The sequence below is a fragment of the Columba livia genome, chromosome 6 (assembly GCF_036013475.1).
Source record: "Columba livia isolate bColLiv1 breed racing homer chromosome 6, bColLiv1.pat.W.v2, whole genome shotgun sequence".
Lineage (NCBI taxonomy): Eukaryota > Metazoa > Chordata > Aves > Columbiformes > Columbidae > Columba > Columba livia.
The window spans coordinates 6,733,382-6,805,470 of record NC_088607.1 but is presented as its reverse complement, the minus strand read 5'-3'; the positions used below and the strand labels follow the sequence as shown (position 1 = coordinate 6,805,470).

The 72,089-nt window shown below is 41.6% G+C and overlaps 1 protein-coding gene across 1 annotated transcript; it reads right to left on the bottom strand.

Moving 5' to 3' along the window:
* Window positions 1-17,103: 17,103 nt before the first annotated feature.
* Window positions 17,104-63,922, bottom strand: CACUL1 (CDK2 associated cullin domain 1). The gene is made up of 9 exons (XM_005505148.4): window positions 63,509-63,922; window positions 57,157-57,283; window positions 52,843-52,945; window positions 42,731-42,826; window positions 38,709-38,811; window positions 26,780-26,869; window positions 24,509-24,647; window positions 21,269-21,312; window positions 17,104-20,134 (listed from the first exon to the last, which is right to left on the bottom strand). The coding sequence occupies exons 1-9, from the start codon at window positions 63,780-63,782 to the stop codon at window positions 20,094-20,096; spliced, it is 1,017 nt and encodes a 338-aa protein (XP_005505205.3). The 5' UTR covers window positions 63,783-63,922; the 3' UTR covers window positions 17,104-20,093.
* Window positions 63,923-72,089: the final 8,167 nt, after the last annotated feature.

The window sequence follows — 72,089 nt, the reverse complement described above, 5'->3', positions numbered from 1 at the left end:
TACATAAAAGAGCCCTTTTAACACCAAGAATCATCTCCCTGAAGACGTTAGCATGCTCTAATCAAGTGCCCTGCAGTATTTCTATTAGCTAAAGCTGTTTTTCTTGTTTCTGATTCTCTTTTACCCAATCTCCACGTTTTCTGTTGTAAGCACACAGATGGACACTCCCCAGCAGCGGTCCCACCAGCAGCATGCTCAGTGACCCACGTTTGCCAGTCTGTTTTGCCATCTAGTTTTCATAGGATTAGCAAGGAAAAAACCTACCGGCAAAAAAATAAGCACTGTCTAAAAGATTCCTGTTCATCTCAGCACATTTATCTGCTTTTTAGCAATTAATCTCCATATTAATAATTTTGTTTAAAGTCTACTAGTGACTACTATCCCCATCAGTAATTGCCTTAATCCATCTGATCAAAATTCCTGTAGTTATCAATCGTTACAAGTTCTCATTAGGCTTTCCTCTTCCTGATCTGCTGTGCCAGAGGACTCTCCACCACCAATGTGCAAAATTTCCCCTTATTCAAAGAGCCTGTTCAAGTCTACCTGTTTACCAGACACAGCAAAACCACACATTTTTATGGATACTGAATTGATCACTTCAGAGCACTTCCAGTGATAACTTAAGCCTCATTGCTTGCGTGCAAGATGGTGAAAATTATTGGTTTACACGTTAATAGATGCACAAAGCGGTATCAGGGCATGCCATTCACATAGCAACAGATATATCTAAGGACTCCTGTCTTCAGTTATTTGCTCAAACAGCAGTGCTACACTTCTGGCCAGGAAGAAACCAGAACACAAGTAGCTGCTGCAGTCAGATTGCTGGGAAACTGGAGAAGTTCAGGAATATTTATTCTGGTGAATTGTATCCCTGAATAGTGCAACATGCCAGGCTGTAAATAGCCTTCTTGGAAGCAAAAAGTGGAGGTTTTTTATGAATTTATGGCTATGGTAAAGGTGTGATCTGTTCACAAGGCAAACAGAAAGGGATGTAGCATGCTCAGGAGTCTCTGGTTTAGTGCCTTAGCTGGGACTCCATGAGTCTGTCTTTGCAGAGAAATACTTGTTAATGATAAAAACAAAGCCCATGGATTTTCTCGAAGCCTGTCCTGGACATCAGTCACTTACGCATGACTTTGAATGGTTTTACCTTGGTAGCAGCAACAAGCCCAAGGGCATGGATGAAGGTGTGACAGCAGAGACCCGGAGGAAACGAGTGAAGACAAAAGAGCTGCATAGGGCACAAAAGCTAAATAGAGGAAAGATGATGGAAATAACCCACCCTAGACAGCCCAGAAGCTGAATTCCCACCATCCAAAGGCATCCTTCATCTCTTAATGCATTAAGGGATTCAGCAGTCCTTGCAAGTGTCTAAGCATTTAAAGGTTAATTGTGACCAAGATGTTTTAACAAAGTTATGCCAGAGAATAAAGGTTTTGGGAAATGAAACTGCTGCAATTAAGAGATGGACATCACAGATTCACATCTCTTTGTACAGTGCCTAACATTGTTGTTTCAATTTTTCTACAGGATTCAAAACAACACAAATAAATATGACTCTCTGAGACTGAAGGCTTCAAAATGCAACAGATCATTTCTGCTGGGTCTGCTTACAAAACCCAGGGCTATATTTAGAAGGGTCTACCCATTCCTTTAAAAGCCTTGGATGAATAACACCACGCTGATACACATATTCGAATCCTCTTTCCTGTGGCTATTTGGTTAGGAGCTTTGCTTTTGCTTCTCCTGCAGTCTATCGAAGTCCCACAGTGACCCACAAAGGGGTTTGCCATGAAAAGCTACATGTGTGGGGAGTTGCTTCTCTCTATAGCAGATGTGAATCTGCAATAGGCTTCATCATACCTATATCTCTGTGTTTCTGTACTGCCTGAGCTGGCTGCTGACAAGGTCCTTGCCTGAGATTAAGGTAACTGGGAAAGATGTAGAAAACCTGTGGATGTGACAAAATAAACTTCTGGATGAGAATAATAAGAGTGTAAGAAGCTGGCGAGCACTGCGGACAGTGCAGTAATGAATGGCTGGATTCATGGGTGCTGGCAGAGGAGTTATGTGAGAAACGGACAAATTTCTCGTAATAAAAGGGGAGAACAGGCAGCCTAGTGAGGACAAAAGTCCTGCTTCTTATAGTGAGTATTGTTCAATTTGTTGTCCATAGGAAGCAAAATGCTCATTTAGTCTTGATCTCATTTCTAATTAGCCCGGTTGCTAAGTGAAATATCTGACTTCAGATCCAGAAGGACCATCCACAAAGGGAACGGCTGATGACAACCAGCAGGGAGAGTCCTCAGTCCCTAAAGATCACAAGGTGCATGCAGTAGAAATCCCAATAATGAAGTGGAATGCCAAAAGTTGTGATGAATCTTTAAATCGGAGAGGAGTCAGAGAGGGAAAGAAACAAAAATGCAATTTGGCTGCTACATTGAACATTCAGTTCACCACTGATATAACAAAGACATAATTCTTCCAATTAACATTGCAAGTAAAGAACCAGTGATTAATACTAAGTGTTTGAATGTCCTGTTATATGATGTTAACAACCCTCTAAAACGGAGAATTGATTCCAGGCACCTTGAGCACTCGTGACTGCTTCTTCAAAGCCCCAGAGAGCCCTGTGAGAGATATCAAGATCAAACTCAGGAAATTAGCTTTCATCTGTTACACAATAGCAATGCAAAAAATTTATTACTTTAGCTAAGCCTGAAAAATAAGCCCCATTCCATTTCACAAGCTTTTCAAAAGTGATTAGGGCAGCATTTTGGATCAGTGGGAGCCCCACTTGAGCTCAGTTTTGGAGATGCAGATGATCCCACCGTGAGAAGACAGAGCACCAGAAGCTAAATGTATCTACCTTAAAATACACCTATGATGAAATCCAGCCTAAGTTCAAATGGGACAAGATTGCTTTTATGTGTCTGTTTGAAGTACAAGACATCTGGCATCGTACATTCATGGAGCATCACTAAGAACAGCGTCGCCTCCATGCAATACACAACACACAAAACAGAAACCTGCTTCAGTGGGGATTGCTGGGAGGTAAATAGGAATGGCACAGTATATATAAACAAATAAAAGGTATGAGAAAGACAGGCCTGACAAGACAGCTGCAGTGTTCATTTTACCTGGCATCTGTGAAGAATGTCACAGGGAGTCCTGGCTCCTGGGTTGATAGAGGAGAGGCTCTGTGACGGAAAATATCTGCTTTACTTATGCACGCATGCACACAGGTATGCATATGGACTGATGTACAAAACTCAGTCCTTTTTCGGTAGGGGAGCTACCCCAGAGGGCTCTCCCTAAACTCAGGCGTTAGCTGTCAGTGGGCGAGAAGGGAGAACAGTCCAGGTGGCGTCACCTCTCCACACCTGGAGCTGCTGCCACCAGCAGACTGAGCTGAAGGGCTCCCCAGGTCCTGCAAAGACATTTGCCATGAATAGCAGAACCCCACAGACTAGCAAAGGTGAGCCTAAACCCATCTGGACAAGATGAAGATCAAGAAGACTTCAAACATACAATCCTCCCTTGACAGAAACAAGAGCAAAACAACCAACCAGACAAGAGCGATGCTCCTTAACATACTTCTGGAAAGTGCCCTGCTTTTGTATCAACACTACCTGCTCAGCTCAATAACTCATACAGAACGCAAAACAGGCAGTGGGAAGGTCATTTGGAAATTAAATTCTAAAAGAGACACTGCACATTTAAAAATGTCCAGCCTCGGGAGAACGGAATTGAGTTGTTTATTCAGGAAGATGCATGTCTGGCGAACATTGAGTCTGCATTTAATTGGCACTGATGAACAATAAAGTTGCAAATGCTTTTCACTTGTGCCTGAATGTGCAGAAAACAATCTGCCACGGAACATTATATAGGAAATATTGTCCTTCAGCATCACGCAGCCTTCTGCCATGTGAATCACAGCCCATTTAACAGTGACATTGATGCTAAGCTTCTCAGAGGAAGGAAAGGCAGCTCTGACCATTGCACACCAGCCAATATCATTAGGGTCAATTACCCTATTAGCACTGAAACAGACCTTATACTTGAATAGTGAGCTTCAATACTTTTCAAGTACCGCTTTCAACTAGAGACCAAAAATGGGCACATGAAAATATTCAGCTACTTACAACCAGCCCTCAGCACCTAGCAGAATTGGGTCCCTAATTAGGCTTTAATAAGCTGGTAATTGTAATGGCAATGGTCTCATTAGCCTGATGTCTCATTACTGTGAGCACAGATCAAGTTTGGAAAGGCTTGCAAGGTTGACTGGCTTTCTCAACAACAAGACTAGAGCTGATTAAAACAAGCACTGCTTTTGTGGTGGTTCCTAACGAAAAGTGAATTCATAGCCAATGGTGAAACCAACGGTAATTTGTGTCACTCATTTTGAGAACATCTTTAGTAAGAGGCATGGGACCAGGAAGTTTGTTAATACTAAATAAATGACAAAAATAGAAAGGAAGAATTTGTAGTCAGCTCTACAAAATGAGGAACATTGGACTGGAACAATGTTTGCTCTAAAGACAGTTCATAGAAATTACTAATGACTCCTCATTGCAAAATCTCTAAAGCAGACCAACACATTTCTGAATCACTAAGAACTTAATGGCCTTCGGTTACTCGTTATGTTTATTTAAGCTGTCACTTCAGGTATACACTTGGGCACTGCTCAATAGCAGGTGAAATCATGCTGGATTTTCACTGCAGTGTTCAACTTGCCTTTGATCACACAAACATCTTGTACGCTTCACCTTCTTTCAATCAAGAACATTAAGTTGACTGAGGTTAGGATTTTGCAGCAAGTCATTTTACATCATCTTTTCACCAGAAGGAAGGAATGTGAGCCTAGAGCTGGTAAAATTAATTCAAAAGAACTGACTCATTAGAAATAAATACTGGAATGGCTTCAGCAAAACCGAATCACTAACAAAAAGGACACTTCTGGGCTTGATTTCTGAGCTTTCAACTAGACAATTTTAAAGTTTCTACAAGTGGTTACCAAGGCACAGGCATATATTTAAAAGTCTTGTACAGAAGGGAATTGAAACTCATCAATTTGTTAGCGTTACAATGGATTAACCATAGTTTTTCTGTGGTGAAAAGATGCCTGCAGAACAAATCTTTATATAGACTGCCTTTTGTTCAAAAAAATCCCAAAGAAAACAAATGCAATGACCTACCAGAGAGAGCAAACTGTGCTGTTGCCCTTGTGAATCATTTCAAGCTGGCACAGGATGTATTTGTACCAAGGCCTTGGAGCAGCACCCGCGGATCACAGTGCAGGGACCCTCATCACCCTCCCTCCGCAGTGCTTACGTGGTTGCAAAGAAAAATAGCAACGCTTATGGCCATGAAAAATGGATAAAACCCTCAGGAGCCTGAAAACGAGATTATTTTTGTTTTTAGCAGTTAAGGGGGTGTTATTTATGAAGGTGACTTCAGTGCTCTCTGGCACAGGTGTGGATCTCTCCAGTTCTGCAGGCTGAGGCTCGGGGAGGGCACGCAACAGAAAACCACCCATTTGCCTCATTTTGCTGGGCTGTTTCTTTGCTTTTGGTTCCCTGAACCAGCTCGCCTTGGGATGAAAGAACAAAAAAAATGAAAGAAGCATCAATGTCATCACTTTGAATGTAAATCGTGTTCCTACAGAGTTGACAGTGAATAAAAAGCACCTCTAAGAGACTAATACACACAGAGAGACCCTTAAATGTGGCCCAAGACTAGTAGAAAAGAGCAAACAGGGATTTCATAGAGGGATTTAATGCAAAAGAGGAACAAAGAGCTGTGACGCGAGGAAGCCTTGCTGCCTACTATTGCTTTCATACCGTGGGCAATGAGAAACCCAGTCAGGAGAGGATTCAATGAGAAAGTCTGTGTGAAAGGGTCGGTTGGCCTTCAAGGAGCATGTTTGATCCAAAGGTGCTGCACCAAACCCCACCACTGGGGTCTGCTGAAGGATTCCTGGTGAGCTGCTCCTTGCCCACAGCGCAGGACCAGCGAGAGCCCTGACACAGCAGGACACGGGGGCACCCGGCGGGTTTGGTTCTGGGTCTGCCTGAGCTTTGTCTTAGGTGGCCAAAAAGGCCAACTGCATCCTGGCTTGTATGATGAACGGTGTGGCCAGAAGAACCAGGGCAGCGATCATCTCCCTGTACTGGGCGCTGGTGAGGCCAAACCTCAAATCCTGTGGTCAGTTTTGGGCTCTTCATAACAAGAAAGCCCATGAGGTGCTGGAGCGAGTTGAGAGAAGGGAATGGAGCTGGGGAAGGGGCTGGAGCACAAGTGTGATGGGAGCGGCTGAGGGACCTGGGGGGTTCAGCTGGAGAACAGGAGCTGAGGGGAGACCTTCTGATCTCTGAACTGCCTGAAAGGAGCTTGGAGCCAGGGGGGGGGCTGGTCTCTTCTCCCAAGTCGCAAGTAACAAGTGACAGGACAAGAAGAAGTGGCCTCAAGTTGCACCAGGGGATGTTTAGATTGGATATTATAAGAAAAACGTATTCCCTGAAAGGGTTGTCGGGCATTGGAACAGGCTGCCCAGGGCAGTGGTGGAGTCACCATCCCTGGAGGGGTTTAAAGGACACATAGATGAGGTTCCTAGGGATGTGGTTTAGTGCCAGTGTTACGTTAACAGTCGGACTTGATGATCTTGAGGGTCTCTTCCACCCAAAATGACTCTATGATATGTTTAACAAAAAACCTTTCACTGAGTGTTGGAGGTTCCTCCTACCAAGTGGGAAAGGAGAAGGTTAGTGCACGATGCCAAACTCCAGCTATAGACAAAGAGGCTGCTCTGCTCTGGCCCATGAACTGACCAGTAGTGGCCAACGTGCCCATCAGCCTCTCTGGTACCTCGGTCCACACGTTGCACATAGTTTTGTTGAGTTTTACTCATGGAAACCACATCCTCTTAATTTCCTGCATTGCACAGAGCAAGAAAGGAGCAGCTTGTATGGCTTGATACCTCCTCCTGCTACCAAGTGACTGGTTTTTATTGCATTGGTTTGAAACCTCTGGGCAGCAGCTGAATCAACTGGGCAGCACAGCAGTGAGAGGAGTATCAGAGTCAGGACAGGATCTGTTCACTTGGCAAGAGTTACCACCTCCACATCCCTCCATGAGGCAGAAATGTGGAGGAAACATGATCTGAGAAAGGCGATTCCAGCAAATGAACATGTCGTATTGAACGCATCCAGCTGCATCACACAACTGCTCTTTGGAGGGAAGTTACCAAAAGCACCTGTGGCAGATGGCAACCCCCCTCCCTCTTTTAATATGGCACATTTTCCCCTTTCTCTGCTATTTGAGGCTAACAGCTTCTTTTGTTTGGCCCAGAGCACCCTGGCTCCTGGGACATTAGCAGAAGGGAGTGCCAAGGCACACTGGGCCGCGCCCAGTGTGGGGGATGTTTGAGGGCTTCAGGGGCACCCACACTCAGTGTGGGGGGTGCAGAGAAGCTTATACAATGCCTACAGTCAGGTCTGATCAGATAACAAAACGGGACTCTCGTCGAGACTCCGCCCATTGCCGCGGGTCTCTTGGAGCACGAGCTTAGCCACTGCCGCCACGAGAGCCCCCCTCCCCGGGATGGAGACTCTGCTTGCCTCGCCGCCACGGTGTAAGTAAAACTTCTCGCAGGATTGCGAGTATATTTTCTTTCCGTGCACACTTGCACAAGTACTTTATTTCCTCGCACAATCGCGAGTGGCCGCCGAGAGCCCCTCGCACAATCGCGAGTATATTTTCCTCCCGTGCTTCCACATAAGCACGTGTAGGATTCCGTGCACATTTGCACGTGTAAAATAACTCTCGCAGGACTGCGAGCGTATTATAAATTTACTCTCGCGACATCGCGAGTGCACACTTTCCGTACTCACTGCGAGTACGTGTATCTCTATAAAAATAATCCCACACCGTGCTTGGGTAAGTGTGTACTCCTCCGGGACTCGGGGACGGCTCCGGCACTGTTTTGGTGAAGCCACGTGCATGCACTCTGTGGACCTCCTGTTGTATTAGTGGCTGCCCCTCTCAATAATTTCCTCCACTGATATCCGAACCTGTATTTAAGTCACATTCGGAGTGCTAAAACCCTGTGCCTCGCTGGTCTAATAAAAGTTGGTTTTGGACCTTGTGGTCCCTAAAATTGACCTGTGGGTTGCTCTGTGACAGCACCATTTCTATAGACTGAGCAGCAGCAGCCACAGCTGTATCTGTATTTGGAACATGCAATCTCCATCAGAACCCTTTTGTGCACTGAGGGGTGCACAGCTTCAACCAGACAATGTGATGAATAGCAAGGCAGAGAGGACATCAAAATCAGACAAGGACTTCCTCAAGCTTGTAAATTATTTAATGAGGCAAGACAAGCCTGCACTGGTAATCTGCGCAGCATCATCTATGGGGAAACAGAGGCAGTAGGGCTGGTAAAAAGACAGACAAGTACCCTGCTCTGTGAAATATGCAAAACTGAGGTGAGGAAAAGCAATTACGTCTTTTTCATGGGTGGGGAATGGAGGTTTAGCAAGTCTAAAACTCAGATTTTAAAAGTTAAGTACTGCAGTATATAGAAAAACACCAAGAGTATGGACTAAAAGTCCATAGTCTTTCATATGTTTCATAGTTTCATATGTTTTCATAGTCTATATGGACTAAAAGCCAAGAGGATGGCTAAAAAGTATCTGACACTGAGCTCCACTTAATTCAGCTGCATTTCTGTACTCAGATTCTCTTTTTAGCAGTTGAAGTGGATACTGAAGCGACTGGGTGTGACTGGGGCGCAGCAAGAAATGAAATAGAAATTTCCAAAATCACTGGCATCCCCCCTCCTACCCCCCCTTACCGTATTGCAATTTGTCTCAAAAAATTGTATTCAAATCTCCATAGTCTGTGCAGATTCAACAGTTCGGGACATGGGGAGCTCTCACATCAGAGGCCAAAGAGATAGAGAAGGGGCAGCAGAAAAAGAGCAAGTCCAGAGACTGCGAAGCACAAAATCAGTATTGGGATTACAAGGATGTCCTGGAAAAGCCAACCTGCAAGTAACACTGTGGAGAGCAAAGAGCAGCACTAGGATTTACAACCTTTGTGGGTTCAGCTCTCAGAAATCTGAGCCCACAACACCCGACCTGTGCAACGTTCCTGCACCCTGAGCACTCCTGTTGGCTTCGCAGCACATAAAGAATCACAGCAGAACCAGCACTTTACTCCTTGCCTTATTCCAGGAGGATTTGTGAAATAGCTGTGCAAGGCACTGCCAAACCAGTAATCCTTGTGAGGAAAAGCAGAGCTAGACTTCTTTTTTAATACATAAATTTATAATTCTGTTGTAAATTTAAGTGCTGAATGCTTTTTGAAATTGTTCATAAATTGCGTTATACTAACATTAACATTAATTTTGATGCTAGTGAATAATTGTACTTTGTGGAGTTCAATGAATTACAGCAAGCAAAATCTGATTTTAAGCAAAGAAAAAGATCTTGTGACTGCAACAAAAAGTCTCTTTTATGCTAAAGCCATAAAGTTATTTATCAAAAGTCACCAGGGTTTTTCCCACAGAGAGATCCATTTCCTGATACAGAAGGTAACAACCAGCTTTTGGTCGTGATGGGGTCACTGGGACTACAAGCAACTTGTTGGTTAATTGCCCATCAAGCTACTGCAGCCCAGGGATGGTGAGCGGAGATCAGCAGATCCCTTCCTGCAGAGCCAAGGCTGGGATTTGCAGGAGCTCAACATCCTTTTGAGGGCCAGGGCATTATACCAACCTGATTTATAACTGTATCTGTTCCAGGTATCTGCTGCTGTACTCGAACAGATGGGGCTGGGCAAGGAACCGATGATGATGTTGAAGAACACGGCAGATACTGCAGACTGACCACTTGTATTGCCACACGGTGGATTTTCCTCAGCCTTTTCGGTACCACCATCCCTCAGGAGTCATGAGCAGAGCCATTTGTTTTGGGCGAGTTTTCCCACCCCTCCACCACCAGTGCTCAGGAAACACTGCAAAAGCAAACCGAGCCAATGTCATCTCCTTCACCGTTTCTTGGTAAAGGAGATTATTTACCATGAACTCTCTGAAGCCAAAGACTCCAGTAGACTCTAATATCTTGCCTTATTGTCTAACCCATTTCCGTCTGTCTGGATCCTTCACTTAAGCTAGTTTAACACAACATCCCTGTTCATTTGTGCATCATTTAAGGAACAGCTGAATGTCATTTCCTTGCAGAAGAGCGGATGCAGCCACATGTCTGAGCACTTTGCACAAACACCTCAGGTCAAACTGCAGCTCTTGGTATTTTGCAGGGAAACCTCTATCAAGTTCAGCAGGGGCAGAACTTGAATCTGTTATACATTTAATATATTTATTATATTTAATATATTTCAATCAGCATCCTTCACTGTGCATTTTGTGTGTCACCTTCTTTCACTGTTTCCTTACAACCACCGCTTCATTTCATGGTTTGAGGGTTTTTTTCAGTTCCATGATTTAAAGACACTTAAAGTTCTTATTAAAATAATAACCAGAAAAAACCTGTTACTCTGTGGCGACACAAACCTGTGACATACTGAAGTAACGGCCAATGCTACCCGATGGACAGACACATTCAACTCATCTTTGAGCACACAGACATCCCCAAAGAACCCCTCAGTACCTTTCAGTAATCAGGCGGATTACTGGGAGTTGGGTGGTTTTCATTTCTTCAACTTCCAGGTATTTTGCACAAAGTAGGAATAAGCCTTTCTGACAGTTCTGACTCAGAGTGAGTGGCACAAGTAGTGACAGACTGAAAACCAGAAGTACTGACAGAATAAAACCAGAGAGAACACACCTGCAAATGACATCAACTTCATCCATATTGAAGTAGATGATAAAAAAGTGACAGCAAAAGAAAATCATACATTGCAGGAAGCCACAAATCAGGAGAACCTGATTGACAGCACAGTAACACCAAGAGAATAAGAGACTAGAATTGCTAGTAGAATGTTTAAATATATTTAAATTAATTCTTCTTTTTCTGAGAAAGTGATTATGTTGACACTGGAAGTACCTGAGATTTCAATCTGTTTTGAAACATCAAGCTGCCAATATTTTCATCTTTTCTGCAATACAACTATCAAGGAGAATTAAAATGCAACATCGGTAAATGATTGCCAGTACATCATCTGCACAGGAGAGAGAGATGAAAGCTGCCTCACCCAGCTGCGGGAGAACATCGCTTGTGATAAACGACCCACTCCTGAGCATCACTCAAGGACATCAGCTCAGAAGGGAAAGGGTACAGACAGCTTTAACACGGTGTAAAGGCTCTTCAGAGCACATTTGCACAGCCAGAAGCACAGACCGCCAGACGGTTAAAACAGGATTACTAAACCCAGGGGAATTCAAGTCATGCTATTTCTCTTTAGAAAGGGACAAGGAGAGTACCTACCTGTGCTGTGGTCCTTCCTTAACTGGGTAGTCTTGTCCTGTCCCATCCTTTCTCCCCTTTCTGCTCACAGCATCTGCTTTTAGAGACGCACAGAATGGCCCAAAGACCCCAAGGCTGGGGGGACACTGGGGGACTTGAAAGTGCTCAACATCTGCAGATCAGATAACACCAGAGAGACAGAGACAACGTTTGACATCCACATGGAAAACTACAAACTTCAGGGACAATACAGGGAACGCATTGGAGAAGCTGAAAGATGCTAAAATCCTGCCTATAAAGGTTGTTTTCTGAAATTTATCTAGCCAAGAGAAGAATTATTTCTTCTACACAAATATCACTCTTTTGCTTTAAATTCAGTTTATTAGTCTTAATTTGATTGATATAAAAGTCACAATGGCTCAATTAAAAGCAGTCAGATATGTTGGGTTTTTTTCTGTGCATATGTAGCCCATAGAAGAAATCAAGAGAATAATTTAATAAAGGCCAAAGCATTTGTTTGTATTCAGCACAAGAGGAATTCATCAGACTGAAGTAAGCTTGAACTAAGTCACTGTGAGGATGCAGACCAAGAGAAAGTTAAATTAGCTCCAGTGGGAACTAACTTCACAAGCATTATTTGCCAGGATGTTTTTAAAAATCAATAAAGCTCTTGAAATACTTTAAAGGCAACCAAAGGCTGGCTGCAAAGTAGCTAAATCAATTTAAGAGCGGAGGTTTGTTCTGCCCTGGGAATTGCTAAATAGAAACACAAAATCCATTTGGTGGTACAAACACTAATGTCCTCCCCAGCCCAGCACACACGTCCAGCCCAGGCATGCGGCCGGCAGCTCCCCCACCACCAGCAGCAACAGAAGCCCCAGGGGATCCTGCTCTGCTCAGCATCCTTTTCTCAGCACATAGCTCTGCACTCCAGAGCATCGGGAACAGCACCCTCTGTCACTAAGGGCACATCTCTGCTGCTCTGGCAGGATGCTGGTTGTGTGGTTTGCCCAGCGTAATTCCGTGTTCTACTCTGTTCTTCCCCAAAGTACAAGGGAGAGCTGTCCTTTCCGATCACATTAAGTAAATCATAGAGTCATTTTGGCTGGAAGAGACAATCACGATCAAGTCCAACCCTCAACCTGACACTAGCACTAAACAATGTCCCTAAGAACCTCATCTACGCACCCTTTAAACCCCTCCGGGGATGGTGACTCCACCACTGCCCTGGGCAGCCTGTTCCAATGCCTGACAGCCCTTGCCAGGAAGAATTTTTTCCCAATATCCAATCTAAACCTCCCTGGTGCAGCTTGAGGCCATTTCCTCTCATCCTGTCACTTGTTACCTGGGGGCAGAGACCAACCCCCTCCATGCTCCAAGCTCCTTTCAGGCAGTTCAGAGATCAGAAGGTCTCCCCTCAGCTCCTGTTCTCCAGCTGAACCCCCCAGGTCCCTCAGCCGCTCCCATCACACTTGTGCTCCAGCCCCTCACCAGCTCCGTTCCCTTCTCTCCACTCGCTCCAGCACCTCAAGGGCTTTCTTCTCATGAGGTGCCCAAAACTGACCCCAGGATTGGAGGTGTGACCTCCCCAGTGCCAAATCCAGGACAAAGGACGATCTTTTGTTTCCCTGTTTATTAAGCAAACTAATGGGGTTTGTACTTTGTGTATGGTGTATGCACACCGTCATTACATCTTTAATTAAAACCTTTACTGCAACACACACAGCACCCACAGCATGGCCTCAGGTCCCACCATGGAGCAGGGATCCTCGCAGCAGCCGCACCAATCCCACACAGGGTTTGGAACCAAAGCCCCACAATTTTGGTTTCTTAACAAAAAGCCCAGCAGTGACGTGCTTCAGGATGGGCACAGCGGCTTTGGTAAATATGCCTCAAATGTGATTCCTGATGCTTGCAGATCACTGACTGCGGTTTATTTTAATACGACAATTAAAGAAGCCAGTGTGATGATAGGTAATTTCAATCACAAGCCATTAAAGTGTCCTGTAGATGAAAGAGACCGCTCTGCACCAACGACTGTGGATGTCAAACCTCAGCCACAGCAGCTGAATTGCTGCCAAATGGCTCAGTTTGGATCTTCAGACACAAGTAGGTCCTTAGAAGACGAGTAGCTGTGTTGGCAAACAGACAGGAGCCGCTGGCAAACTCCAAGCTTGGTGCTCTCTTGTCCCGTATCAGCAAATCATGAAGTGGTGAACAACCAGTTGGTCTGAGGTCAGAGAATCTGCAGCAAATAAGAAGTTGTTGAAACTCTCAGCTAAATAAAATGAAATATCCTCATGCTAAAAGTCTTCCTTGTTTCCTTTCACCCAAGGAAATCATCTTGGTAATTCCCAACTCATTAGCAGGACCAGAGCATGACATCCCAGATTCCCATGATCCTAATTTTACTTTCACAAGGAGCTACTATTACCCACAAGGGACATCTTGGGATTATAACAGCTCTAACAAGTGTTAACTTGGTATACACTGGTTATTAAGAAAAGGCAAATTCAACACCGGGAATTATTAGAAAAGAACAAAACATTATTATGCCAAAACATGAATGAGGTGAAGGATTTATAGCAACAATTGTGTGCGCAGTTTTTCAATTCATGACACACCACTGGCAGGAAAGATGAAAGAGAAATATGCATGGAGAACTGCATCTTACTCCGTGGGTCTCTCTCTCCTGTGTATGTCCTCAACAACTACGACATTAGTAGTAGAAAATCGGAGCCACAACCAGAAAGCATATTATCACTTGAACATGCTTTCAGAAGCTGTGAGGGAACAAACAGGATAATGAAATTATGTAGATTACAAGTAGGTAATCACCAGGTATGATGCTCCTCTGTATTTTAAGGGAAATGGTTCTATAGCTCAGAAGAAATAATGCCTAACATTCATTCCAACACACTAAAGCATCAAATCCACGTACCTTTTAACAGCACCAGATGTTCAAGCAACTGGGAACAGCAGGTGCCTGCTCAGTGAAGGTGTAACACAAAAGTCATTATGTGAAAGAACCAAACAAGCCTGTTTTCCTCCTGCTCTTGCATCAGCAGGACAGGTCCCATCTGGAAAGTTCTGCCTGGGGAATTTACACTCAGCACCTGTGTGTGCTCACCTACGTGTGTGCTCACTGTACAACTCACTTTGCAGTCACTCTGGGCTTCCGTGGGACAGCAGCATGAACCCAAGCAGATCACAGAACCACAGAACGTCCTGGGTTGGAAGGGACCCACACGGACCATCGAGTGCAACTCCTGTCCCTGCACAGGACAACCCCACAGTTCACAGCGTGGGTCTGAGGGCAGGTGAGCACCCCAGCTCTTCAGCAGCACACTCAGAGCTCCATCCATCTTCTATCTTCTGTGTACCTCATCCACAGGGTAACATCTACCAGCCACCCTGAGATATTCATTTATGAACTTTTACCTGTACAAAATCGTTCGATTTGCTGATAGATAGCAAACGGTGCTAACAAATAAATTACCTGTTGTCTGCTAAGAGAAACTGGTGATGACCCAGGTTATCATGGAAACTGTAAGAGGTTTTCTTAAGGAATGATTAATTGAAAAACAATACTAAAGAGGCAATAAGTGCTATTACTAAATTCATTCTGTTGTCGTCATTATGGGAGCCAGTTTTCCTGTTCTCTGCTAATCAGATCACTTAGCAGCAGCTTAGTAAGAGCAGCATTAACTAAAGTGCATCTGGAGCATCCCAGGGACAGCCAGAGGGATTTCTGTGTACTCATTACCTATGAAGTTTTGGAAACCCCTTAAACCAGTCATTCAAGTCAGGTCAAGATACATGGGTTTAATCCTTGCACTCCCTCTAGCAAAGTACAAAGCACTTTGTCAGGGAGCTTTCAACTCTGGCCAAATCAGCAAGTTTGTTGTTTTTATTAATGCAGTAGCGCTGATCTTCTGCACCTCCTGCCAGGTGAGGCTTCCCCTCACCCCGGGTCCTGCTCCCCACTGCCAAAATTAGCATATTTCAGTGCTGATAAAGATGAAACTTCCATTGTTTGCCCTTTTTCTGTTAACAGACACTATAGGTATAAAAAATACCTTGTTGGGCCAGTATCACACCAACTTAGGCTATAAATAAGTAATGTCCTTTCAGAAAAAATAGCTTCCTCTGACCTGTAATTCCTAGAATGACATCTGCCAGAGTAAGGCCACCCCTGCTCCACACTTTCCGCGATTACCACTACCTGAAGTTTGTAATCCTACCGAAAAGGTCACTGTTTATCCTAGATTAAGTGCAGAATTAAGTGCTAGAAGCATGGTGCACTCAATATGATTGACTGTCTTGTACCATGTTGCCTTGGAGACCAGCAGACAAAAATCTGAGATAGATGACCCACAGTCCTCTTCCTCGGGGGAAAAAATCTACCAGCTAGAGAAAATTTCCCAAGAAAGCTGCAGGGGGAAAGCTCAGACTGCACCTGCAAATTCTCCTCTATCTTAGCCAGAAATAAATGAGTAGGAGAGGGACATGAGTATGTGCCACAGCAATGACATGACATGATGGGCAGGCACAGCAATGGCACGATGCATCAGCCCAGCAAAGCAGCGGCACGGCCGGGCTGCACCTCCCCTGCTTGCACTCGGCCAAAGGAACGGTGGAGAAAAGGCTGCTCCTTGCACCGGCCACGCACCTGTACCTGTTACTGCCAAGTCCCAGCTTAGAAAGGGACACACACAACGCCTGACCACCTACGTTCTTCCTGCCCAGTGACAGCGCTGGGAGCACAGTTTGCAGCTCAGCATTACCCCATGCAAACACCTCCACAAAGACACAGTGACCTTGAATGTGCATTTAAAGGCATCCAGGGGAGGTGCTGTAAGAGCAGCAAAGCAAACACCACTGGAGAATGCACACACTATCGTTATCAGCCTTATTTACAGTATTCAGCTGTGAAAAGCAATCACAAGAGTTAAACAAGTGGCCAACGCAAGACCTCCCTCAAAAAAAGGCATCTTTAACAAGAGTGGCATCAGCACAGAGACCATCCCCATGTTATCAGACAGGGAAGCACATGAACCCAAGCAGTGACCGTTCCTCCCCAGCAGGACCTTTTCATTATGGTCAAGAACTATATTGACCCTAAAGGCACCATAACTTGCAGGTTGTGAGCTGAGCTAAGTGCCCTCTGGGAATCTGCTGCATGTCAAGCTGTCAAAACATCTGTTTTCTCTCATTTGGAGCTGGGGTCAAGACAGAAGTCAAATCCAAGCAGTTGGTCATTATTCTGTAGTTCTATGTAACAGTCCTTTCACTGGGCCTGTCGTAGCATACATGGAAAATATTTTTCAGCCATTAATTTTGGTTGGTGTCTGTGTTGTTTTGTTTTAAAACCTATAGAAAGCAAACAGTCACATTAGGGAGAAACTAAAAGAGATAAATCTGGCTGGTCATATTTCTATCAAATGACAGGAGTCAAAAAAATTCACTTCAAATATTCATCCACAAATACTTCCTCAACAACTGCAGAAGGGTATCGGGGAGATCCAACTGTAGAAGAGTTGAGTACTTACCTAGATAGACCACCCCCCATCACCACTTGTATCAAAGACCATCTTGAACCATATGTTGACAGTCACCTACTATTACAGTAGTCAGCAGGATGGAGTTAAATATTCCAACTTCCCAAATCAAGAAATGAAATTAATCTGAAAATATTTTAATGTAGCAAGTTTGGCTATAGAACCAGTGCAACATAGAGAGGACGCCCATTGTATAACCAACTTTACTGCTTAATCTTAACAGAGTAAGCTACAGAGGCAACAGATTTACCACAAGTTATCTGGTTCAATTAAATATTGCAGGTAGGAACATGCTGTTGGTAATTGTGGCTTTACAGTACCAATGCTCAAGTTGGCTGAGTTAGTTTTACTGTAAGTAAAATGCAAGTTTACAGAGAAACAAAATAATTTAGTATAGCACGCTGTATTGTTTCATGCTCAGTCACAATGATAACGTCTTTGACAGATAAACAATATTTCAGCATTATGTTAATAATGCCAAAACGTACAGGAATTTTAATGCCAAATTTACAACATAATACAGTGCTTAACAAACAGATTTCTCAGGTATGGTGGCCAAGTGAGAATGCTACACAGGACTGAGAAGCATCCAAGCACTACCCAGTGCACACAAAGTGAACCACACCGACAGGAATGCTTTACCTTCTGATGGAATTATTGTTCTAGAAGTTTGTGTCCCAAACATAATGCAACGTAAAATGAATGTTGAACCCTTGCCTCAAACATGAAGCAACAGGAATACATGTTCTTTAAAAGCTTGAACCAGTAAAACCACCTTAAGAACAGAAAAACATTGTGATCACTGGACAAGGATGACAGAGCTTGATTACTGTATTAGGTGAACTAGAATGGGAATGACGTTGTAAACACATTTTAACCAAATTCGGTTAATGTATCTATTCTTAACTCAAGAATATTGGCATTTCAGCAAACAGTGATTTTTAAAGCTAAGGACACTATCAGAGATTTTCTGTTTGTCTAAAGCCAAAACTGATTTAAAAAAATCTGGAAGCTGGCAAATCATTTTTCATTCCCTATCAGCCTTCATTAACTTTTCCACTGCGTTCTTCAGCAAAATTGTCAAAACCCCTGTTTTTGTTTAATTCTGCCTCAACTTAAGCAGCTGGTAGCAAAGCTGAAGCAAACACTATCGACACTTGAAAATCCCAACTGCGAGTGGTTTGGTTTCCACTGCTGGGGGTGAGATCAGCCTGCTGGCATTGCTCTGCATGGAAAGCAGAACACTGTAGCATTCATTTTTAACTTGAAAAGAAACACTTCCTTAAAAACAAATAGGCTTTCTGAATATGCAAAGAAATATATAGGTAAATCAGATTTTAATCTGTCAATCATAGAAGTGTCCTCTGCATTCTTCCCCACGCCCACCCTCCAAACTAACAGCATTGCCAAAGAGGCTGATGTGAAACTGAGAGAATTAAATTCATTTACATGAAGTCTGGCTACAAAGCAGAATGAAAAAGAAACGTTGTCCCTGCCGCATATATTTTTTATCTTTTTCCTGCATTGTGTAATGAAGTCACACAAGCATAAAGGGGCTTGTTGGGGGGTTTTGTGTGTAGTTTTTTTTTTTTAAACAGGCATAAGAGCTGTGCAAGATAAAACTGAACAAACTTTGTTTCACTTCAGAAAGATTTTATATTACCGACTCATTTCTCTTTGTAACTAAAGGTGATAAAAAATAAATCCATAGTAATAAAAGAAAAAAAACACAACAAAAACACCTGTAGTCAAGCTGCTTTTTCAAGTATGTTTCTCCCCTCAGGAAAGAATTGCATTAGCCATACTACTGATTAAAGCCCCTGTCACAATCATTAGGATTCAGACCATAGGTCCAGATCTCCTGGAACTGGGCTCAGCTGGATCTCCAGCTGGGTTTGCCAAGGCTGGAAGCGGGGGCCGATGGGTACACATGCCTGCGTTCCGCCGCTCCCCAGCCCCCCGATGCCAACAACGTCCACTTCACAGCCCCATCGCGTCCCCGGGACAGGAGAAACGGCACAGGAGCCACAAAGTGACATTGGACAGGTGCCACTGTTCACTGATCAACCAGCTGCAAGTCTGGTTCGTGCTGCCAGAGATGCACTTTGCAGACCTACAAAACCCGAGAATTTTGCCCCAAATATTTCTACATAGCACAGCATCAAACACATCTTAGTATTTCATTCAGTCTGGAATTCACACCTCAATCTATTGCGATTATGGAAGCCACTGAAAAGTCAATGAGAGGGGTTCTACAAGAGTTGGTCCCAGCACTGAACACTAAAACGCATGTAAAATAAAAGGGGACAAACTTCCAAGTCACGATTAGTGATGGTGATAGGTTCGACTTTTTTCTCAGATTCACCTCCCATTAACGCAAGAGAAAAGTGCAACTTTGCAGCATGTTTGTTCAGGTCAAGTTTTGCCTCAAGAACACATTTTGCAGTAACAAAATATGGTCTATAAAGTTGCAAAGTGCACAAGCTGAAGGCACAGAGTACAAACACATAGGAAAACAGATTTCAAAATACAAAGTAACAAAAAAAGAGCTAAAAGAAACATCTGGAATTTAAAACTCCCTGACAGAAGATACATTTATATGGGACCAACTCTTTAAGGTGACCATTTTTAAACTAATGAACAAATATTGCAAAATAACAAAATTTTATTCTTATTAAGTAAAAGCTCCAGAAAATACCTTGAAGTTTAAAAACTAATACACTGACGTGTTAACTAGTTTTAAGAATGTCCTTAATATTAAGAAAAGAGTGCAAAAAGGATTCTTCCATTCTAACACTTTTGGAAGCTGCTGATTCCAGCTGCCCATTTCTACTTTGAAAGGATTGTTTTTCAAGGTGCATTCCTCACAAAAATCACAGAACATGAACTTGTTGAGAGGCCAGACCAAAGAATCATGTCTTTCAAAGTCATCCCAATTGTAGCAGCAACTGACATTTTATCATATAAAGAAGTCCAAAACTCTTCTTTGAGGCATAGTACGTGTCAGAGCTTGAGTATCAGCAGTTGCCAAAGGAGGCTCTGGATACCACCTGCGCTCCTCCAGTGTCTGTTCTGGTTAGGAAGAGAAGCTGATCCAGTATATTCACTATCTGTACCCCCTGGAGCTTGCACAGCCTGATGAGCCATCTGAAAGTACAGAAAAAGTTCAAGAAATTCTCTCATATTAAGCTTCCACCTTAAGTCCTTTGCCCCCCTTTCCCCATCAACCCCCAAACCAGCATTGCCTGCAAAATGCTAACAGTGTAAACTGAAGCTGATATACCAGGCAAACATCCACCTATTCATTTCATGTTGTCCTAAGAATTCATCATAAAACTGTATGACATTTTATAGTAGGAAATAAAGCAAACATACTCAGCGGAAAGCACAGGAGGAAACTTGGTGGAAAGAATGCAATAAAATGAAGTTAACAATGGCACCAGAAAAGATACTATTCCCCAACGCTAAATGACAATCAGGACCTTGTACTTAAACCCTGACCTAGTACGTGTGGGACTAGATTCTCTCCTGGACAAATATTTAATCAGCACAGAAGGCAGGACCTTTGACTGCACCCAAATTCGGGATGTCTGGAGTAGAGCAACTAACCAAGAATGGAAATATTCCTCCCTGTGTCTCTTCTCCCCACCTCATCATCTCTACTGGGGGAAATTAGGAGAGTAACGAAGTGAAGAACCTCACAGTTAAACATGCAGCAAGAGATTTCACCTACAAATGGTAGAGAACTTCCCTGCTGCACAACTCGAGCATTTGTAGACAAATACTCAAGACAGGTGGCCACCAGCTTGTATTAGCCACATCACTGAGGGTTTCAAGTTGAAAAGCAAGACCTCTCCAAACTGTCCCTCCTGTCAGCAGACAGAAACACGCACCACCAGCACACGATTTATGCCAGAGGTGGCCTGGCTCATCACTTCGTTACCTGTTAGATGTATCCTGACTTGGGACAACTACGTTCTTCTCCCTTAAGACCTCAGCTGTGAACTTAAGTGAAGTGGAAGTATCTTGGCCTCAGCAGCTTGGATATCTTACTACCTTACAGGTGGCTGTGGGATTCCAGCACAGCTAGCCAGGCTCTAGATCCAAGAAGATTGTATTTTTACTTGGAATGATAAAGATTCCCTTGGCAGACTGAGCTACACGTGGAGGGGCAGCCTCTGACACCTCGACAGCCCCAAGAAGCCAGAAGTCCACCGAGAGCTGTGCGCCCAAAGCAGCAGGAACAGCAGGACAGCGGAGGGCAGGGAGATGCATACTCACTGTACGTTAACTCTTCTCCAGCTCTCTTGCGTGACTGGTCACCTCTAGGAGAGAAGGGGAAGAAAAGTATTTTCATGATAATCTGTCCTAGTTGAAGATGTCCCTGCTCATTGCAGGGGGGGTTGGACTAGATGACCTTTAGAGGTCCTTTCCAACCCAAACCATTTTATGAGTCTATGATTTTTAAAAAGAGAAAACAATAGTGAAATACCTCAGCGCAATCATAATCAACTTTTACAGACTTTAGAAACAAAATTCAAACGTAGCAGCAATAACACATGACTGCGGGATTCTGGATTTACTAAAACAGAAACATAAGCTAGATTTTATATATTTAACGAGTTCATCCTCTGTCAAAGACAGTAGGTTTGATCTTGTAACTTTTTACCAAATGAAGATGAGGAAAATTGCTCATATGCAGAGCAGTCTTAAGCCATGCATAGAATTGTTTTCCTTAACTCAAACTCCTCAACCAAGCTTTAGAGAACTACATAAACTCTGCATCTATCCATCTGAAAAGGTAAGATAGTCCTGAAACCCCGGCAATGAGACTCTAAGCAAATCTGAGCTGACAGCACTTCCTCTTCAAGCACAAGATTCAAGTAAATAACTAAAGCTGTATTGGCATCAATTGCTCCTGAAAACCCAAAGTCAAATTCCCATCTATTTGGAAAACATTTTTTTTCCTTTTATTCTTGTGCACACAGACCCTTAAAGCTGGTAAATCTGGCTGCTTCACAAGTTTCTCACTACGACAGATACGCTATTGAAACTGTCATATAAGGAAGAGAGATTCTAATACATTTTCATCACAGTGGTTATAATTTAACATTTATCTGCTGGAAGTTGGCAGAATATTTTTTTTCTCTAATAATATGAAGTGTTCTTCCTTGAAATGACTCTTAAAGAGATGGACCTGCTGTGTATGACTTGATTAAGGTCTTTCTCAAGGCAAATACTGCCAGGCAAATGGCTCGTGTTCCCACTTTCTGCAGCAAATAGTATTTAATGGTGTTGACAACCTGACTATTTCAAGTAGAACCTGATATGCCATCAGTGCTGCTGAAGACACCTTGCTGTGCTGTGTTCCTCAAGGTTATTGTTGTAGGAAGTTCAGCAGCAAAGACATCACCATTTTTTGGTGCAATTATAGGAGAAGAGGTGACATTTCATGTCAACCCAGAAGCGAACAGCCTTCGTACACTCCTTCGTAAAAGAGACAAACAACCCTTTTGTACATACATATACATCCATACACGTAGGAATAGAAGCTCAGAACAATGCTGAAAAGGTCATAAAGAAATACAACCCGTGTTCCTGAACATAAGCAGAAGCACATTTTACTTCTTCAAATACATTTCAAAGAAAAATGCATTTCAAATACTACTTCAAAATGCCATGTAGCAAATTATATCACCTGTACTTCAGTTTTCTTTTACCTCTGCCCTTTCCATGGTGACAGACTCTAACACTTTACAGAACCTCCATGTTTACCAGGCTGCATTGACTGGCAGCAAAACCATATAAATGTGTTTTGCAAAATACATTCATCAGTTACTCCACTGCAGAGTTTTGGTTTGCACTTCAATGTAATAAATCGAAAGCAAGGTAGATAAAAACAGTAGTTGCACCAAAGCATGGGTTGGGGTGGGACAATTTTCTAAACCTACAAGACATATTAAAACTCTTCACATGTCCAATACCCAGAAGATCACATACTCAAAGACAAAAGGAAGAGGAACTCCTAGAAATCGGACTTTGCAACCAATACGTGACACAGGAACGCTTACTTTGTTCTTCCCTGTATGACCTTTCTTAAGCCCTCATCTCTTTGTCCCCACAGGACAGAAACAGTTTCCTATGGATTTGTATTACTTACAGTGCTAGGGAATTACTTTTCTGCATAAAACAGGAGTTGCTACAATATATTCTGAATATCCCATGAAGTTTCTAACAAGAGGGCACCACACCGGCCTCCAATTTTTGCAATGGTCAGTACCCTTTGCTTCCTTTTATACAGCACCAGCCAAAAAACTTCACGGTCAAGCTGGCAAGCCTGCCTTATTTTCAGATACTGGGGGAAAAATGTTCCTGAAACAAACTGATTTTGTGGATATGGATCATTATTACTTGAAACTTCATTTTTAATTCTCTATGAAGCACAAAACGAGTGAAACGTGGTTGTATGTGGAACTACTATAAGCCACCTACAGAATGAATTAGATTGAAAATTAGACAAAACTAAAATGTTCCTTTTTTTTGTTTTGTTTCGTAAATTTCCTCCATTTGTCAGCACTATATTCCTACGCAGTTTCAAACAAACAGTCTCAAACTTCTATTTCTTGGGCCAAATGCACCGCTTTTCTCAGCCCAAGCTCTTATGACTTTATTTTTAGTATCCTAACCTATCAAAATTTGTTGTGCTCCACAGAAAGCCTTACAAGGAATGAGTCTCCAATACCATTTGCATTTAGGTCAGCAGTAGCGTTCTGAAGCTCAATAATTTACCAAGCTTTGAAGAGAGAAATTACCTCTGCGGAAAACTACATGGATGTGAAATCCAGGAGCACGTCTAACACTAAACATACACACATTTAGTGGGTGTTTAAACTACAGGACCAGTTTTTCAGTGCTGCAGTTGCACAGGTAACAGGAAGGATGATTTGTCCTCTTCCCACAGAAAGGAACCTCTGGGGAACAGAGCATGGCACCTTCCCCACGCTTGGTCCCAATGCTGTGCTTCCATTCAGGCAGCTCAACAACAGGCACAGCCCAGAATCATCAACATGAAAATTAACACGATGAAAATTTTCCGCTGTCTCTTCTACTGTTTGTTCTTCAATTCTCAGAAGAGAAACATGTATTTAAAATAAACACCTACTGTATAAATAGCTCTGAAAGTGGAATAAGGAGAAGTCGTCAACTGACATTTTCAGAAGCAACATAATCAGAAAATAAAAGGTCAAAGTAAAGGCTGAACAAGAGCATGATCATGCATTAGAAGCACAATGAAAACACAGGGTGGCATGAACTGTAAGCAATCTGTTACATGAAAATATTTGAAGACTTGCGATGATTTGCTCTTTGGTACCATCTGCCAGGTTGGTACTGCTCAAAATGTGTGGAAAATAAGACCATATTTCAGATACTGAGCTGTGAAAGTTCTTCATTAACTCTTAAATTATTTTAAATTATTTCAGCACTGTCCAGCACCATTAATACTGAAGTAGTAATTATTACCTCGTAAATCCATTCTGCATAAGCTCTCTTTGAAGTTTCTGGTCTTGAGCAGCATATTCCTGAAGCTCAGATTCCACAGCAGGGGGTAGAATATTTGGGATGAATTTAGAAAATAAAGCTGGTGCCATCTGTACCCATTCTGTAAGAAGAGGGAAAGCAACAACAAAACATGTGGAAAAGATCTTTTGTGAAAATTTTACTCTTTGACAGATGTCACTTTGCTCTATTTTGAATACATTTTATGATCTCGAACAAAAAACAAACAAATAAAAAAACCCCACAACAAAACAAAACCATCCCCTAAAGCCACAGAAACCAGACCTTAAAGCAGAATAATCAGAGTGTTAAATGCTTAAATGTAGATAAAGGAATTACTATTTTCTTTAGTCATCAACCTTGTGAGCAAACTGAAATTCAGTTCTTGCTGCATCTCACAAGGGCTGCTGAGCCTCAGGACACTCGAGTACAGCTGAAGATCAGCAAACTCACCTTGATAATCATAGAGTGCACTATCAGCAAGTTTACTGATGACACGAAGCTGGGAGGGGTGGCTGACATGCCAGAGGCTGTGCTGCCATCCAGAGACCTGGACAGGCTGGAGAGTTGGGCAGGGAAAAATGTAATGAAATATAACACGGGAAAGTGTAGAGTCTTGCATCTGGGCAGGAACAACCCCAGGTTCCAGTATAAGTTGGGGAATGTCCTATTAGAGAGCAGCGTAGGGGAAAGGGACCTGGGGGTCCTGGTAGACAGCAGGATGACCATGAGCCAGCACTGGGCCCTTATGGCCAGGAAGGCCAATGGTACCTGGGGTGGATTAGAAGGGGGTGGTCAGTAGGCCAGAGAGGTTCTCCTGCCCCTCTACTCCGCCCTGGTGAGACCCCATCTGGAATATTGTGTCCAGTTCTGGCCCCTCAGTTCCAGAAGGACAGGGAACTGCTGGAGAGAGTCCAGCGCAGGGCAACAAAGATGCTGAAGGGAGTGGAGCATCTCCCGTGTGAGGAAAGGCTGAGGGAGCTGGGGCTCTGGAGCTGGAGAAAAGGAGACTGAGGGGTGACCTCATTAATGTTTACAGATGTTTACAGGGTGAGTGTCAGGAGGATGGAGCCAGGCTCTTCTCGGTGACAACCAATGATAGGACAAGGGGTAATGGGTTCAAACTGGAACACAAGAGGTTCCACTTAAATTTAAGAAGAAACTTCTTCTCAGTGAGGGTGCCAGAGCCTGGCCCAGGCTGCCCAGGGGGGTTGTGGAGTCTCCTTCTCTGGAGACATTCAAACCCGCCTGGACACGTTCCTGTGTGACCTCATCTGGGTGTTCCTGCTCCATGGGGGGATTGCACTGGATGAGCTTTTGAGGTCCCTTCCAATCCCTGACATTCTGTGATTCTGTGTAACACGTTAGTGTGGGAGGCTTGTTCACAAAATTTACACCTCTCTTCCCTGAGCCTTATTTCTAGAAAGCACAGTAATATCAACATATAACCCTGCTTCTCCATTACCCATTTCAAATGAATTAATGCAATTCTCTCACTGATCTTCCGAAGCTCAGATGAACACTTTTTAATGTTCATTATAGAATTCTAAACTGTATTAGTTCAGCTTCAGGATAGCAATGTGATTTAATTTCACTACACTGAACACTGCCTTACAGAAGCAAAACAGTTTACCTTAAAGCCGCTTCAAGGCTGATAAGAAACACAGGCGACTGAGCAAAGGATGAAAATTGGGTTTATTGCAACTGTGTAAGAAAGTTCTAAGAAAAATAAATACCCCACAAGTATTTCTGAAGCTAGACTTTCCAGAGGTTGTAGCAGGTCTCTTAAATTTCGTCTTTACTTGGAAAAAAAGGGATGCTTTTAAATATATTCACTAGGGCACACCATGAGCTTTTACCCAATGCCCACATAAGGTCACCTGGTTGATGTCAGGCTTCAACAGTGTTTATTTCAATCAGCAAACTCACTAAATAATCATTACTAGTGTACATGTGGTTTTAAAAAAAACCAATGCACTACCCTCCCTCATCACAGAACCATTTTGGTTGGAAAAGACCTTCAAGATCATCAAGTCCAACCATTAACCCAACACTTGGCATTCACAACATGAAATACTGTGGTATGTATTTCGTGCCACTGTCAGATCGTTATAGGTGAGAAAAGTATTTCAGGTTAAATCCAGGTGGGAAAACCAACACCCTGATGATGGCAGAGACAAAGAAAAATTTTAGAAATATTTTAGAAAAGTTCTAGAAATATTGTGTCTTTTTTACCTGGTCGTAGTGTATACAGGCCTTTCACAATATTTGCCATGGTTGAAGGAGTTATTTGAAACGGCGTTGACTGAGCTTCCAAGAGTAAAGCTGAAATAAAATTAAGAGAATTAGCTATTTTTCTAACCAAGAAATACAGGCTCTTAACCATACATTTCTGCATCAAAGAAACACAGTAGTTGTGCTTTTTTGTTATCTGACGCCCTCTCAAAGGCAACAGGCAGGTATCTGTTTGAAAACCTAATTCTCAAGAGTAACAAAACATCACCTTTAAATAGAAACATTCTGTTCAAATTATATAGGATGAATATGTTAAATAACTTATGTTTCACCTCTTTTTAGATAGGTAAATGGAGTGAGGAAAAACCAACCAAGTGATGGCTCTAAGTATACTGGGCATGCTGAACACCTGGAGATCCCAAAATCCTCACTATACAATTTTTAGCATCTTGCCCATACAACTAAGGATAGATTGAAATTCTACTAATGAAGTATAAGTAGTCTAAAAAGAAAGTAAAAATCAAATAAGAAAAGTTGTCCTTTTAAACACAAGTGAACATTTCTATTTCATTTTTGGTATTTTCTGTAGTAAACATTGCAGTAATTGCATCTTCCTCTTGTGGAAAAACCTGGCAATAGCAGATTTACTGCTTGTATTACAATATCCAGACCTTTAGCCTGCCTTGTATTTAGCTGAGTTTTGTAAATCCATCTGAATTACAGAAACAAACAAAAAAAATAAATCAATAAGGCTTAAACCAACTGCGGCCTTTCAGTTTTTATGCTTCTACAAAGCAGCTGAACAGCACACACGGCGTCCTGTGCCCACTATGCAGGGGAGAAATTGCTCTTACACACTTCAGGTAGAATCGTATCTCTTGTGCTTCCATTGTAGACTCCGGTTTTTAATCTTTAAAGCTTCACCAAATCAGTCTTCAGCATCTGCCGATACCGTACTTGCCATAGAAAGAAAAATCCTTGGCAGCACGTTCTTCTCTTTGTGAAACTGTTTAAATGGCTCGCGTAATAAGGAGATTAAAAATGAAGTATTTTTTCTAATCTCCAAGTAATGCAAGTGGTTACATTTCACTGTTATAGATGAATTTATTTTACAAAGAACCATCTCGAAAGCGCTTGGACCTTTCAGCTGAAGCCTTGAGGGGGTGAGAGGCTGTGATTTGTTTTGTAATAACATATTTACAGCCTCTTTCCTAAAGAGTTTTTAAACAGCCTCTTGGCAGCCAGGAAAGTTGCAAATCATTGCATTTAAAAGGGAATGATGCTTTTTAAAGAAGATATGCACACAGTAACGCACAATCCATACAACATGTGTATTTACATACATATATTTAATTAGACTGTAGCTACTTCAGCATAAGCTTCACCAATAGATTTGTAAAGCATCCAAATTTCTTCTTCATGTGTGGACACCAAATGATGTTCCAAAGCTACATATGACAAATTATTTAAAACAGAATAAGCCTAAAAATACTGATTTAAAGGCCACAAACTCCAGAAATAAGTAACTTGAAAACTTTATAGATGCGAAATAGTAATTCAATCAACACAGCTTCTTGACTTTATTCCTGATAAACTGAAAACTGTGTTCTGCAGTAGTATCCAAGTTATAACTAGCAAAAGCCATTTAAAAATATTTCAGAGACTGCTTTGTATAAATGTATACATACAGGGCATATGTGGAAGAGAAAGAAGCTGTTCAGAGTCACTTTGGGGACAAACCCAAATGTTAACACAAGCGCCCACAACTGCAGAACTAGAGGACAGCTGACTGCTTGGATATCTCTGAGTAAATGGAAAATCGCAGGTCACATTTATTCCATCTATGGATGAGATGTGAAACACAGCGCTGAGCACACAGTCATGTGTACTGTTGTCTTTCAGTTTTTTATATTTTTTAATAACATAGGAGAAGTAGATGGCAGAGACATAGACAAATTTTATTTTCTGGTATATACGGATCAAAGACAAGAGGTGCTGAGCACACCAGACTGGCGGCCTGTGGTACTGGAGACACACCGGGCCTGCGAGATGCTCCCACCTTTCTCCTTCCCTTCCAGCTAATGAAACCCCCACCGCACCCCCTTAACGTGTTTGAGCTGCTGACCACGAGAATTATTTGTACAAGCAATAGTTTCAGAGGACAGTCCACATCTTGAGCATAATTCACCACTATAAACATGCAACATTTCACCCCTAAAGCTCATTTCAGTTGTGATCCTTTGAGATAACATGAACAGATACATCTGCAATATAAAGCGAGCAAAATGAGCAGCCACTTGTTTCTGTTTCAGGTTACTGACCATATCACCTGAGATATAGATTTCATTAATAACTCAGTCAAAGAATTCACCTGGAGATCAATCCTACAGAAACACCTTGTTCACCACCTCACCACAGCTTCAGGAATTAACATTTAGTCTTTTTTCTGCAACTGCTTATACCACATGCGACAATGGAAACTTAAATCGCTCGTGCCTGATTTACAGTCGATAAATACAAACATGATGGTATTATATTCAACAACAATGTAAGAAAGGAATGGCATATATTTCCTGTTGCTCACTAAAGAAAACTAAAAGAATAGACTATTCATTAAACCATACAGTATAAATTAATCCAGCCCACACCTTTTCCAAAAGCTACGTATCAATAGCTGAAGGATGAATAGCATTGCTGGAGAATATGTATGATTTCCATAAGAACGACAGGACTCCTCTCTCCGGATAGATTCAAGAAACCTCAGTCAGACAAAGACGTAAACACACAAGAGGTGTAAAACTCCTTCACACGCAAATTTATCTTCAGTTTTGCAATCAAATCTACCCAAACTTTCATTCCTATATTACTTCTTGAGAGGTTCACTTAAACCAAAGGAATAGAAACAGCCATGCCAGACACACTAAGTCACCTCTGTTGTTATTTTACAGTCTTACCAAATATTAAGGCTTTGGTTCTTGCTTTATTATAATAATTAATGAGACTCTACAACACAGCAGTTGCAAAGACTCTTTCTACCCCATGGCATTTACAAAGACGGATCAGGGTGAGGCAGAATAAACCTAAACCTCAGGTGAACGACAGTGGTAATGACACTATGATACGATCTGACCACCTCGGTGTTTATGAACCAAGATGGCATTTCACAGACTAAGTAACCAATATGCAAAGAAGTTAATTAACCTGCAAATAGTCCTGAAAATAACTCACGGCAGAATCAAAGAAGGGACGCGTGGGCTCCCACGATGAAATGCTTTGTGTGCAAAAAGATACAAGATGCTTTGAAATGTTGTTGAACTGAGGTAAGACAATACCCAGAATGGCCTCAGGACTTTTTTTGAGGAATGGTGGATGAACTATATTGGAATAAACAAGGTACGAACCTGCAGCACTTCAGTTATTCTGCGGTAACCATGTTACTCCATTATTGCAGAATCACTCTGAAGCAGCTCGACCCTTGATGAAGTTTTAAACTATTTCATAATTACAGTGGGTACCTGGGGCAAGATGCAGGACAGCCAGAATTCCAGGAGCAGAGATGGTATCTTACCAGTTCAAACTCACTTGTTCAGAACTCAAGATTCACTTGCAAAATCTAAAGGTTAGCTATTCTAAAAACATTCCTATCACCACTCACTTCAAAATAGATTTCTTTTACTTAGCAAAGATGTAATTCTTCTGGAAGAAGAGTGAAACTCCTGCATATTAGTGCACAAGATTTTCTTTTCCTCCCTTTGCAGTAATGTAACAGAACTTCAATGTAAACTACTTTAATAAATCACACCTAAGTATGGCTTCAGCAGATGTATTCAAAGTTGTAATTATTCAACGACACACTTGAAATTATACATCGTATTCCCATTAAAAGCAACTCTAACAGCTTCCCCAAGTAGGCGTTACTCAGCTGTTGCTCTCCAGCCTTCAGCAGAAGCAGAACTGATGGCTTAATGAAGCTAGAAAATAAAACAAATGTATTCCAGAGATCTTTATCCCACCATACAAACTGGGCTCTCTTGTACTTAACTCTAATACGTATGCAATATTTACATTACTTTGCAGAACGACTCTGATATTTGCACAGAACTGGAGCCCTTACACAACTGTACGTGAGCTGTTGCTTTGAGGTTTTGGGGGAGGTTGGTTGTTTTGGGGGGTTGTTTTGTTGTTGTTTTTGGTGTCTTTGTTATAGTTGGTTTGTTTTTTGCTTTGGGGTTTTTGTCATTGTTGGGTTTTGGTTGTTGGTTTGGTTTCTGTATTCGTTCCTTTCTGTGTTGGTGCATTTGTTGTTGTATTAACCTACTGCCTATTCTATTATTAAACTGGCCAATAAATCTTGATCACATATTACCTTCTCATTACTTTAACCCAGGTACAATTTGTACGTGTTAACTATCGATCTAAAACTTCAAAAGCCTTTTGCATGAAAACCAACCTTCCCATTTGCAGTTACAAACTCCTCATTATTCTGCTTTTTTATTTTCCTTTAAACAGAACTAAAAATAAATTTTTAGCTACTTAAATTCTTCAAAAGTTTGTCCTGAATTAAAACTTACATTAGAAAAAACCCAGAGAAGTCATATTTATTACTAAGCGTTTGCCACTAGGCCTTTAATATAGCCATAGATTACTTTTAAAATATTCATTACATAGCCCAAAAGCTTTATGAAGTATCTAATAAAAATGCTGTGGAGTAAAAATATCCAAGTCTTAATCACACGGAAAATATTCTGTGTTGTAACCTGAATAAATATGAAAAACAAAGCTATAAACGTAGAAATACAGACTTTTGGACTTCTATAACTGGAAAAATAAGGTGATATTTTCGTGTTTACAATTTTATGAAGGCTCGTTGAAATGGGAACATTGCTCCTGTTTCTCTACCCAGGATCCAGATTAAACGTTACAGTCATTATCTGAGACTATATTTTCCTATTAAAAAACTGCCTTACTTTGAGGTGCTGCAACTTAACATGAAACAAGAAAAACAGCTACAACTGTTTAAAATAACATAGTTCTTTTAATTAAAAGTGCAGTTCAGTAACAATATTTGTGTGTAGATTAAGCGTTCTTTAAAGAATACAAGTGTATTCTAATATACCTGGTAACACTACAGTTTCCAATATGGCTACAACACAATTACTTAACTCTGCCAAATCCCCACACGTTGGAAAAGATGCAGAACACAGTGCAGCTGATTTTTTGTGACTACTGATATTTGGAATGAAGACAAGGAGGAAGGAAAACGTTGCTTTAAGGTTGAACGGGAATTTGAAGTGGAGGTAATGGGATTAAACTATTTGCCTATGTAGAATAAGCCAGAAACTAAACACTGAACAGATTCAAAATCCCCTAAATGCACAAAAGTCTTTTAAACCTACTTTTAGTGAAGAATTTAATAATAAACACATCCCTTCCTTACATCTCTAAAAGGACCCTCTATACTATAGAACCCTCTCGCACCCCAAAAAGTTGGTATTTCAACAGCTTTATAGCCAGGAAGAATAAAATAGTTTGTTGTAGAGGAATTCTAACAGAAATCACCCCATTTTAGTCTTGTACAAATATGCTGGAATAGATCGGTATTTTGTCTTTTTGCTATGCTATCTTGCTTCATTTTGAAGACTCTCAGGAAGGAATCTTATAATCTAAACACAGATTGATTAAAACCCAGAGAACAAGTCACTCTGCAGGCAAATAATCCTGCTTTTTTTTTCAATAAATCAAACATCTTATTTTTATTATCCTTAAATTTTAAGCAAGAAACATATCTTTATGAAGGTGGCAGAGTGAGGTTGTGCAGATTTTCTTCTCACACATTTTTCCTTACAATGTGCAAAGATCAGTAAGCAAAGCCGTGTCCAGGGGCTGAGTCACATCCAATATATTACAGAAGTAAAGCGCCTCAGCAATCAAATGGGGCTTTTTTTTTTTTACCATATTGCTTCTGCCATCACTGTAGTCACTCTGTGTCTCAAAGAAAAAAGAACAGTCATTTCAAATGCTTACGGGTAGATTCTATATTCATGCTTTAGTTCAGATTAGAAATGTGCTCTTGAAGCAAATTCACTGATCATCCCCACTTACTGCTCCTCGGTTCCTATGACAGAGCTGCCTGGGACCATATTAACTTAACTCCTTTCGGGCAAGACTAAACCAGATGTGCTCGAACTACTAATGGCCTTTCTGTCCACAGGACCAGACATTAGCAAGTGTGAAATAAAACTCTCCAAAATGCACATAAAGGTGAACACTGAGTCCTCGACACCAACACATAGGTGTTCCATACTCTCTAGATCTGCTCCCTTTCTAAACACCACCACTTATGAATGTAGACGTAGCCTAAACCATGCAAGGAAACCTTCAGCGCTTGCAACAGGGCACATACCTTAAAACATATAAACCCGTGGTCATTGAACTTCTGCTGCACCAAAACTATGCTGATGATATACACATTTTTTCCAAGACCAGGCCACTGGGCTACACTGACTTTTGAACCAACTCAGCACAGCCACTCAACAATTTTATTTATGGATCTAACTGCTATTTCCTTAGGAAGTATAATCATTAGAAGAACAAATTAAAACAACTTATTGAATGTAAATCTAGAAGGACAGCATAAAAAAAAAGGTGAAAAATAACAAGTGTTTTCCTCCCTTTTCAGGGGATTTTCTCTGCAGTTTGTGGGTCAAGGCAATGACAGCTTGCTTATTACATAGATTATTTCAGACAGATGTCAAAACAGAGGGGGAAAAATAAAGAAATGCCAACGACAGCAGGGAAAAAAGACAAGATGGATTGGATTGACCACCTCTGCCAAAGGGTGAGGTGTGGGGAGTAAAGTAAAAACCCCAACACGTCAAAATAAAGCTCGTGTTTTCTGTTATAGCTGTGAACCTGGCATCAATCACAGTGCTCCTCTCAGCCTTCTGTGCTGCTCCTCTTCTCCTGGGCTGTGCACAAACTAGAGCTAGACATGGAAACACAGCCTCTCCTGCACAAACACCAGGCAAACCTCTGCAAGGAAACCTCTAATGGTTATAATTTGGTTTATTCTCTGTAATTTTGTATTAAAATTGTACCTGCTGCAAGCAAAAAGGACAACTGCACAACTTCATCGTTAGAAGTTGTCAGCAACCTTGGCCAACTTTCCAGTCAACTTTTCTGGTACTTCTCAGAAAGCACCAACGCAATGGAAACAGCTTTCCTGCCATCTTTATAAAGGAAAAGCTTTTCCAACGTAAACAGCCCTTCTATTAAGCTATAATATACCTCCAATAAAAACCTAAAAATTAAGAAAATGGAGCAGCAAGATTTCTTCAGCTGAATCCAAGTGACATAACTGGGAAGAAATGAAGCTGCCCTATGCAAAAATCTTCAGAGAAAAGTTTTTCCCCATAACTAATTAGAAACTGCAAATATAATAAAATAGGTTACAATTCCTCCCCATCCTCCAGTCTTTTTACAAGGAATTTTTTCTTGGAAAACCATGAGAAAAGCTGCTACTTTTGGTGAACACACACGATAGGTTTTTACACTGGATTTTAGTTCTGAACTCACACAAGCACTGACATGAAGAACTACATTCTATAATTACCTATGTGCTATTAGAATCTACATACAGGGAACTGCTCCATATCCTCACACTTCAGCAGCTAATTCTGTAAGTATCTGGATATATATATATATCATTAACAAAAACCTAAGACAGCCAATGGTCGAGATCTAGTGCTTTAATCCTCTACAATAATTTTGCCTGAATTTCATGTGTTTTCAAGCCCATCTTCTAGTTCTGAAACAGCAAATTTCATGGAATTGCCTCATTCACAACCCATATTATCACTTTGGATCCTGATAACAATTTTAAGAGCTGTGAAGTCCTAGGCCCTATTTATTCAATTGCATTTTCACCATGGTCCAAGAGGTTTCCTTTTTCTCTGGATTAAAAGGACCTGTTTCTATGATCTATTCCTGACAGAGTAGATCAAAGATGGGAACACGCAAACATCCATTCCAGCATGCTGTTAATAGCTTTTCTCTTCTGTTGCATTTAAAAGTGAGCTTGTTTTGGGCACCAAACTGCCAATAATAATTTGAAAAAGAATAGCAGCTACTTGCAAATACTCTCTGACATCGAATTTTACCTATTGGAAGTACTAGAAGTAGTTTCAGGAGCTGTTATGCATTTTCATCACTGAAGACAGATATATTTTGCAATAACTGCCATTCTTCTAGACTGAAGAACACACAGGGAGATGACAAACAGATTACAGCCCAGGAAACCCAGGTCTACCCTGCCCCAACAGTCAGTGGCTGCATAAACCAAACAAGTCACATCGTGCAGAACTATAGCAGGAACATAGACAACATTCTCCCCTTCTCTAGGAATAAGGGATATTATTTGCATCTTCCCCCCACCATTTCTGAAGCTTCTTGCAAATAAAATGCTACATCTTCGCTTATTACATTCAGTTAAGTAGTTGTGCACATCGCAACTTCTCACGAGCCATTTAATACAGCAGTGTTATCGGCAACAGCCAGCTCTGGCTTTGTAAGGAAAATAATCAGGTTATATTCACTTAGGTCAAATATATCCACTTTAATTTGAAGAGCATTGACTGGATAAATATGTGTGAGCGTACAAATGTTTCACAAACACAATCGTGTTCATGGATCTGTGTATTATCAAGCAAATACACTAAAAATTGTAAGTGCTCAGAAGTGCTCTAGAGAGAGTTGCCTTTTTTTTTAACTAAAAAAACAAACAAAACCAACAACAAAAATTCTCTATCAAAAATAAAGGACTTAGTGCAGGCAAAGTCTGTCCAAGTCAAGTTCACTTGAGCGATATTTCTTCTGTAAATAATGAATCCACACCTTAATCACTCTATTTTCTGCAACTAAGTGCTGAGGTAAGTGCTCCCACCAGAGAGACCATTGTACCGGGAGTTAATTTTGCATCTTTGTGCCTTGGAGCACGCAGCACAGGGACCAGGGCACACACAACCAGCAGGACTTTGAGCCAGATCAAACACTAAGAAGAGATCTGTGTTGCAGCGCTCTTCTGCCTTTCTTTTCTCCCCATCTTTTGAAGTGGAGCAGGAACTTTTTCTGAAATCGGATGAACCTGAAATGTACTTACAGCCCTTCCTGAACACAACTTCAAACAGAAACACCAGCTTCCAGGCTCTAATGGAATGATAAGATACTACAAACAAAAAACCCTCCATACAAAAAACATAGCAACAAATTTCAAGAGCAAGAGATGCTGTCCTTGTCCTCCCAGTCTAGATCACAAACTGATTACACCGATTTTGTTGTTTCTTTTTAAAAGAGAGTGAAGCCATGCTGCTACTCACTGAAGTGGCAGCTGCAGCATCTCTTTAAAAAATAGCCCCAGGATTCCATTTCTCTATACAGACGACAGTTTCACTGACTTTAATTGCCTACACATACCCACTCAAAACCTTCTTTTTCCACCCCTCAGAATAAAAAAAAATCTCTGTTGAAGCATATCTGTATCAAGTATCAGGAAATAGCACCAAATTCTGCCAATGACACCGGCAAGTAAAGTAATTAAAGCACACTGACCTATATCTTACTTTTATAGGGCCCTTACGCTTCTAAAAATGAACATAATGGTCTTAGCTATTATGGTCTGAATTTCAGCAAGCTAGAAGAACAGCTGAGAATAAACACTAAAACTGCAAGACTATAGCATATGCTTTGTGTCTTCAAGTATTTCCCAGGAATCCATTAGCAAGTTTAGAATTTTATTTAGGCAATTTAACTCAATTTAAAGATCCTATTATACAAGATTTAACCAAGTGAGATCACAGTTAGGAGTTTATACATGTCCATATATATTATCTTACTTATATACAGCAACACAGTGGGTGACAGCCTTTATTTTAATTTTATTTTCCATTGATTTCTTCTATTTTTACTTTAGCATCTAACACAGAGCTGGGGAGATGGCCTATCATCGCAGGTCTTTTCCTTTCAAGGGTTTATCTGCCATTTCTATTAGATTCTCATATTATCATCCAGAGATAACTGATTACATAGCAACACACATCTCTCATAACTTATGTTATAAAAATCTGACCAGTGTTACTTTTGCTTTGTCATTTGAAAGAAAAAAAAAAAGAATAATCACATTAATGCTTTAATTGCCTGAAAAATTCATACACTTAAAATTTAATGTATCTCCTTCTAAGGCAATATCAGCTGAATTTTCCATGATCCTGTTGCAGCAATCGTCTTACCAGATTTCATGAGACCGTTAAACCTCTTTGGCACAAAATAAAACATCAGGTCCATGGGTGAGAATTCCTCATTGTCCTGCTATTTCCAAGGTGATCTGATCTGCTACGTGGCTAAAAGCTCTTCTTAAGGAGGCTTTTCCAAAGGGCAAGGACAAGATGGCACCAGAGCTAGTGACCTCCCCTCATTCTAGGGTACCAGGCTCGCCGAGCTCAGGATAGTCACCTTGTTCACCCACCCTTCTCCCAGACACCAACTCACAGTGACCCTAAAAAGCACAGCAAAGCTCCTTGGCCCCAGCCCTTCGCTGGAGAGAGAATCCCAGACTGTTTGGGGTTGAAGGGGCCTCTGGAGATCCCCCAGTCCAACCCACCTGCTCACGCAGGGTCACCAGAGCAGATCACACAGGATCGTGTCCAGGCGGGTTTGAATGTCTCCAGAGGAGACTCCACAGCCTCTCTGGGCAGCCTGGGCCAGGCTCTGGCACCTCACAGGAAAGAAGTTTCTCCTCATGTTCAGATGGAACCTCCTGTGCTTCAGTCTGTGCCCATTGCCCCTCATCCTGTCGTTGGGCACCACTGAACAGAGTCTGGTCCATCCTCTTGACACCCACCCTGAGGTATTTACAAACATCGATAAGAGCCCCTCTCAGCTTCTCTTTTCCAGGCTGAACAGACCCAGCTCTCAGTCTCTCCTCATAAGAAAGGTGCTCCAGACCCCTTGTCATCTTCATAGCCTGGGCATCACTACCCAAGTTAGCACAAAAGGAGAAATATACTCTAATCATCCATCATCTGGTCTCCATTTATCACACAGACAGCAACTGCTTCAGAGAGCAAAGGAGGGGAGGAGCTGTTCTAGATGGACACAGACACCACGGCAGGGCTGGGTTACACAAAGGAGTGCACTGGGCTCAATGCTCAACTCACCAGTTGCACAAAGCACCTGCAATTCTCCCAGCATGCTGGTCAGCCACTCACCACTACACAAACTCTTCCAAACTGAACTCTGATTATCTCTGCCTTGGCTAATTGCCCCCTCGGGGAGCTCACCAGCCCAGCGCCAGGTCCCTCTGCTCATGCAAACACTGCTGGCGGTGGCAGCAAACTCAGCGGTTCACCACAGGAGTTACTCACAGGAGCACTTAACGGGGTCACTCAAAGTATGTTCCATTTGCACTAACCTGTTACCTTAACAGAGAAACTCCTGCAGCATTACGCAGTTCACTGGCTAGCAGGGAGTGCTCGAGTACATCGTGACAATAACCCCAGCAGCATCACAATTCTTTGACCACACCACATTCTTAATGATACCTGCCAGTATTTTGATAAAGAAGTCAAAGAGTAATAGCATATGCAACAGGAAAATGAAACATTTGTCTTGCCATAATCACAGGTGAGAAGGAAAAAGATATGTTTGTTCCCTCAGATACTCAAGAGAACTGTGACTTCATATAAAATTGTATTTTTGGAAAAACAGGTTGATGTGCATCACATTTCTTCATGTGAATGCCTTAAAAAGGAATACGTATTTACGTTCAATAACCATTTGCTATTTTCTCCCTACTTGCTGTAGATTTCTGCAATATATGAAAGCCCTGCAGTTTTCCAGACTCCCATTACAAGAAAAACTCAAGAGGTTTACTTACGCATTAGGTTGTAAATGTGCTTTTCTGCAACATGTTCCGTAAACAGCTTTATAAGGTCATCTTTTAAGTCTCTGTTAAGCTTGGTTTCTATGTAAAATTTATTCTGGAAAATAAGACAGAAGTTTTCAATTTTGTTGCTCATAACAGCAAATACAGTAAAGTTACTTTTTCCCTGAATGAAAATAGTTCAAAATGTTAAATCTGTAGAATATTTGAGCTCGATAACTGCATTTATACGACATAAAACATTCCTGTACAGCCAAGAAACTTGTATGGAAAATCAAGAATGCATGTGGTGCCACTGGTAACAAACCCAATTACATACAGGCAACTTACACACAGACATATATAATGAATTTTTTCCTATATCTATGGATATATCTCCATATCAATCCAGGTTGGGGAATTTTAGAAAACACACTTTACTTTATAAACACTCGAACACCAAAATAGGGCTGTATATAATAAAAGAAAACATTTTTACCAATATCTAAAAGTGATTAAGCCATTAAAATAGGTATGTTACAATAATCTATCACCAGTATAGCTATCCATTCCTGTGGTTCATCGACAGTCTCCGAGGACGGCTACTCAGAATTAATCAACTCTGAAAACAAGTGATATATAAAAATCCATACAAAACTGAACAACATTAAATTTTTTAGGATCCATTTATCTTTATCCAGTCAGCATTAATAATAAATTCACCTCTGCAGCCCTCAAAGGAAATTCTATTAATGAGTTCCTTGAGGAACTCTACACCTAATGTACTATTTGGTGTTATTCATCAGTTCCCAGCCCGCAATTAATAGTACGACTTCTTGCCTGTATTTTATTCATAGGGGGGTTTTAAACGCTGTTTCAAGATAAATCTCCTGTCATTACAACACTAACATGGAAGGGGAACAACTGAATTCATATGGATGACTTGTGTAAAAGAGTTAAACAGAGACAGTAACAGAAAATCAACATAATAAAAAATAACAAACTGGAACACTTATCTGAGAGATTTACTAGAGGAAGGGGTATCTTAAGGGAAAAATGCTTTTTAAATCAAGTTGTTCTCCTGTTTGCTAACACATTTAACATAATTGGCACAAACCCTCACAACACTACTAAAGCAATCTTATTTTTTTTTTATGAAACTCATTCTCTTGGTCATTACCAAAACCATACACATACCATAATAAACTGTCTATGCAGAAACAACTTAAATTTCCAAGGCAAGCGTTCAGCAGCAGTTATTTACCTCTAATGAAAACTGACCCTGTTGGAACAAAGGCAATCTGAGGGCTGAATACTCGCCTCTATGGAAGTTGAGGTTTGTTGCAGCAATAGACAGCAACCTTAGAAAGGTAGGGTTTTTTAAATTTAGTCAATTTAGTTCCCTCCCTGAAGCAATCCTACCTGTAGAGGTTTTGCCAAGGGCTATTACTTAGTTCTTTCACCCCCACCTGAGATTTGAACAGAGATCGAGGGAAAGACTCTGCAGACAGAACAACTTGCCTTGTAAGAAGCGGATTCACTTCATTTGCAGTATTTTTGGTCAATGGTGAATTCACAGCAACTGAAGACACGCATCCTCTAGGAAGCGTTAAGCACCATACTACAGTCTTTCAGACCTAACGTCCCAAACCATTTCCACCTCCAGCTCCTGAGCACACACCAGTGCAAAGCATAGGGGTGACCAGAGCATCTTAGCCCAAGTCCACTGGCCTGAACCAAACCTGGTTCTTGGGAGCTGACAGAGGAGATGCACCCAGCTAAGGAAATAACTCACTCTGTTCCTTTCCCAGCCTCGAGACCTTCGTACATTGAAAGCAGCTGCCAACAATGTGCAAACCGTGATTCTTCCTTTTGTTAAGCGTTGGAATGTCTATACCTTAAGTTTCATAACTAGAAAAGCAACAAAAACCCCAGCAGTTTCAAACAGAAGAGTTACAACACAGTACTTAGAACAACTGTAAAATACTCTTCACACTTGCTCACTTGAAAGCGACTTTCCAAAAAGATTCCACACTTGCATGAATCTAAATACACAATGAAAAATCACCTAACATAAGTATTAATATCTCATTTCCAATCTGCACTGCAGAAAGGAGACAGCGGAAGAGCTGTTACCTTCCCCATTTTTGTTAGTGGAAAAACAGTACGATTTTCCGTATAAGATCTCGCTACTGAGTCTGTACCAGCATTTCTTGAAAAGTTTGTCAAGTCACCTGAGGGTCCCCTAACAGGTAAAAGGTAGGCAGATAGATACCTGAGAAACTCAGAAATGATATATGCACTTCTTCTACAAACCACCATATCATAAAGCAATCTGGCAAATGTTAAAAGACATAATTGAGTTAACATTACTATGCGGAGAGCAATAAATACTTAAAAGAGAAAAAACTGTATATGAGTGACTATCTCATTCACACATCTATACATCTATCACATATATTTGTGTATACAAATACACATAAAATGCCCTCTAGCTTATAAGCAATGAAGTACAATACCAGCCAGTAAGAATAGTAATATTTTAGAGGCAATGAAAAAGAAAGAATCTTAACTACCCTAAAACCACAGAGCTCACAAATGTTGGGCTCACTTCATGCCACAAGATTCAGCCACATCGCAAAGTATCCCTAGCAATTCAGAACCTAGTATAAAAAAAGTATATAATCTAAATGATGATTTTAATTTTTCTTGAAGTAGAAATATGATTTCTTATTCATTCACGTGTGCTGCATACTGTGACATGTACAGTCTATAAGCATCCAGAATAACCTCACCTAGATTTACAAAGCAAATTAGGAATCACTCTTAGGAATGATTAGACTCACTGTGTGACTAGCTGACTCCTAATTTGCTCCACCTGCAGTTATATCCTGGAACTTCTGAAGGAGCGTAAACCCACAGAATTCTGGAGGGATACAAGTGCTTTGGGCCTCCATGCCTTCTTGAAAAGTCCATGGCATGAGACTGAAAAAACCCACCACCATGTGAAAAAGAAAACCACGAGTGCTCTAGCAAAAGGGGGAAAAAGAAAACTCCCTCAATTGGGAAGTCAGCCCTCTCACCTTTCCTGTATTCCCACGATTCACACACAAGAAAATGGTTTGGTACACAGGAGGAAAAAGAATATAAGTGCTGCTGTTGATAGCAGAACATACAGGACTAAGCCCAAGGCAATGCCTTTTTTGGTCGCCAATGGACACTGACATGTTCTAGTCGTACAAAAAACCTTTAGGTGCTATGAACCTAAGTTTGTCCACATCCAGTCAACAGTATAAATTGCCTTATCAACTGACAGAGACATTTCCAAGAGACATTTCTTTATGTCTTGTCCAAATCTGTGCAATTTAAAAGCAACACTGTGGGTGTTGGTCTTTTCTCCCACGTAACGTAACAAGAGGAAACGGCCTCAAGTTGCAGCTGGGGAGGTTTAGGTTGGATTTTGAGAACAAGTTCTTGACCTAAAGGGTTGTCAGGCATTGGAACAGGCTGTCCAGGGAGGTTGTGGAGTCACCAACCCTGGAGGGATTTAAAAGACCCACAGATGAGGTTCTTAGGGACATGGTTTAGGGGTGGACCTGGCAGTGCTGGGTTAATGGTTGGACTCCATGATCTTAAAGGTCTTTTCCAACCAAAATGATTCTATGATTCTATTATATTCTCTCTTTGTAACTACCAAGCCAACATATAACAAGCCAATAAACTATCCCTGTTCATACATAATGGCCTAATAGTTTGGGATGGCTTTTTTCCAATCAAAACAGAAACCATTCGCCCCCATTCCCAGGAAAGAAATATTAGGACAGAAACCAATTGCAAAACTCTACATTTAAAAGCACAGCTCCCCCTTCCTCTCAAAATACAACATGATCAGCACTATTACACAGGTAGCAAAACCAAGCATGATTCATAATTTCTACAGAGTAAAAGTCATTACAGCTGCATTTTATACTTTTCACTTTCAGTCAGGATCTTGTGTACTGTCATACTTTATTGGAAAAGAATTTTCTAAAACTTACCATATATATGAAAAGAGGCACAATGCTCTGCAATGCTCCCATATACTGTCCAAGAGCTATGTTAAACCTTTCAATATAGAGATCTGGAGGGCTGGCCTGCAAAACAACATAAAAGTCAGGTTGTAATTTGAACAAGAGAAAGATCTGGAGCAGCATGGGCTATGCTTTCACAGCAAACTCAAAAAACTACAAAGCATTTGATGCACTAAATCCACACAAAGCAAGCCACAAATCATTCCAGAGTTTCTGCCATAACTCCCTCCAGCAAAACCAGTTTTCTTCAGTAGCTGCTTTTTGCCAAGGACTATATGTCAGTGCCCAGCAGAAGGTCCATTCGATAAGAAATGCAGAATGCCTGCCACAAATTAGCATGTAGCACATGCAAATAAAAACACTTATTAAAGACCAGACCTTCATTTTGAGAGAACTACCCGTCACAGCTAGGATCTATACTCAAATTTCAGCAAGCACTGTGGTGTCTGCTCCAGCCCCCCCACAGCTTTTACTCCAAGACACAATGTGACATTAAGCCGCTGCTTTGCATCATAGCTGGCAAGTGGCACATCCTCCAGCTCCAGGGAGCTCCAGCCTTCCTAGAAAACGTTTTGAAGTTTTTGCTGGGTCACCTAAGGCAAGGCAAATATTGGGGTTATTGAGCTAGAGGGACTGCAGAGCGATGTCTTCAGATAGAGCTCCCCAGCTGGTTTCCAGCCCCACAAACATCCCTGCAGTCCTCCAGCCCACGACATTACCCTGCAGCCCCAAGCAAAACTTTGCTCCACAAAACCCCAATGTGCCAACTTTTCGATAGGCTTTGTAGAGCCCACAGCGACCGCACTGTTTTCTGTATACATACAACCCTATCTTTCCCAGCAAAAGAAATAAGGAAGCTAAAAAGATTTGTCCTGCAGCAAGCTAAGTTACATCGAGAACAAAACCAGAAAAATGGGAAGCACTACCAGAGTTTATTTTATAAATATCTATTTGGAGGGATGCAGGGGAGCTGCATTAAAGCACTCAGGAGTGCACTTACACAGGCAGGGATGGAAATGGAGCCAGGGTAGCGTGTTGCTCTGCTCTCCCCCTCTCCATCCCAACCCGCCCTCTGGTCAAACTCCTGCTTTCATAGTAAGGTCTTCTCAGGAGGTAACTGCTCAAGTTTCTACTGTTCACACACATATACACTCCTATACACGCCCAAAGTGTTGCTTGTTAATCAAAAAGCAAAACTTCTCTTCCCTTGCACCATTCTCCTCTCTGACAGCACCAAGTCAGAAGAGGATGGAGAATGTGGCAGCAACTGGGACCTTGCAAGAAAACAAGCTCAGAGGTTTTCCTAAAGCCAAGCATCTATGGGATGAGAAAAGCTCAAGCCCAGCTGCACCTTGACCACTTTACTGGAACTTAGAACTCATATCTTAATGAAGCAGATTTTTCAGCCTTTGTAGGGACATTCACCAGGGGCCCTAAGAGAACTGTTAGAATTTATGTTGACTTTTCAATCTACTAAGTATTCTGAATTTATAAAAGTGTGGGGTTTTTTTTCCTTTAAACTAGCTTATTTTGCCTCCCTTCTTAATATGCTTAATGAACACATGAGTAATTTTCACAGCAAACACCAGCACAGAGCAGACGGAAAGGAAAGTGAAACTGGCAAAGGAATAAAGAGTGTTACTCTATTCATATGCTGTTGCCAAAGGTTATATATGGTTATTCATCATTCTGATTATAAGTTTTTAATCTTATTGCAGATTAAGTTCTCAGGGGTGGCCAAACAAATTTTAGTTCAAAATGCCAGCAACGTATTAAAGTGGCTATCAACTCTAAGAACTCCCTTTCATATAGAGTTACATACATAATTTGTTGCAAATAACATGCAATGGAATCTGCATTTCTAAGCAGTATGTATTCCTGCTTTGCTCCCTTTTAACCTCAGCTTTAAATATGGTTATACTCTCTGATTTGTAAAGACTTGGCATATAGCTTCTGAGATCAAAGAAAAAAGGATAATTGTGCTTCAAAAAGCACGTCAGACAAAAGAAGACCCTCTCCTGACACAGGACACTGCTCTTCTCTCACTGAGAGCCTGCAATTCTTTTAAATAAAATTAAGTAATTTTAAAAAGAGACAAAAGTTGTACAGACAGTACAGGACTTAATCCCATGTACAGACTCTAGGCAATGGCATGTAAACCTCCAAAACTTTGACAATCAACCTCTCCTCAATTACTGACTTGTAAACTAACAAATAACCCAAGCCAACGAGAAATCAATACTACTGTTTTCACAGCTCATCTATGAGATATCGTCATCTGTGTGGGGAAAAGAACCATGTGTTTTCTGGTCATGAGGGTGTTACCGCACGGCTGCTTAAAACTGCCACATCGAAATCACTTACTTGCTTGAGCATTGGAACTTTCTCCACATTTCTACATTCACATTAGTAAGACAATAACTAAAGTGGGACTTGTTTTATATAAACTACATGGATGTTACAAAGTAAAAAGCAGTGCATGCCATCAAATTCATGATTAAATAAATGTTGCTAAGATTCTTCTATTAAATGGCCATCATTAGAGTAAAACCTGCATTTAAAATTTATATTTATTCAGCTAGAGCTATTACACAAAAAATGAAAGAAACTGCTCAGGCTGACATTTTTCTCTTAGTGCAGAAATGATAACCCATATATTCAGCTACTTTAATTATAGGGGAAGGGCAGAATTAAGCACAACACTTCCTATAACCCCCTTAGAAAATACTAAGTCTTTAAAAACCACTCCTATCTTACCCAAGTGATTTATTACGGAAGCTATTCAAAGAAAGAAAAATATACTGTTAGCTTAACATTTTCCAGGAAGGAAGAGAATCCTTCATTCCTTCACTCCCCATCCTGAATCCTACAGAACTGTCAATCCAGTTTGTGGGGTTTTTTGTGGGTTTGGGTTATTTTTGGTTTTTAAGACACCTTATATGGGGAGACAACTTAAATCCTGTCCTACATGTGCTGTCATCTACCACTCACAGGGTGAAGAACAGTTTTCCAGTAGCAACTGTTAGAGCATCTGTCCACAGGAGCACTGAATGGTTGGTCAGGTTTCTCAAATAGTGATGCAGCTGCTTAACATCTTCAGATTGGTTTTGAACCAACTACTTCTTAGCATAAAATACGATGGCTGCTGTTAAAAGCTGACGTTAAGAACATCATTTAATCTCCTTACGCACCATAGGGGACATCTCAGCACCAAGAGAAATGAGAAGTAACAAGAAACACGTTTGAGAAAGGGTGACGTGTAAGACAAACATCTTCAAACAAAACAAGCAATTAGAAGCCCAGTATGCTAAATTACCCTTATTTGAAATCTAGTATCTAGGCATTTCAATAAGCTTGTGGGCAAGAAACCGTATACATTAAGAAGATGTAGGTTTTCTTCAGTTTGAATATTATTCTTTGACTGAACATAAGAATGAAACCAGAAGATGCTGCTGGCTCAAGACAACTCAGAAATGGCTCAGAAGAAACAGTGACAACAGTTCTTTGCTTGAGGAACACAAACTCAATCTGTTTATGAATAGTCATCTGGCACAATGAGCAATATATTCAGAAAAGCTTACATTCCTACGTTGAATGGGCAGTTTCATTTTCCTGGGAACACGCTCGCTGCCAAAACGCCAGCACAGATGCTGCGGCATCTCTCCCACGCCCGCCGAGCGAAAAGGGAGAAAGGCTCCGACCACACAAATTAACCTGTTATTCACGTAAGTGGTCTGAAACTTTTAAACCAGTTTTTGTTCTTTCTCAAGAAAATCTAATTTGTTTACTTTGCCTTGCAGACAATTTATGGGATGCCCAGATCTACCTCACTAGACAAGGGTACTATTAAAACCTTTTATAAAAACAGACATCAAGCCAAAGCACAATTCCTACCAAGACTGACTGTGCCTTCCTAGTCAAGCCTGCACTCAAAACTGTTCAAAGCTGCACAGCATCATAATATACTCTCATATAGTTGTCTTAGGGCAGGGTAGATGTAGGCCATGCTTCCATTTCCATTTTTCGAGTTTGTAAAACAAAAAAGATGATGTATCTAAGGACCATCAAAATTATGTTTAATAGTGAGATATATTTAGAACCTTTCCATCTAGTAAATACATACTCAGTTGTGCCATATTTACTTATATTTTTCTGTAATTACATCAGGGTCTGCAGCACCCAGCAGAGTGTGGCAAGGAACTAAAAATGACTGCAGGGACACAAGCCTTTTCAAAAAGCTGCATGCAAGGGTGCTTTTCTCAGGTTAGCTTGCTCAGGACAATGTCATTTTTAATGGCGATTCTGGCCATATGGTGACCCTCACCTGCACCTCAGCTCAAGAGCCATCTTTTCGATGTCCATGCATGCAGACGCACACACTTCTAACACTTCTGCTTTCTGCCATACAAGTTCTAACACTGAGCATTCATTTGATCTGATTCAATTCAGTGTGATTCACACGGCATTAGAGGCTTGTTTCACACACAATAAAGCAACCTTCCCCCAGCAGAACTGAAGGATGCTTGGTTTTTTTCCTTTTAAATATTACGGACCAGACAAAAGGCCACTCTGAGTCTCCCCTTTAAGAAACACCCTGTCAGTATTACCAGACTGTGCAGCAAACCCAAATGGACTTTAACCCTAGTGACTTAATGTATTTAGTAAGAAAAGTTAGGAAAATGCAAGTTCTCAATTTTCATTTTCCACCTCTATTTCTGATCTTTTCTATAGGCAGAACCCAGAGGAGGCTGATCTGTTTTCTACATGAGCGTCCGAGTAAGTACTGCAGCTATGGAAATTATTTCAGGGAATCAACTCATTTCAAATTAACAAGAGCTAATTTGAGTGCTATTTCTATGCTACAAGAGATGAGATAGGAGCTGTGAAGACTGCTTGCTATTCCTCATTTGGCTGGCAAGTTGAACAATGCCCACACAAACAGTGTAATAAGAATGGGCTTCTTCATGTAAATGGAGTATAATAACCCGGCCTCCCGTAAGTACATTACTGAATTCTAATCATAACTTCATTAGCAATCTGATTTACTAAGTTTGCACAAAACCAGATGTAGATGATGATGTCAAAAGTTCTACTTCACAGACTGGCATAACTGTTCAATTACAATACATCACTATATAAAGGTAATACAATCATCAGTGTACCTTGGGAGGAAAGCAAAATATATCCATAAAACAATCTGCGGTAAAATTACCTTAAAGTATAAATACCAAGAACTGTTATGAGGTGGTACCCAGCCCATAACTCTGTCCACAGTCAGAACTTTGGATTCCCCAGTCCCTCAAAGCACTAATTGGATGTATTTTTATACCACTTGTGACCATACACAAATCTCACAAGGCAAAGATGACAAAGCCACTTAAACTTAATGCTTTTGCTCCTCCTGCCACCAGCGGAAATACTGCAAGTTACGCTGTTTCTAAAAGACAAATAAGGAAGTTCAGAAACTAATCTGAAGTTTGCATCTGTATTTATCAGATTGATGTTTCAGAAAGAGCTGGGGCAGGCAACGACAAGATCCTCACCACTGCATGGCAAAACTCCGTATAATCACAGGGGACAAGCAGAAGGTAAAAACGAGAAAGGCAAAAAGGGAAGGAAGGAACAGGTTGTCCACAGATATTGCTGACAGATTTTTAAGAACAGATGGCAACCGACAGTGACGTGAGACAAGGCACTCGGTTCCAGGGATTTGGAAGCCCTCAAAATAGCAGAATGGCTTTTACACCTGACTCTAATGCATATTCGTCCAAAGAAACAATAGGTGAGAAGATATTTTCACACACTGCACCAACTGGTTGGAGAGCTGATGAGACAGAAGGCTGAGAAATTGTAAGGATTAATAAGAGGCAGCAAAGCTTTCTGGCAAGACCCTAAATCTGCGGGTCCTGGGGGCCAAACAACCACCATGCAAATTATCTACCCACACCAGTCACTGCTCAGTTCAGTCATGTTCATTATAAAAACATATATTGTTCCTGATAAACAAAAAAATTACACGCATGCATACATATCTCAAGATATAATAGAGAAGAAGCAGCCCAAACCTCCTGAAGCGTTGAAGAGCCTATGTACGCTATCAGCAACTGGCTCCAAATTTAATCCAGTGCTTATAGACAGGTGGAATTTGAGCAAGAAATTCTGGTGGTTTAGCTCTACCGCTTCTGTTTGATTTAAAATAGAAATGATGTAAGCAAACCAGCGTTTATTTTCTCAGAGAAAGACTGATTCTCACTTAGTAACTTCGGTGAACACAAAAATTACATACAGCTAGTGAATTCAACTGTTTCTGGTCAAGGCGAAAAAAATCCCACATGAACAAACAACAATAGATCCCTTTTTTTCTCTCTAAATAAAAGGAGGGTATAAAATGACAACTGTTTTTCAGCTCTCAGTCATTTCCTAAAGGAATTATTGCGATTATTATAGCAAAAATGAAAATATTTCACTGCACCTGCACAAAAAATCTACTTCTGACATGGGCCAGCTCAATGCCTCAGTGCACTTTGACTGCCAGCGCTTAAAGGACTTTCCAAGGCCTTTTTGAAGAGATACGTAATGGGCAGAATACTCGATTTTAAATGACTTTCTCAGAGTGCACAAGAATAAGGCAAGTCAGAAACGCTAGTGCCTAATGCAAACATAGTTTTATTCATTTTAAAAAGAGATGTATTTAAGTTGAAAGCATATGCTGTGTATCCACCCTACCTCCTACATCTGGATGACTCAGCGCTTACCCACAAAACCAGCTCTCATTATCTTAAACCACAACATACTGGGCTATGTCCATTACCATTAAAACGTTTCCAAATAAAGCACCTTGGAATAATCATCTGTATACTACAGGCTTCACAGACCTCAAGACAACAGGAAACTTGGTCATTTGCATTTTCTGCAGCCACTCATTTTTTTGGTTAAGCACACAAAAACCAAAATTCTGATCAACTCAAGAATTAGGGAACTTTAATTCTCAATTACTGGAAGCTCCACATGGCAAAACCCAGTCTTACTGATGCAGAGAAACTGGTCAGACATCGATTGCAAGAAAGGAAGGCAGCCCTTGCTCAGAGTCTTTCCATAAGTGAAACAGCCCGAAGAGAGGATCAGTTACTTATACGTAGTAAGGAGGAGCTAGAAATGTTCTGGGCTATAGGAAGCCGGTATCAAAGAGCTGATGGTCTGGCAACAAGAAATGCATCTCATCTCAATGCAGTACTACTCAGCAGGCAACATTCAATGCTCTTCACCCAACGTCCAACATGCAGAGAATACATCACCCCACTCACACTTCGATAATGTCTCTGCCATCACTGGAAATGATTTATTTTTGGTGAAAACCTGTGAAGCAGATCTTCGGGAGTGCACATGGTGACAAACACCAACCACACAAGGTGTCTGGCAGTCTGGAAGAGCAGAAGTCAGGCATAGGATGAGCAGGGAGCACGACTGACCCCGTGCGCCCACGGGGCTGCGGCAGCACCCGAGTTATCAGCTGAGGCCAGCCAAGGGCTACACAGGGGAAAATTAATAATAATATAGGGAATTTCTGCAGTGAAGACCTTGCAGAAAGAAAATAAACTGCAATAAGGAGCTTGCAAGAGCGAGTCTGACTCGTCCCCCAAGATGTTGCCATTTTTACTGTCTGTTATCTGACAGTTTTGTTGCTTTTGCTGTTGATGAGAGTTTCTTGTAGGAAACAGCTTGCTCTGGTATGTTGGTTACATGCAGATATTCTGCTGCCCACTTGCCATAGGAGTGCTGCACTTCTATGGAAAGAAGTTGTTTGGCTCATCCACAATAAGACACTGCATTTACCTGCCATTTCAGTTTTCATGATCATCTGCTTTCTCACACAAAAAAACATTCCTGCTTATACTGGGCTACATTTGCATCTCTGCATATAATAAAAGAAAAAACTTATCTTGCATCAAGTTACACCTTGCCAATTAAACAGAACTCTGCAATTAGATTAAATATTGTTGGCAGGTGGAATGAGTTTATGCCAGAGAAAGCAAAACATTGTCCATTAAAATAAAATTAAATTAAAATAAACCAAAACAAAATATTGATCATTAAAAGGATTCATTTTATATATATATATATATATATATATATATATATATATATATATGTATATGCACATATATATATAGTTTACTTGTGTGAACAAGAAAGTTCCAAGCACCTAACATTTAGAAAGTAATTTGTTGTTGTTGCTCAGGTAAAGATCTGGCACTGCATTTTCAACTAAAACCAAAGTGACTGAGTGTCACCAAAATGCATTAACAAAGAAGTATCAGGATAATAAAATACGTTGTAGTAAAATAATTTCTTAACAGTAAATTTCACAACCCACAGCTAAAACAGTTTCTTGACAGGACAATTTTCTAAGGCAGATCGGTTTTATTTCAAGCAGCATAAAGAGATGGATTTACCATCCAAAGCCAAAGTCACGTTCACGTCAGACAAAGCTCACGTAATACACTCAAAGATGGTATCACGTTATATTACACTCCTCTCGCCTCCTGCCACAAGGTGTGTCTAACCTACGTAAGGAAACTTTTGCAAGACAAAGATTGCATTAAATAGTTGTCTCAATTTTTCTTTCAACAGTTGCTCTTGAGAAGGCAGCCTTGGTTTTAGGCAGAAGGATTTAATGCACAGATGCATTAAAGCAAACTTCAAAAGCAGCTGCCTTGGTCAGTTTGGGAACTTTAGAGGAAACAATCAAGGGCTACCACAGAGCAGAGAATTCGGGGTTATTCCCAAACTCAAAGCACAGTAATGCAGTGCATTACCATGGGATGTATCAGAGGAACTGGCCAAACCTGTACAGCTGCAGCGATTCGCAGTTCTTACAAGCAGAAGAAAAATGCACAGGCTGCACCAGCTCAGCAGAACCAGGGAAGGCTTTACTCTAAATACTACGTCCATCTACTCTGACTGATTGTTACAGAACAGTGAGCCTGTCATTCCACAAGGAATAAAGAAACTGTAAAAGAGAAATGAAGCAAAGAACACAGCTCAAGATGACCAAGACATTTTATAGTCAAAGAATGCCCCAAAGATTGTGCCCATTAAATGCAGGGTGGTTATTTTTCTTTATAAGGAAAGCAAGAATAAAGATCGAAACAAGAAGGACATCAGAGCAATCACAGCGATACATATTTTGATGGGAATGCACGTTTAGCCAGAAGTACCTGATGCAATTAAAAGTAGTAAGACTGCTTTTGACTGACAGAAATGAGTTATCAGTTGTCAGAAGCACTGAAGGAGCTGCTGTAGTTTAGGGTTCCTACATATTTGCCATCTCTACCTGATGCAGTGCAAGTCAGTACAGAACTTAAACATCAGTTATGGAAGTGACAAAAGCTGTAGGGAAATAAAAACAGTGTTGCTGCTACGCAATGACAATTTCAAAAACATGTCTGGAGATTCTAGCCTAAAAGGAATTTTCGACAGGGAACACACAAGAAATAAACATGGATGCACAAATAAGCAGCAGAGAAGGACAGGGATATACAAACTGTATTAGGACTGCTGTAAACCACTGACATCTAGAGATAGGCACGAAAAATGCAGAATAAACTGTAGCACAAAACTTTCATAGGCAATCATTCCCGATTTATACTTCACAATTAATTTTTAATTCACTTCAACTTTTTGCTTTAGATTTTCCCTTTTGTGCTGCTTGTGATACACAAGGACCATCAACAGTTTATATAGATTAACACGGCAATGGCAGACATCCATGTCGTGCGCTCAGATCAGGCTTGATTGCAGCATTTACATCCTAGATTATACTGCAGGATTCTATAGTATACATTCAAGTTCAGCCACTGCTCTCCAGGTGGTTCAGATCTCCAAGGCCAGTCAGTGCCGTGCAATCAGATCCAGCAGTCAGGATTCTGACAGCCAGTTAGCGAAGGAAGCAGTCCACAATTTAGTAAGCAGGTGTAAAATCAGTTTTAATTGCAACCCCCTCCATGGGCCATCTACATGCTGCTCTGATATTATCACAGAACCCAGGAAAGACAGAATTAGATTGTGCAGCTTCTTACCTGCAGCTCCTTTGAGACTCTCTCTAAGTGGTTAGTTATCTTTTTTATTAGGTCACTATACATCTGTTCCGAATGCTGCTGGCATACACACTTATACACACAACTGCAGAAACAAATATAGGAACAAACAATGAACTCACAACAGTTTGCAATGAAGGGTAACAGACTTCAAAATGAGTTAATTGAACAACTGTTGAACTTTTAAATACAGCCCTAAGCTTGGAATGAACTTCAGCAAACTCTTAAGTCTCCCCTGGAGCCCCCAGTGTGTCCATCCCATTCCCATTTCCCCTCCCTGACTTCACTTGAACTCACAATGAGTTAACAGTGCAGGATAATTCTGACAACAGCACACTCCTAATTCTGGCTTTTGTCTCTCCTATGTGAGTGAAGTCCCCATTAAAATAAGCAGGTTTAATCACTAGATGTGCATTCTAGAGCAAAACCCTTTTTAAAAGAAGGGCAACAGTGACAAGCAGTCATAGAAGTTGCACCAAAACTGTGCTGGCATTTAGAACAAAACAAAGCAAAACCACACAGCAAAAGTTCTAAAATTAAAAATTACAGACCTAAGAGTGTTACTCCAGCCCTTGTTACTTAAATTCTAAGAAAACCCTGCATTTTCAGAATGAACAAAGATGCAGAGAAAGAGCAACAAAACTTGAATTCTACATTCCATGGCTTGGATGCATTAACTCCGGTCTTCAGTGTTACCTTTGTGTTTTAAGAACATTTTATTGCTCTCATACTGCAATACAACATATCTGCAAAATAAGGCTAGATATTGAAAACAAATTTTCCACAGCTGCAAAACAAATACATATTTTACTTTCAGCAAGTAGGTACATTAAGGCAGTCATCATCATTATCAGGACTAACACCAACATTATCTACACCAAGCAGCTTTTAATTCTCTTGAATGTTTTCATTCTTGGAAGTCAGCATTTTGAAAACTATCTGCCAAAGATGTACAATGACAAACAAACTGCAAAGATGGAATAAAATCAACTACACACTAAGGGCTGTTGGAATTTTCCAATGCAAGTGAGAGGTTGGGCACTAAGTCCAAGCCTTCTGGGGCCAAGACAGAGCTCTCATCCAACAACTGCCACCCCCTAAGTCTTCTGCAGGAAGGTTTTACAAGTCAAGTTTCTATTTATTCCCTTTGACAACTTCGGAAGCCCCAAAAATACAGCGTTCATCCCTATGCAAAGTCTGCTCATTAGGCAAACCACCTTATTTCTTAAAAACCAAAAGGTACTGCACACCTTTCCTACAATTACAGTTTAAAAATAATTGAGCATCTGTAGTTTGGTATTATTTACATAATAATAGTCAAAGTCATCCTGCTTCTTTCTCATGAAGTCTACCAATAGCAGATCCTATTTTTGAACTACCAAAAGACATTTTGGTATGATGAAGTAGCATCAAAAATATCGATTTAATTCGGATCAAAGAAAGAAACACTGACAAGTGTTTGTGATCTCTTACAAACCAGCCAGATAGGTAACAATGGCAAACAGTCATATCTGTGTTTGCTTCATAAGTAACTAGTACATATCCACTTCTACAAGTTTGCAATGACTTCACTTGCAATGATATAACTGAACTGAATTTTAAAGTGCACGTCTGCTTAGTGTTACATGCAATATTTCTGCAACACATTCTGTAGCCAAACACCAGTCTTGGGATATACATGCAGAGTGTGTTTACACCTTATTTGAACACTTCTATTTAGAAGTTCCTTCCCCTTTTTCAGATCCTGTTTTCAGTTCCTGATTGTGGGCTGATTCTCTGAATCATCCTTGCCCTGCTGTTACCCAAAAAGAAGTGGGCAGCTTGTTAGTCCTTCAGCATAACCAAACACCTCAGGAAAAGGAAGACCCAAGCAGGACACTAGAAGGTAGAGCACTAATGGAGAGGGATGAAGATCTAAGGTCTAAGTTGTCCTGAAGAACAGGGATCTAATCACATTGTGCCTAGGATGCAGCTGTAACGGGTGCCAGAAGTACAACTGTTCACATTTTCCTTGTTTCAAACTTCCCTTCACATCTCTCTGTGGATATATTTAACCCTTGTGATAGGCAGTGACTATGCACAGGCAGGCTTTGGACTCAAAGATGGAAACAGTCACTAATCACACTTCGAAACCTTACAGGTAACTGATCCATAGTAAATACCTGCATACACACCTTTGAAATTATCTCCTAGCTGTGGGGTAGACACCTACAGTTAGCACTGATTATGTATATATGTATATCTGCAGTTTGGGTATCTAATAATATATTTTGATTCCGCGCTACGGAAACCTTGATTCCTTTAGTCAGCACAGAGACGATCACAAAGATCACTGTATTTTCAGCTGTTTGACTGCGAAAAAAAAATTTATAGAAGATACGTAGTAGCTGTTTGAACCACTTCAAAAAAACACCCCATTTTCAGGCTAAAGAACCGGTCTAGGGAAGCAGAGAGGATCTAAATCTCAAGTCTGCTGCAGATTTTCTGCAATAGTCCATCATCGTTAAGTTTAAGAAAAAAAGCAGTTTTTATTCCCTATGTTGTCTAGATTGTAAGTCAAGTAAAGGGATACCTACTAAAATAAAGTTCAAAAACATCCTCTGATCCTGTGTCAGAGTAATTACATTTAGAGACATAATTTTTAAAAGAAAACTTAAACTGACATGCTAGCTTTATCAGTAACACTAACCTATAGATAATCTTTTGTTTTGGTAAAATACATGCAACAGACATCTGTGCATCATTACAACACTGCATCAAGTGTCACCCTCATGTATAAGGGTTATCTACCAGAAACAAAAATCCCATTATTCCTTTATTATTAAACCTTTCGAGGAGCAAAAAGATGGCAAAGATAAGCTGCAGTTATCTGAAAACCACAACCAGGTACAGATCTTCTGCAGGTATTAAAGCATTAACTTTGCACACTACTCTTTATCAGAGATGACTGTGGGAAGACATTGGCTTAACTCTTCCTGCCAGCTGTTTGCACACCTGGGATTTCAAGTGAGGAAAAGGAATTTGATTACTTACACTAAAGCTGCAAAATGTGTCTCAACTCAAGTTTACCATCTCAATTACTGGTATACAAGCTGATGTAACATCAAAGTCCTGGTAACAGCAATTCCAAAAGTTTCAAGAGGAAAGAGGAAGTTTATCAGACTTTTTCAGTGGTGTTAAGAGGGCAGACTAAACCCCTGCTGTACTTGGGTCTGGTTCTCTAATCCTGAGTTTCAAACTGGAGAGATGAAGTGGATAAGAGCAAGTGGGCAGGAGACAGAGCTGAAAGTCTCTGAAAACAGCAATCGGTGACCGAGCTGCCAGCGCCGTTTCATAGAGCGCAACACCATGCTAACAACACCCCAGACAGCAGCACTACTGGACGTGCTGCTGGCAAGGGCAGCGGTTTTAACGACATCTTGGCCAGTAAATGCAGCAGCAGCCACCCAGTTTCCATCCTATTTACCAACACCTGGATAACTGTCACCTACAAAACAAAAAATCTCCATTTTAGTCAATCTCTTAAGAAACTGCCAGGTCTCTAAAGCACTCGGCATTTCGGTTTAGTGTGATTTTGAAGCAAATCTCCCCCTACCATCCCCACTACTGTGCAGTGGCTTGGTCTGCAGAGCAGTTCTGGTGTGTGACCTGATCCTTTCTAAAGCAAAGTAAACTGCAGCTCCAGGCCAGGCACAAACCACATGTTATCCAGACAAGAACGGAGATATAAAGGACTGAACTTTGTGTCTGTCCTTTAGAGAGCCTCTAAATGCACATGCAGCGGGGTGGCTGGGCCAGGGGGAAATCAGTCTAAATCTACCTGATGTAAAAACATGCAAACAACAGTTTATACGGATAGACCTTGGCACCAGTTGCTTCTATTCTGCACCTCTACTGCACCACGGTGGTTCCTATCAGACACAAGATGCCTTTTGTAACAGTAAATAAAATGCCAACCATGCTAGCCTCTTCTTCCACTTTGAGGAAAGGGATGTTGAGACTTCAATACATTTCTTAATATACTACACAAAGTAGCCGTGGCAGAGCTTACTTTAATGTTAATGTTTTCAGCACTCATGCATTTTAATCCTTCACCATTTTTTCTTGTTAACATGGAGTGTCAATATATGCACCTCTTATTTATTCCTTCCAACCATTTAAACAACATTGTACTTCGCATAACATTCCCACTTTCCTCCTCGTAAATACAAAATAAGCCGTATGCATAGGCTGCAAGATAACACAAACATTTAACTTTAAATAAAAAGTAATGTAGTGCTTAAAAGATTTCCTTACCTGTATATTTGTTCATAGGAGATAGGGATGTAGTCACCAGGACTCTGAGTTAAAAGCTGATCTATGGCACTGTCCAACTTTGGCCAATATGTGCTCTTATAGTCTTCAATTGTTATAACATTCATTACTACAAGAAGAAGACAAAACTACATTTAGTAACTCTAGCAAAAAGATTAGAAGCAAGTGAATGCTCTGCCATTTCATATCATATTGATAAGGTGGCCAAGAAACCTGGGAACAGTTCACTTCTGCTAAGATAACCTCATCTGAAACTAAAGCCCAGACTTGAATTTGTACCTTTTTTATCTACAGAAAATAAAACAAAATCGGAAAACCTGTCAAATCATTGCTTAGATATTTCTTAGGGGCTCAAGTGGCTGGGAAAAACAAACTCCTGGGAGTTGTGGTGTGACAATACAATAATAATTTTAAAAGCAAAAATAGTTCAGTTGTTAGTTCAGATTAATAAATTACATAACTTTGTGAGAGTCCAGAATCAACAATTAATACTGGGTCCTCACATGCAAAAGAACAAGTCATGGCCAAGACTGGTAGTTTTTGGAAACTCTGTCCCAGAGATACACTAATTTCACAAGTCTCAGGCGGGATAAGCTAAAAGCTGATGCAATTCCCTCTGCTCCTTCAATTCCAGTCAGGCTCCCAGGAAACATCTTTGGATCCATATTACAGTTGCCCCTCTAGTAGGCACAATAATAATCCTTTTCCAGATAAGAACCAACACAAGGAAGAATAGGAGGTATTTAAATCAGCGGTCCCCATCACTCCCTGATTTTCCTCCTGAGCTTCCCAACCACGTCCTCTTGCACAAGCCACTCTGTGCCTCAGCTGCATTTTAAATACATGTGAAAATGTAGATTCACTGCTGGGTTTTGGGAGCAAAGTTTCTGAAATGCTCTTTTCACAAAGGGTTAAATGGAGCTTCACAAAGTCACTTTTGGCAGCATTACGAAGCACAATTCTAGGGAAATACAGGCAAAAGTTAACAGTATCACAAGAAAAAAAATATAAAGAGAACATGGAACAAACAGAGGTGTGAGAAAAGACAGTGTTTGAGCACTATCTGTAACAGCGGGAGTTACAGATTCCTGTTGTGTCTCTTTTTAGGGTATTTCATCCATCTTGCAATGACTTGTTTGAGTCCTCATCCCTTACAGAGCCCAGGCTCTGGGCACATGTTCTGAGGAGCAGCTTCCACATCGTAGCTTTACTACTTGTGCTTACATGCAGCAACAACATTTGAGCATTTCTATTTCACTCTTCCTCCCAAAAACGTGGCTCTCCACAGAAGTGCTCTGCTCCACAGAAAACATGCAACCCAAGTCAGCAAAAATATTAGACCAAGTCCTGGTTTCAGATTTCAATGTAAAATCACACCCACATCTGCTTTAACATATTAAATGAGTTGTGTTCGTTTGAAAGAAAACAGTCAAGTAAGAATTGGGAACATTGCAATATAATTTTTTAACAGGCTGTTGAGATGTTTTTTGTTTGTTTTCCACAATACAGCAAAAGAAGTAGCAGCCAGGGAGGGCTGCCCATCGCAAATGCTGCACGGGTAAAGGACAAAATGCTTTTACAAACAGCCCTGGGAGACCTGCATAGGAAACACAGATGAGTAACATTCTAGAAAAGCTTCATTTTTATTCAAAAGACTCTTACAAGTATTATTCCATTTGATTTCCACACTTCAGTTCTGACACTAAGCCAACCATAATATTTATATAGTTAAGAGTCCAAATACTACACACTGAACAATCGCTGTTTTTATTCTTCTTCATCCAGAAAACAAGTTAAATTTTTAATAACTGTCACAAGTTAGCAATGTCCTTTTTATTCCGGTAGCACTTATAAAGTGCAAAGGATGAGTTAAAGTAGCACCTTTCAATGACAAACCCTTCTAGAACAACCTCAAGACCCAGAGGGAATCACACAAATCCTTCAAAAGAAAAGCCAGATTGCCCTTTTGGAAACTTCTTGATTTTTACTTTTCCATCTTTTTAGGATGTTGTTCTTAAACGTTTATCCCTATATTAAGTATTCAACATTTGAAAGGTTTTGCCCAACAGCCTCTGTTTCCAAATCACAAGGACAGGGTGATACTAAAAGACGACTTGCATTTCGCTGACATTTATTGAATTTCTGGGAAGTGACGCAGGTATTTAGTAACCAAGCTCGCCAGAATGCAGAATTTTATCCAACTACAGCAAGTTTGGGGCGGGGCTGGGAGAGAAATCGGTCTGATCAAATGGAAAGGAAGCCAGGGTTTTCCAGAGAATTATAGGAGACTTCACAAGTAAAGGCTGAGAAGCAACAGCTGCTTTTCCACGTACAGAAAAGTTCAAAAGAAAAACTGTTTAAGTCAAATGCAGCAGTGAAACCACATAAGTGAAAAAGAATATGCATGAGCTTCATATCCTAACCTAGATATTTCAGTATCATAGCCAGAACTGAAACATAGCCTGCTCCATGCTACCCAATCCTTTGATACCAACTTCAATCAAAAGAACAGCAAAAAGCACTAAGATTTTAGAAAAAAAAAAGTCCAAGAGTAGGTACACATCCCTCATGAAATGGATAAAAACTTAGGAACACACATAGCTCAAAAAGATGTTGGAACAGTAATAGGCATAGGATGTGAAGAATAGAAAATTATGTCTAAAAATTAAAAAACTGATAGTGTTGCTGTTGTTATTTAGACGAGACAACCTGAAAAAACTGCTCGAAAAGCTGACTACGTTCACCTATAAAAAACATCCTTCTTTTAAAACTATAGCTAAAAAAGCAGGGGACAGAGCAGGACAGATAACCCAACCTATTGACAAATAAGCAGACATCAGCCTGACAATGGTCTGTCATTTATTCTGACCACAACGAAAGCAGCTAGGCATCTTTCAGCAGCTTTATTTCATCTCAGAGAGTGACATATATGAAGTTTTACTGCTTAATTAGCAATGCACCCTACAATCCTAAAATATTTTGTCAAAATGTACAAACTCCTCCAGCAGATGCCCAAGACTGATGTTCAGACTTGCAGCTATTGCTGTGGCTCTGCACTTTGCTTTTTCTCAACCCTCAGCGTGTTTACAGAACAGATTTTGTCACATCCCCTGCCTGCCGGCTCCGTGCATACATTAGCAATTTTATCAGTCTGCCCTGTAGTTGCTTTCAAGTCTATTTTTATTACTTGTTCCTCAGTCTGTGTTCAGACTGGTTGGTAAAAGTAGCATTAAAAGTTTTTCTTCATCTGTTTGCCTACGCAGCAAAGCACAAACCCTGCACTGAACTGCATTATGCAACAGGGTAGCCAAGGAATTTAATGGACACGCCAACGCTCACAGCCACATGTGCCCATCCTAAATGAGACTGGGGTTAAATACAGTTATAATCACCTTGCCTGAAAATGATTAAAAAAAAAAAGTAAACATCCCAAGAGGGAAAACTTCATTTTCCTCACAATCCAGATGTACTGCAATTACTAGTACGGAAAAGTTTTCCTTAAAGTATTAAATGCCATTATGCTTCTTTTCTCCCTTATGGCCTTTGAAAAATATTTTTCATTAGTATTTTTTTATACATTGATAACTACGATTGAAGCCAATCAACTGTAAATAAAGGTTTAGTTACAAGTTTACTAAAACATAGAACATTTTCTCAAGATGCTTCAAGTGGAGAAAAACGATTAAACAAAATACACATTATTATATCCGATTTTAGTTCTCAGTCTCGCCAAAACCTCAAGGAAGAAGAACTGGATTTGGCTCTTTAGAAAGACTTTAAAGGATCTACATCCAGTGATCTTACTCCATTATTCTGCCAGCTGAATTAGACCAAAAAAAGCCCACCAGGCACTTTGGTCTGCAGCTACGAACATGAATAAAACCGACGTGTTGCAAATAATTATGTACTGGAACACAAGCATCGGGATTTTTGTTTTGGAGGAAGGAATCAGAAGGGCAGAACCTATCTGAATGCTCCAATTTATCATGGGATTATGGGGAACCATACATCACCCACATTTTTGAAGGTCACCTGCAGGATAACCTAAGACTAGGTCTCAGCATCACACAGCAAGGCAGCACGAGTCCTGCTCATTCAGCCACCAGCTCTTCATGCAGCAGAGAACAAACACCTTTCCTGTCAAGCTTAAGAGTGACAATCAGCTTCTCTACACATGTTCTGCGGTTGCTAATACAGAGCAGGCAGGAGGGGATCAAACACACCATCTCCCCCTTTTCACTGTATGTTCATATCGAAAATGCCCTTTCTCCCCTTTCCCACACATGAAAATTAAAGAGAGGAGATTAAAGGATCCCCTGTCAGAGCCAGGATTAGAACAGGCAGGATCCCACCTCACCTCCTGTACTTTCTCAGTCCGTAATACTTCACTGGACTTGTTCTGTTCATAGAATCACTGAGGTTGGAAACGACCTTTAAGATCGAGCCCAACTGTTACTATACATATACTGTGAAAACTATCCACTAAACAAAGGCATAGAAAAGTCCTAATGAACTTAACTCACATAATTTTGTATTTTGCAGGAATTTTCTCTAAAACAATATTTAAGATCAGCACCCAGATAGCAACGCTGGAGAAGTGAAAACAAGAACTCAAAACCCACACTCTAAGCAAAATCATGCTCAGCCGCCTCTTCTCGCCCTCAGACATAAACTGCAGATTAGCTGGAAAAATCACCTTCCCTCTTGGTGAAGATCCAGCTTGAAAACCATTTTCATGCTGAAACAGAAGCAAAAAACTAAGACTCTCGATTTCTGGACTGAGAGCTCAGTTTAGCAAGGCTGGACAACATTTCATTTCAACTGACTCAAGTGTTTATGAGCCACCCCAAGGTACCTGGAGCCCTGACAAACAAGACAGGCTGAGAGCCAGAAAGCTGAGGGAGTCTGGGAGCCTCAACTTCAAAGCTGCCGGCCTTGGCAATGGGCCTGGAGCCACGAAACCCAGCCTGCCAGAGACATGGGGATCCAGGAGCCCCAAATTGGGGCTGCTGAGCAGCTCTGGAGCCAGAGAGGTGTGCTAGCACTAGGGAGCAGTGGGGAAACAAAGGAAAAACAGCACGTTTCCCATCAAAATTTCATCGTGGCAGTTACACAGTTATGTTTCCAGGAATAGCTTTAACTAGCCAAATCCAAATTTTCCTACAGCCACTAGAGAAAAGGGCATATTCTGCCTGGAGGCGTGACTGCTGGGAATGGAAGTTGAAATTGTCATTCATTTCAATGAATAACAAAAAGGTCTTCCCTCTCCTCAACCTCAGAAAAACAACAGAAAAATCTGCCATTTCTGTCAAAAGCTACATGCAAACGATGTTTCGCAACCAGTTTGCTTTTTTGGGTAAATTCTTCAGTTGTTCTCATCGGGCCTTTGCAGACACACGCCCCTTCCCAGGGCTCTGCGCCCACCATCATCCGCTGTCAGCAACTACAGCAGCTTTCAGACCCATCTCGGGCTTTTTCGGGCAGAATGAGTCTTTAGGAAAATACAACCTGAGCTAAAAGCTCCAGTAAAAGCCCCGACGGCTCCGCACAGCCCAAAGGGCAACCTACACCCGCTCTCCCGCTTTTACTGCCAGACCCATCGCATCACCCCATCGTGACAGGAAAGATTATTTTCTCCTCCCAAGGTGCTTTAAGTCATTTTATTTCACTTCAAGAAGCCTCTCAGGCCACGACCCACAGTGGGGACCTGCCATAGGACAGACCTGAGCCTAAACCTAAGGTTAAGACAAAGCCTAAGCCTAAGCTCCAGGAGCAAGAGAAGCAAACCCTCAGTTCAAGGACAACAGGGAACTGCTTGAGAGAGTCCAGCGCAGGGCAACAAAGATGCTGAAGGGAGTGGAGCATCTCCCGTGTGAGGAAAGGCTGAGGGAGCTGGGTCTTTTTATCTTGGAGAAGAGGAGACTGAGGGGTGACCTCATTAACATTTATAGAGATATAAAGGGGGAGTGTCAGGAGGATGGAGCCAGGCTCTTCTCGGTGACAACCAACAATGGGACAAGAGGCAATGGGTTCAAACTGGAACACAAGAGGTTCCACTTAAATATGAGAAGAAACTTCTTCACGGTGAGGGTGGCAGAGCCTGGCCCAGGCTGCCCAGGGGGTTGTGGAGTCTCCTTCTCTGCAGACATTCCAGCCCGCCTGGACACCTTCCTGTGTAACCTCATCTGGGTGTTCCTGCTCCGGCAGGGGAACTGGACTGGATGAGCTTTCAAGGTCCCTTCCAATCCCTGACATCCCGTGGTTCTGCGAAGCGGGGCAGCCCAGCCTGAGGACGGCCCGAGGTCCCGACCCCCCCCAGCCCCCGGTCACTCACGGAACTTGGAGGTCGAGGCGTTGATGTTGATGGCGGCGGCGATGGCTCCGGCTCCCCCCTTCCCCGGGCCACCCCCCGCCTCGCAGCCCCGCAACACGCCGTTGTGCTCGGGCAGCTCCGGGGCGGCGGCGGCGGGGCCGTGCGGGAGGCGGCCCCCGGCCGGGCCCAGCAGGTGCCGCCCGTAGCCGCCGGCGCCCCAGTTGTTGTGGTTCTGGTCGTCCATCATGGCCTCGCAGCCGCCGCTGCCCTCCTCCTCCATGCTCTCCTCCTCCATGGCGGCTGCCTGGCGGGGAGCGGGGCGGGGAATCACCGCCCGCCGCCCATGGGGCCGCTCTGGGCCCGGCGGGGCTCCCGGCGGCTCCGCTCCGGGCACGGCCCGGCCGCCAGCCAGCCTCCGGCCGCGCGGCGCGACACTTTGCGGCGGAGCGGAACACGGCGGGCACCCTGGGGCATGCTGGGGAATGTAGTCCTGCGGGGCCGAGCCGCCATTGGCTGCGTTGCCGGGAGGAGGCGGGGCTGGTGGCGGGCCGCCCGCGGTGCACTGTGGGACGGCGGCGGGGCGGGGGTCGCGGCGCGGTGGGATGGGGTTCTCCGGTGCCCTTGCCCCGGCACCCTGTGGTTAATTTCAGCCTGGGAGGGCTGTCCAGCAGTTTGGGTTCCCTTCCCATCCGAGGGCAGAGCGGCGGGATCGACCCCCAGGCCGGGGCCTGCGCTCGGTGTCAGGCCTGAGGCTCCATCCCCCTCTAGCGGGAAACGGGCGGCGGGAAAGCGCAAAATCCACGTTCGAAAAACACCCAAACAGGGCTGTGGATGTTACACCCGCCTTCCCACCCCCCTTATGGTCTGTTTCACAGCGTTTCGTCTCTCCTGTTAATGGAGGAAAAGTCTGCACGAATAATACATGAAACTTCTTGTCAATGGACACAGTTTAAAGTTTCTTGGTGTTTGTCTGGTTCCCTTCAAGCATATTTACCTCAGGTTTTGTTTTCATTTTCAACTGGCTGCTGTGGTTGAAGGATGGAAATGAACAGTGGGGCTTTATGGAAAATAAACACTCGCTGTGTGGGGTTTTGCTCTTTCTTGGAAAACAAAGTGAAAACTGTAGATAAAAGCAGAGGTGTCTGGCCTGTTTTCATATGTGAGTGAAAACTGTAGATAAAAGCAGAGGTGTCTGGCCTGTTTTCATATGTGAAAAGTGAAAAGCACGTTATTTGTTTTCCAAATAGAAACACCAATTTCTACTTTAGTGTGAGACAAAATTGTCCTGTTTTATAATAGCAGAAGCTGCCACAGATTTCACTGCACTGGGGGGCAGTTCGGCCTCCAGTTGCTTTGATAAAACCAAGCTGCAAAAGGAATTTGCCTCTATTGCATTTTTTTCCTTATATATTTGAACTAATAATGGTTTTCTTGGATGTAAAGATCAAACTGGGAACACTGATGGTTTGTTCGAACCAATATACCATCCTCTCCCTTTTCTGTCTTGGTGGAATCACAATTTGTCTCAGAGACCAAAAGCCGATTTGGTGAATCACGTCTAGATCTGAGATGACAGATTCAGCATGTTCAGACGCCTGTCTCGGCCGTTGATTTATTTCTATCTACACCCTAACCACAGCTGGAAAAAGGACAGAAAGGGCTTTTTTGTTCACTTCTGCTTCACCTTTGCATTTACTGAGCGGGACATGTAATATAACGTAAATATCAGTAGAGTCATTTATAATGGGTATCAAACTTGGGATGCTAAAGCAGCAAAGCGTTTTTAGCTCAGGTAAGTGTTGCAGTTTTCTGGTAATCGCAAAGAAATGTAAACGAAGTTTGCGTCTCTTCGCTGCTTCGAGAAAGACGTGTTTGTGTTCTCAACCTGCAGAGCAGCTCGGTCACACCCTCCTGCTCACCCGCTCCCGCTGCTCTCAGGAGCAGGTCTCGGGTTGTTGGCAGGTTTAAAAATAGGAGAAATGGAGAATTTATCCTTATCAGTATAGCTGTATCTTTTTCTTATTACTTTTGAAAGTGCTTATGTTAACATCTAAGAGCAGTGAAAAGGCAAACTCAGCATTTTTCAGTTGTACCATTTCTTATGTTCCGTTTCACACTCCCCTGTTGCACACACCTGTTTTTGCTGCCACCTCTGTAATTTCCTGAGCAGCTGGGGTCTTTCACGTTTTTATTTTGCCCCGATCTCTAAAGGTATGTTTTCTTTCTAATCCATTTTGCGCTGTGACTTCACTCACCGCACTTCCTTGTGGCGGGAGTCCAGAAAAGCTGAGGAAATTCTTCACTGTGGAGTTCTCCACAGAGCCGCCTCTGTTACCTTGTGCAACGCGCCAGCTCGTCTTGCACATCAAACAAGCAGCTCTTTCTTGCCTCCCGTAAGGCAAATGACAAGCTGCAACACTCCTCCATGGCTCACGCTCGTTGAACACATGACTGCGAGTTGATAAAGGCGCTATCAGATCCTCCGCGGTTAAAGCCGCGCTTGTTTTTGCATGCGCTTCACACACTTCTCCACGGTGTTTCCTTATTTCCTCGTCAGCATGTGAAAGTTGGACTCAGGCTTTAAATACTGTCTTGGCAAAAATCGCATTTTGCAACACCGCAACCGTAATTATTTGCAATGTTAGTTTGAGAATACAACATGCAATTCTGATGAGACCTGAGTATCCGCACGTCTCCATAAAATCCCTGGAGACTTCAGACTTGTCTGTGCTGTAACGTCCTCATCAGTACTCCAGTACTTCAGCCAACAAAGCATCACGCAGATGTCACACTTTGGTTTTAAACTCCTGAATCTGTATTTTATTACCTAGACAAGTATTGGTGGTGTTTGTTACATCTTCATAATATTTACTTTTCATTTTTTTTTGACTCTGCACTTTTGATAACCAGGTCACAGCCACGAGCTTTACTACAAATTAAAGGGAAGATCAAGGTTTCTTAACAGTACCCGTGGAAGGGTTTATAGTTCTGGTTCTAAAAACCAAATTAAAAAGGAAAATAATTCTGACAGGAAAGAAATATGAATGCTAAGCACGCGTGGCAATTTTCTGCCGAATGCTGCTGCTTGCCGGCATTTCTTGAAGCCGAATGAGAGTTCCATTTCTTGCGCAATGTAATCTGCCTTGTTTTAAAAAACAAACCAAAACCCACACAAAACCCCCGAGAGAACCACGACCAGCTCCGGCGCTGCAGCTCCCGCGCTCAGCACGCACCAGTGTGGACTCACCGGGGCCAAAGCCCCATCATTCTGGCTCCCCGATGGATTTTGGTTCTTCAGGAGAGGCCTGATGCATTGAATGCAGTTTCACCAGTGCTGTTTTTACAGCCTGTCATTAAATATCAGCCCACTCCCCCAGGACCGCAGGGTCATCAGCCCCATGGACACATCCTGTGCCATTTACATAGAGTGACACTTGGCAATAAACATGAAAGCACCAGTTCTATGAATGCAAAAAGAAGCAGCAAAGCAGCATGTAAATTTTCTGCTGTTTCATCATGTTTTCTCATTTGACTTGCTCCATCACCTCCTGGTAATCTGCCGCTAAACCTCCGCCTCCGCTCAGGTGTGCGGAGTCTATTGTGAAGCTCTCCGAAAGCATCCCCTTTATCAAACAAGTGCTTCTTCTCTAAAAGCAAAAAGGAAACTCTAGACTTCTCAGAGCAGAATTTGTTTATTCCATCATTAAGTATTTCATTTCTCTTTCACAATGTATTCAGAGAATATGTGTGAGTCCGTGAAAACTTTGGTTCCAGTACATGAAGAATAAATCACAGAATACGTTAAGTAATGTTTTCAGAGAATCTGCCAAAGCTTTTGTGCTTTAATCTTCGACCCAGGTCCCCATTTCTGCTTCTTAGGATGAGAACGCAAATACAAAGATAAAAGCACAACAATTTTAGTCATTTAAAAACGTTTAAAGGATTTTGATATTACCTGATGCCAGTAGGATCTTCTCAGGAGTGAGGAACTTTGTTAAAACGAACATTACCAATACATTTAGGCATAAAATTTAGGAAATATTTGGGAGTTTTTCATACTAGAGTGAATAAATTGAAAACTTCCATTCCTCCTAGACTTTCCCCGGGTAAGTGCAACAGCAGCATTGTGCCAGTCACCGAGAGCAATCCATGTAACTAAACATCCTGGTTTGTTTTTTTTTTATAAAATTAAAATTAAAACAAAACCAAACCAGCATAAAGTCACTGAAAATTTAAAAAAAAAAATTGGACAAACAACAACAAAACCTACAACAGCATAAATGCTGATGGGCAGATCACCCTGTAAAGCCAGCTGTCCTTCGCCTAGAGGTGGAGCCAGTCGTCTGCAGGGCTGAACACAGAGGAACGACATTTTCTGAGCAATAATGCAGGAAAACAGGGGAAATAAATAAAAAAGAAAACAGGAAAGAAAAATGTAGTTGTGTCTTTGCTTGAATAACGGCTATAAGTGTGTGATACATCCTCACCAGTAGTGAGCAGATTACTGCGAAGTTCAGAATACATTTGTGATCACCGCAAGACAATTTTTCACGGGAAAATCTGGGGAGGCTGGGATGGGGAGGAAGAATCATTGCACGAGCAAAACCAATATACAAAGGGGAAGGGAACCAGTAGCACCTCCCTTACACAGCTTTCCTACCCTACCATACAGAGCCATGTTAATGATTCCTGTGTGGCACAATGCTTTGAGGTGTTCAGCTGCTGTTTCACAAACAGGCCTTTCTAGGACAGTTAAAGCAGCCAGTAGGAAAGATTTCTCCATCACATCTTTCATTTGCTTTCACTTCTAAGACTTTCTGGAAAACAATGTGCGCACCACCTATCTGGATGTCGTGAACCACCAGCGTGCAGCAACAGAACTGGCGCCTGGTCTTTGTTTTGTGTTAGATACTACGTATCAACTTCCTCATTCTTGCTATTTTCTCAGGAAATGGAAAAATAGCATCTACATTTCCTTCTGCTGTAAGATAACGCGTGAATCCACCGCGTCTAAGTTTTAAATGGGGGCGCCATCTTTCCATAACTAGAAGAGAAGAAACACTGGTTCATAAAAACTTTTTCAGTCAATAAGCTGCCATGGTGGGAAGGTCTTTAATGACAGTCTCTCTGTGGTTATTGTAGCTATTGTGTGGTTTCTTGGTCTGCTCTGGATTTGGTACTTAAAGGAAGGCCCACCCATGTATTCTGTGGGACTTGCTGCCACTTCTTTCCATTCTGCATCCTCCAGGTTCAGAAGCTGACAATTACTCTGATCTGCTCCAAAATCTCAGCTGGACAAACTCATGTCTCCTCTGTAAATTACTTCAGGGTGAAAGGAATTACACAAATGCAAGAGGTTTTGCAGACAAACTTAAACACAGAAATAACAAATGCAAGAGATTTTTAAGTGTTCTCAGTCAAGAGCCAAAGACACACAGACGCCAGCCCTCACCATTACTGTTCTTAGCCCAGCAAGTGGCCTTATCTTAATCAAACCTCACAATCAGCGCTCCAGCCTCGTTCCCCTCAAGCTGCCCAGAGCTTTGGCATCATTCACAACCCACAATCACGTCTGGCCTGACTGCTTTGCTCAGTACTCTCTAATTTTCTTCCTATTTCTTCAGCTATTTCTTTCCTTCAGCCTCTCTTCCCCCACCCAGGTTGTGTTTGTGTCCCTGGCTTAACTTTCTCTGCTCCTCCCTTCCTTTCTGGGAGTAATAACAATCTCAGCATATCAAACTACAAGTTCAACTTCAAAGAGAGCTTTTAATTTCCCTCCAGACTCACAGCCTGATCTCTTCCCTCACCTCTTCTCCTGGGCCCAGTCCCATCATCCCACATGGGTGCTGCCCTGGCTTGGGCCCCATGTCCCATATCAGCTGGTGCCAGTCACATTTTGGCCTCTCTTACCCACCTCAAGTCTCCTGAGCAGATTCTCTGCTCTGTCCTATATTTCACTCCCCCTCACCAAATGCAGTCGTGTTTTCCCCTTATCCATCAAACCTACCATGTTACTAAACCACACCAGGCCCCTCTTGAGTTTCTGAACCCCTTTCTCCATCTCATTAACCACAAGTTTCACTTTCAAGGTTCTTTATGATCCAGTTCTTGTCTTTCATTAAGTATCAGGAAACCAGTCTGTCCTCTGATCTTTTTATGATAAACCCCCTTATCTCCCATTTGTTAAAACACTCACTCAGGCACCTTTGTGCTTTTTCCCAGGCAGTTATAAGTACCTGTGAAACTATCCTCATTATCCTCAAAATCCTCCTTTGACATTACGTCAATAAAATCCTTAAGTGTCAGGCTGCGGGTGTGCTGAAACCCCCTGACTAACAGTGGCTCATGTTTCTTTCTGCCTCCCTGTCTGTCTATGCCCATTCATTAGTTCTTGTTTGATAGCGAGACCTCAGGCTTTGAAGGACAGACATCGCCTTTCTCTTGCACAGCCCCCACCACAACGGGGTCTCGATCCCTGACCAGCTGCTGTGTTACAACAGTGAGCCAATAAATCAATCCATAGCCTTTTTCCCATCAAAATGACCAAAAAATTACAAAATGACACGTATAACATTGCGTGACGAAAGGAAGCAATGAGCCGGCAAGAACGTCAATGAACATAATTGAAGACTAATTCTGACTTCATATTAGAATGGAAATAAAAATCAATACAAAACTTCCTGGTGGCACAACAGCAGAAAAGTGATAAAAACATGCAAAAACATTTCTGGGAGTTTTTTATGTGTACAATATTTTGTACACCACCTTTGCTTCCGTCAAGTTTTTGTATCTAACCACTGGTAGACTGCGTCAGGAAATGAAAATAAGACAAGCAGGAGGCTTTTAAAGGATTCCTAAAACTCCATCACCCTTTAAGTATCATCTTCTTGATGTTGCAAAAAACATCAAATCCCATCCTGTTTTGTGGTTGTTCCATGGTAATAAGTTACATTAACGGATTATGCTTCAGGGCAATTAGTTTCTCTGCTCTTGCCGCTCCCTCTTGCAAACTGCTCCCTCCTTGCTGCAGCACTGATGGACCAGGACACATTTTATCCCTAAATCAGAGAAATATCCATTTGGCTTCATAGAGGTTTCTCTTGAAGTCAAAGCAGAATTCAAAGAAAATATTCATATTCATACAGTCAAAAATACTGTGTTTTCCCATTAGACAACAATTTCTAAGCTATAAATCTTTTCTAGGGCAACTTTTGATGGCAGAATTTTAGCAGCCACAGAGCTAGCGTAGCATCCCTGATGCTTTACACTGCAAACACCACCTGTTTGACATATGTCTACGTCTAGAACGGAGGGACTAATCTTTTAAACAGCTTCATTCATTGGTGCAATTTCTTTGATATATCTCACCTGAAAATGTCACCCAGGATCAAAATCATAACGGAGATGCTACAAAACAATAAAGCAAATGGAAGACAATTCATGAGCAAATATACACAAAATAAGCTTTATTTACAGCAAATAAAAGGACCCGAGACAATAACAAACAAATCACTTCTCTTCATGTGTATTCATTAGTGTGGCTTAAGGCATGTGGAAATTTTACTACAAAACTCACTGCTGTAATGCATAATTAGGCAAAGCACGGGCACTAGTTACCGTTAAAGCAAGAAATCTCAGCTGAATCCAACCACCTTTCACATAGTTTATTTCAAGCGTTCCCTGTTGAGGTGTAAGGAGATTTACCATATTGTAGGTGAGCTTTTATGTGCTGCTTTATAAAGATGGTCATTTATATGAAAAGAAAAATAATCATGATGGAGGAAGTTTGTTGAATTAGACAAAACAAATGAAATACTTAGTAAGCTGTTACTTAAATAAAAATAAATTTTAAAAGGTAGCAAGTAGCCTGTCATGCATGTTAACTTCACAGACAGAAAAATACTTTAAGTTCTCTTTAAATGTTTCTTCTGTGAGTTAAACAGGTAAAGAAAAGCCCACATGACAAAAATAAGAGGAATTAGCTCAGCTTCCAGACTCATCCATCAGTGTGAGTGCAGCGCATTTCCAGCTCATACAATTCCAAAATAATTTAAAGTGATTGTTTTCAAGTCCATCTTCCATCGCCCACCTTTCTTTTTGCCAGAAATAGCACCTCAAAATTTATCCTCTATGTCAAGCTTTGCACCAGCTGCCCCCTCCTGAGCCGCCAAACCCAGTTTACTGCATCTGCTTTCAATATACACACTGGAACCATATTTTCTCTATTGCCTTCACCTGTCAAATATGGTTTAAGAGAACACGCTTCAGATAACGCTAAGAAATGCTACATCCACCAGACTACTTCTGTGCTTATAATTCAGTGTGTTCGTGAACTGTCTTGAAAAGCTGACAGAACTTCATCGACCTTCACCACATTGCAATGAACTAATGCTGCCAGTGTATGGGTTGGATGCCAGACACAAGCTGGATGATAATTTTTCAGTTTCTAAAATTAGAAGTTGCTTTGGACCCAAACATGCCAAATTTCTGCCCCAAAAAAATGGTGAAACCTTCCATGCTCTTTTTCCAGCCCCCCTGTATAGCAACCAGTCTGGAACACTTATCTCCAATGAGTTCCCAGGGCTTTTCCCAGCTCCCAGGT

Coding starts and splice junctions, on each gene's coding strand:
- CACUL1 (XM_005505148.4), bottom strand. CDS start 63,782: ATGGAGGAGGAGAGCATGGAGGAGGAGGGCAGCGGCGGCTGCGAGGCC. Junction 52,946..57,156: donor TCCTATGAACAAATATACAG/GTAAGGAAATCT, acceptor TTGTTTCTGCAG/TTGTGTGTATAAGTGTGTAT. Junction 20,135..21,268: donor TGGAGAAGAGTTAACGTACA/GTGAGTATGCAT, acceptor CTGTACTTTCAG/ATGGCTCATCAGGCTGTGCA.